At 50.3% G+C, this 68705-nt stretch overlaps 4 protein-coding genes across 10 annotated transcripts; 2 read left to right on the top strand and 2 right to left on the bottom strand.

Annotated features, from left to right (window-relative positions):
* Positions 1–21610: 21610 nt before the first annotated feature.
* On the top strand, positions 21611–29463 carry DOK4 (docking protein 4). 5 transcript variants are annotated; one of them, XM_068993296.1, is made up of 9 exons: positions 21611–21695; positions 22221–22473; positions 25814–25921; positions 26079–26193; positions 26440–26559; positions 26651–26840; positions 27493–27631; positions 27796–27919; positions 28037–29463. In XM_068993296.1, the coding sequence occupies exons 2-9, from the start codon at positions 22408–22410 to the stop codon at positions 28153–28155; spliced, it is 981 nt and encodes a 326-aa protein (XP_068849397.1). In that variant the 5' UTR covers positions 21611–21695; positions 22221–22407; the 3' UTR covers positions 28156–29463. The 5 variants fall into 5 exon arrangements, with proteins under 5 accessions (XP_068849397.1, XP_068849395.1, XP_068849394.1 ...); XM_068993294.1 differs by having other exon boundaries at positions 26627–26840; positions 27493–27625; XM_068993293.1 differs by having other exon boundaries at positions 26627–26840.
* Positions 29123–37740, bottom strand: POLR2C (RNA polymerase II subunit C). 2 transcript variants are annotated; one of them, XM_068993297.1, is made up of 9 exons: positions 37616–37740; positions 37389–37438; positions 34915–34983; positions 34719–34771; positions 31998–32126; positions 31578–31629; positions 31279–31447; positions 31048–31122; positions 29123–30456 (listed from the first exon to the last, which is right to left on the bottom strand). In XM_068993297.1, exons 1-9 carry the CDS (start codon positions 37699–37701, stop codon positions 30312–30314), a joined length of 828 nt encoding a protein of 275 aa, XP_068849398.1. In that variant the 5' UTR covers positions 37702–37740; the 3' UTR covers positions 29123–30311. The 2 variants fall into 2 exon arrangements, with proteins under 2 accessions (XP_068849398.1, XP_068849399.1); XM_068993298.1 differs by lacking the exons at positions 34719–34771; positions 34915–34983; positions 37616–37740 and having other exon boundaries at positions 31998–32407.
* A 1947-nt stretch (positions 37741–39687) lies between these two features.
* On the bottom strand, positions 39688–52169 carry COQ9 (coenzyme Q9). Its single transcript, XM_068992626.1, has 9 exons — positions 52075–52169; positions 49669–49834; positions 48383–48518; positions 44734–44876; positions 44390–44474; positions 42876–42980; positions 41059–41214; positions 40670–40723; positions 39688–40349 (listed from the first exon to the last, which is right to left on the bottom strand). The coding sequence occupies exons 1-9, from the start codon at positions 52148–52150 to the stop codon at positions 40314–40316; spliced, it is 957 nt and encodes a 318-aa protein (XP_068848727.1). The 5' UTR covers positions 52151–52169; the 3' UTR covers positions 39688–40313.
* Positions 52170–52267: 98 nt separating this feature from the next.
* On the top strand, positions 52268–65215 carry CIAPIN1 (cytokine induced apoptosis inhibitor 1). 2 transcript variants are annotated; one of them, XM_068992090.1, is made up of 9 exons: positions 52268–52306; positions 56310–56491; positions 57148–57300; positions 58727–58803; positions 60271–60433; positions 61870–61943; positions 63071–63186; positions 63680–63761; positions 64220–65215. In XM_068992090.1, the coding sequence occupies exons 2-9, from the start codon at positions 56335–56337 to the stop codon at positions 64328–64330; spliced, it is 933 nt and encodes a 310-aa protein (XP_068848191.1). In that variant the 5' UTR covers positions 52268–52306; positions 56310–56334; the 3' UTR covers positions 64331–65215. The 2 variants fall into 2 exon arrangements, with proteins under 2 accessions (XP_068848191.1, XP_068848190.1); XM_068992089.1 differs by having other exon boundaries at positions 58724–58803.
* Positions 65216–68705: the final 3490 nt, after the last annotated feature.

Genomic DNA, 68705 nt, shown 5'->3' with positions numbered 1-68705 from the left:
CTGGATTCTCCCAAAAGAAGATGGCTTCACTGTTGGTGTTATTTCTCTGGCTTTCCTTATGCTCTCCATCCCCTCCCGAGACCCTAGCTCCCGGTCAGCCTGGGGGCCCACCAGCCACCCTGGGCACCCCTCTGGGACAGTGGCTGCTGAACCGGAGACAGAGGCAGAGCCCAGGGACCAGCTGCAGCTCTCAGCCCGCTCCCCCCCTCCCCCACCACCACTCAGCTCCTCTGTCTACTAATTGTAGGGTTGCAAGCAGCCAGCTGCCTCCCAGGCCCCAGGCGGGTGCCTCCCAATGGATCAAGGGCTCCCTGGAAAACCTCCCAGCTCTCCACCAGCCCCACAGACCCAGCTGCGCAGGGGTGGTCTCCATGGTGCTCAGACTCCCCTCTCCTGCTCCAGGAGGGGGCCAGGAGAGGTGTAAACGTGAAGCCTTTCTCAGCCTTTCTCATTTCCCAGGCTCCCCCCACGTCAGAGAGGCGCATCCTGGGCCCCCTGCCCCCACTCAAGAACTAGCCACGGGGTTCAGTGAGTGGGAGGGAATTTGCCTGCCAATGCAGGAGGCAGGGGTTCAATCCCTGGCCTGGGAAGATCCCACATGCCACGGAGCAACTAAGCCCCTGCTCTACAACTGCTGAGCCTGTGCTCCAGAGCCCAGGAGCCACAACTTCTAAGCCCACAACTAGAGCAAAGCCGGAGCAGCAATGAAGACCCAGCACAGCCAAAAATAAATAAATAAAATTATTTTTTTAAAAAAGAGCTAGCCATGGCTCTCCACTGCTGGACAGATAAAGTCTCCCTCCACATCCTGACCCATGGGTCGGGGAGGTTCAGACATGCCCTTAAGCACATTCCCCAGCGGCCTTGGTCTCACGGCCCTGTCGCTCCAGGATAAAGTCCTGACAGGCCCCTCTTTTCTGCCCCCACTGGCTTCCGCAGTATCCCCTCCATATCTGCCCCACGGCTGGAGTGCCGATGGCGCAGTCAGACAGGTTGACAGCTCCTCAGTGACTGCAGAGGTCTGCTTGCACTGGGACCTCAAGCTCTGAAGGCTGGGGCCCCGCCCGTGGAAATCTGCATCTCCCACCCGCCTCCCCCAGGAAAGGAGGGTGAGTATCATTCAAAGCACAAGCATCACCTCCAGAAGTGGATAATGGCAAGATGAGGGAAACCGAGGCCCAGAGAAGGAAGGAGCCAGCCAGTAAATCACAGAGCCAGGATTCAAATCCAGGCAGCTCCAAAGACCAGGTATTCTCGGCTAACAGCCCTCAGCCCAGATCTGGGCCCAGTTCAAAGCAGAGGCTCTGTGCATGTTCAGGGGACCAAGGGAGGAGGGGAATGTAAGATAATAATGGTGTGACCACTGTCACCAAGCCCTCTTCCCTTTCCATCACTCAAGACTCTTTCTCCTCCAGCACCTGATTTGATGACTTGATGCTCTAACTTAGGCCAGTCAGATTTGGGGACCTCTTTACACAGTTGGAGAAGGAAATGGCAACCCACTCCAGTATTCTTGCCTGGAGAATCCCATGGATGGAGGAGCTTGGTGGGCTACAGTCCACGGGTCGCAAAGAGTCGGACACAACTGAGCGACTTCACTTCACTTTACACAGATGAGTTAAACTGAGGTCCAGAGAGCCAAGTGGTGTATGCAAGGGCACCCAGCAACTGTGTCCTGGGAATCTCCAGGTTATTGTGATAGGGTCATAATCTTTCCCTGGTGGCTCAGCTCGTAAAGAATCCGCCTGCAATGTCAGAGACCTCGGTTCAATCCCTGAGTTGGGAAGATCCCCTGGAGAAGGGAAAGGCTACCCACTCCAGTATGCTGGCCTGGAGAATTCCATGGACTATACAGTCCACAGGGTTGCAAAGAGTCTGACATGACTGAGTGACTTGCACACATTAACCTCCGTTGTAATAAGAAAGCAGTCAAGGGGCTTCCTTGGTGGCTCAGTGGTAAAGAGTCCACCTGCTAATGTAGAAGACATGGGTTCAGTCCCTGGTCTGGGAAGATCCCACATGTGGGGCAACTAAGCCCGTGCGTTGCAACTACTGAGCCCTCGCATCTAGAACCTGTGTTCCACAAGAGAAGCCACCGCAGTGAGAGGCCCGAGCACCACAATAAAGGTCACCCTTACTCCCAGTACATACAGAAGAGGCTACGCAGCAACGAAGACCCAGCACAGCAAAACTGAACAAATAAAATGATTTTTTTAAAAAAGAAAGCAGTCAGTGAGATGTGGATTCACCTACACCACTAACCAAGCACCACCTACCTGAGCCTCAGTTTCCACGTATGCCATACGAGGTGCTGTAGGGGTTGGAAAGGACACTTGTCAAGCCCCAGCATGGGCTTTGGAACCCAGCAGTATTGCTGTTTGTCCATCTTTGTCCAAGTACTCCCACCACCGTATCTGTGTGGGAGACCAGTTGTCCGGGCAGGAAGAGTGAGCACACACTGGGGTGGGAATCTTTGTCCAAGACCCATCCCTGCCTTTCTGCACCACCCCACCCAGCCACACTCGGTTGTCTCTGCTTTCCATTGCATCTCAGAAACCTCCACCTGCTCACCCACCCAGTTGCCCAAGGTATCTTTAATTCCAGGATGGAATGGGTTTTGAGCAGTAGCGCTGAGAGAACAAAGGCACCTTTGCCTGTTCTTGGACCACCACCCACTCCCCACCAACCCACTCCCTGGGTCGATAAGCTGGAGTTAGGAATGTAACAAAATTCCTTGGGAATTTGGTGGGAGTCCCTTATCAGATAAAATTAATCTGATCGCCCAATCCCCAAGGGGTAAACTGAGGAAGCTATCAAGCTAAGGGGAAGAGTTAGAAAAAAGAGAAGCCACACCAGGCATTCTGCCTCTATTACTTCTTTTGATGCTCATGACAGCCCAGTGAGGGGACCACCAGTATCATCCCACCTTACAGGTGAGAAAATCGAGGTTGAGACCCCTGGCAGCTTCCTGAATCCAGGCCACCGCTGCCTAGCAAGGATGCCACTTACCACTGTGCCAGCGGCTCCTGGTGTACTTTAAATATAGCTCAGGCCCCTTCCCTGGCTTCCAGGGCCTCTGCAAGTCAGGATGGTATCTGTCTGCCCAGCTTCCTCTACCACCCTCTCCCCCCTCACTCGCCATCTGAGCCCACACCAGCCTCCTTTCTACCCCTCCAAAACCCCAAGTTCGTGCCTGCCCCGGGGTCTCCAGGCGTGCTCTTCCTTCCGCCTTCACACCCTCCCCTGGCTTCACCAGCTCCACGGATAGTCCCTCTCCTGTGCCCATTGACCTCCTTCTCAGTCCCATGACATTGATTTTTCCAGATGGCTTCTCCTTCTGTAATTACCGATTTACTTACCTGGTTGGTGCTGACTTGCTAGCCTGTGAGTTCCCTAAGGGCTAGGATCTGGTTCTTATGACTCACTTTGGTTCCCCCCAGCACCTATGCCTGCCACAGAGCAGGAGCTCACTGAGCCTTTGGTGAATGAATGAAGGAGTGAGTGGGTGAACAAATGAATGAATGACCATCCATGCTCCCTCCCAGGCCCCTGCTCTGGGCTCCCCAAGGCCAGTCCCAGAGGCTCAGATCGGTCAAAAGCAGCAAAGAGATGAAGTTATAAACCAGGGCTGGCAAATGAGCTGTGCAAAGTTTTTTTAGAGGAAACTCAGAGATGCAGTGCTATTAAAAATTGATATTTCAATGAGATAATCCCTCTCTTAGGCTTTTAATTGATTGTCTAAAAAGCCTTCCTCTGTTGTTGTGCTTCTTTATTTGCAGGGACCATTAATTTTTTTATGGACGATCAAACCCGGATACAGTGGAAGGGCCACCACATGGCTGATTCAGAAACAGTAACCAAGGTACCAGGGACACACATCTGGAGGTCAACCAGGAGAGGCGACGTGGCCATGGAGCTGGCCTTGGTTCTGGATTTGTGGCGGGGGGAAGGGGGAGAGGAAACTCCTGCATGTCTAGAACACAGAAACACACACACACACCTGCCCAGGTCCCCAGACCCAGTAGACAGGCTAAGTGGAGGGAGGTGGAACTGGAGGTGAGGACCCCAAGGGCAGAGGCAATGGCTATGAGGGGAAGCCTTGCTCTGGGAGTTGGGACCCTTAGTGGGTGGCCAGTTCCCTACCATTCCAGGCCTCTGTTCCCCTATCTGTCCCTTGCAGGACAAGTAAGAGCCAGTGAGTGGAAGTTGGAACCTCTCACTTGTGCTACTTAATGTCTCTGGGCCTCTGTTTCCTCATCTGTCCAGTACAGGTGTTGCTGGCACCCAGTTTGAGATAGGGACACTGAGGAAGGGTCACTGGTGCTCACATTATTGCTAATATCGCTCTCTTAAAAAAACTTTTTTTAAATGATTTTTATTATGCCAGGTCTTAGTTGCTGCACACAGTCTTTAGTTGCAGCATGTGGGATTGAGTTCCCTCACCAGGGATCAAACCTGGGATCCCTGCACTGGGAGCAGAGTCTTAGCCGCTGGACCACCAGGGAGTCCCTGTTGTTAATCTCAGCATCCTTCTCCTGGCCCTCAAATCCATGCCCTTCATCCCTGAGGGTGACCTTGCCCACCTCCTTCCTCCTCCCCCTGGGATGGCTTTGAATCAGCCTCCCCGCTCTGCTGCAAGGCTTGAGGCTGCAGAGGTGTTCTGTGCATGCCTGTCTACCAGGCCTCTGGCTGCATCTACTTCTCTCTGGACCCCATCCATCCACTCCCTCAGCCTGACAGGCAACCTCAATGAGGTCCCAGCGGATCCCCGGCTGGAGTGGCCACAAGCCAATGCTGGGCTGGCCCCTGACCGTTTCTTAACTGCCCTGCCCACAAGAGGGCCTCCCTCACTTCCTCTCTGCTGCTCCATTCCCCTGGCACCTCTTCTGGAAAAGAGAGGCTGGCCACGTAGGGTCAGATTCCTGGGCATGTGGCCTGTGCAGTCACACAGGGCTCTGCACTTTGAAGGACCCTGTGCTTGGTTTAATGCTTTGTTGTCACTGTCTTGAAATTACTCATAATTAGGCAAAGAGTCCCACATTTTCATTTTGCCCCAGACCCCAAAGTTATGTAGCCAGCGTTGCTGTCAAGGCTCAGATCTGCTTCAGGAAATAGCCAGAGGGTATGTCCTCAGGGACCCTAGAGCCCCTGCCTCTAGCCATCCCCAGCACCCCCACATCTTCCTCTCCCCACTTTCCCTGGATCCTCCAGCTCAGCGGCCCCCATCTCCTCACTGCAGGGGTTCTGAGTAGGGAATGACTTCTCCAGCCATCTCTCTGGGTGAGGACTCTTGGGAGGGGTCTTGGCAGAAAGCAAAGTCTTCCTCAAATCCTTATGTCCCCCCACCCCCAGCCAGACAGGTACCACTTTTAAGTGGAAACGCAGAGGCCACAGGACAGATGAGATACAAATTCATTTCAACGATCTGTGGAATTCATAATAGCCTTCACTCAATATGGTCTTCTTTTTTTCCCCAGGCAGCGGATATTAAAGCTACAACTGCTTTGACCTTCTAGGCGTCGGTGAGGTTTCCTCCGGCAATGTGCATCCTCAGATGGTCAAAGGGTAGAAATCCCCACAGAGCAAATGCTGGCCAAATGCTGCTAAAACAAAGACAGGTCATTTTTTAGAAACCTCGCCTAAGGAAGGCTGTAAGTATGTGTCATATACAGAAGCATGGGTACAAATTTTAGCCACAGAGCACTCATTGTGGCATTATTTACAAAAGCAAAAAGAGAGACAACTGAACAGCCGGATGGTCAGGGGCTGGGGAAGTAACTGATAGTCCTTTTCTCCAGGGGCATGCTAGACAGTCAGCCAGGTGAAGCTTGTTAAAGAAGAGGGAGTGAGTAAAAAATCAGATTTAAAGACCCTGATGCTGGGAAAGATTGAGGGCAGGAGGAGAAGAGGACGACAGAGGTTGAGCTGGTTAGGTAGCATCATGGACTCGGTGGGCATGAATCTGAGCAGACTCTGGGAGATGATGAAGGACAGGAAAGCCTGGCGTGCTGCAGTGCATGGGGTCAAAAAGAGTCAGACACGACTGAGCGACTGAACAACAAGAGCAAAATACACTGCGGTCTTGATTTCCTCTCTGTTTGTGTAGAAGAATCAAACCCACAACGTTAGTGCTGTTGATTCTCCTGGCTCCTGGTGGCCAGTCACCAAGGAACCAGATTATCCCAACTTTCTGAGGATGTCTTGGGTTGGTCCCTTGCCACCACTTTCCTTACTACCCAAGCTAGACCGCCTTTCTCCTGCACAACTTGCCTTCACTTTCTGTCCTGCTCCCCACAATTCCTTTGACTTGCCTCCATGGCTTCTCCATAGGGCAATTAGGACTTTTCCAAAATGCAAATTGGATCCTTTCCTGTTCTGTGTTTAACACTTAACTATCTCTTCATTACTGTTATTTTTGAGGAACCTCAATACTGTTTTCCAGATGTGTGTGTACTAAGTCACTTCAGTGTGTCTAACTCTTTTCGACCCCATGGACTATATAGCCTGCCAGGCGCCTCTGTCCATGGAATTTTCCAGGCAAGAGTACTGGAGAGGGTTACCATGCCCTCCTCCAGGGGATCTTCCCAACCCAGGGATCAAACCCAGGTCTCCTGCACTGCAGGCAGATTCTCTACCACTAGAGCCACCTGGGAAGCCCCATTTTCCATAGTAACTATATCATCTTACACTCCCGCCAATGACATACACGGGTTTTTTTTTTTTCTTCTTCACATTCTTGCTGACACTTGTTTTCTTTTGACTTTTAATAACGGTTGTTCTTTTTTTTAAAATTAATTTTTGACCACACCCTATAGCGTGTGGGACCTTAGTTCTCCCACCAGGGATCGAACCCACACCCCTGGCACTGAAAGGCAGAGTCTTAACCACTGGACCATCAGGGAAGTCTTTCCCTGCTACTCTTAAAATGGAGACCAAACCCTTGAACTGGCCATCAAGACTCTGCACATAGCCAGCCTCATTGAGCAGCATGTGTCCCCATCTCCCTGGGCATTCCAGCCACCCGGGCATCCTCCCATGCACCTAGACAGGGCAGGCTGTCTTCTGCCACAGGGCCTTTGCACATGCTATTCCCCCAGCTCAGAACACTCTGCCATCCCTCTCCACCTAGAGAACTCACCCTTTTGCTTTCACCTTAAGAATCGCTTCATCTGTTAAAAGCCTCCCCAGGCAGGTCAGGAGCTCACCATAGATTTTCCAGCACCCTATGGTCCCTTTCTCTCCCACTCTCTCCTCATAACTTGCACCTGCAACTGTGGAATTCTTAGATCAATGCCTACCACTTAAAAAAAAAAATCAATTCATTTGGTTGCACCTGGTCTCGGTTGTGACATGCGGGATTCTTTAGCTGCAGCACATAACTCTTAGTTGCAGAGTGCAAGCTCTAGTTCTCCAAGCAGGGATTGCACTCAGGCCCCCTGCATTGTGAGTGCAGAGTCTTAGCCACTGGACCACCAAGGAAGTCCCAGCTCCTGTCACTTTTCCTAGACTATGAACTCCTCAGAGGCAGGCTGTTCTTGTTGACCACGGTGTCCCCGTTGCCCAGCACCTGGCACAGACTTAAGTGCTCAGATATTTGTTGAATGAATCAGTGAATCAGTGAGGGAGGGGAAGCTGGGCTGAACCTGCAGCCTCCTTTTACTGCTGGCTGGCATGCCTTTCCGGGGTATAGCATGTCAGTCCTGATAGTAGCATATGACCTGTGTGCTCAGGAAGGCAGCCCAGAGAGAGCGCTGTCTTGGAGAGGGCCTTGCACTGGGAGGTGGGGCTGGAATGTCATCTTCCTAAAAGCGGCTCTCCGCATCCATCGGAAATGGCCCCTGGCGCAGTCTCCTTGGGAGGAAGCAGAGGGAGCAGGGCGGTCCCATCTCCTTCCTCTCCACCCCTCCTGTCTTGTCCCCTTTGATGTGAGGTTCCTGGGGAGGCTAGTTTGTGTCACTGACCAGCGAGGGGAGGGAGACTATTCAGGGAGACCATTCAGGGCCTTGTCTTGAGTGGCAAACTGGCCAGACCTCAGTGTTCCAGCCAGCGGAGGGGTCCGGGACTCTTACAAGCGCCAGCCACTCACCAACAACATCTGAAAAGAACTCACCAGTCTGATGGCTGCCGTGAGGTTGCCTGAGGCTCTGGGGCCTCCTCCCAGCTCCAGATTCCTTCTCCTCTGGCTCTGCCTTTGGCTCTGTCAAACCCGCCCTTTTCCCAGGAGCAGAACTGGGGGTGTGGGAGGAGTGAAGATTTTGCTAGAGGTTCCCCAGGAAACCAGCATAGACAAGGATCCCCATCCTTCTAGGTTATGTCAAGGCCCCAAGACACAGAGATTACATGGTCTCTCGTTCAAGTCCTTCCATGGCCGTGTCATCTTAGACAAATTCATTTGGGTCTCAGTTTTTCTACCTGTGAAATGGGGACTGCAATATATACTCAGGATTGTTGCAGTGAGGTTCAACAAGCTCCTGGTGTGGACTCACACCACCATGGCAGGTAGAATGATGGCAATGACACCCCACAAAACACCCCTAATCACCCTGGGATCATGCTACACAGAAATGATTCTCAGTTCTGTTTTTTTTTTTTTTTTTAATCCTCTGCCAGTTTCAAGAAGGAGGTCTCAGACAGGTGGTAGCATGGGTTAGCACTTCTCTCGCACTTGCTAAACTCCTTTAACAAAAGCCTTGGAGCTAGCTTTCCAGGCAGGTGAGGTTACCCAGCACACGTTGAATGCATTTGTTTTATTTTCCAGGTATTTCATTTATGTACTTTGCTCTTGAAGCAAAGAGGAAATTGTGAGGTAATTGCAAGAAAGGCATTGAGCAAATAATAGCACAGGAGACACTTGAATCTGGGAAAAATCACAAAGTGGCTGGAGTGGCTGGGGTTTGGGAAATACTGTTCTAGCAGGGTGAGAGCACTTTAGGTGAAAACGCTTCAAACACTCTCAAGTGATACACAAACAAGGGGTGTGGGCGAGGGACCAGAGGAGTCAACACCAGAGAAGGGCTTTGAGTTTCCTGGGAGTAAATCTCAGGCCTGAGTATATTATTACTGATTCAGAAACAGGAGTGTATGGCCCTCCTCCACTCGGTACACCAAGCACTGAGGAAGATGTTTCCACTGATGTGATTTTATCTAGCTCTCATTATTCACATTTCTGGGGGAGGAAATTGAGGCTCCAAATCATGAAGGGTCTTGCAGCAGAGCTAGGAGCTCCCATGCTTCCCAGTCTCTGTCCTGAGTGAAGATTTTCAAGTACCGGCTCCCAGCGGCATGCTTGGGTGAGGTCCTGAAGTCTGGGCTGCACCCAGGAAGCAATATATACCTGGTGTGTGTTTAGTCATATCCCACTCTTTCTCAGGTCCATGGACTGTAGCCCACCAGACTCCTCTGTCCATGGGGTTCTCCAGGCAAGAATACTGGAATGGGTTTCCATTTCCTGCTCCAGGGGATCTTCCCAACCCGGGGATCTAACCGCATCTCCTGTGTGGTTGTCCTGAGGCAGCCTGAGGGTGCCAGGCCGTGCCCTTGCTGTCTTCTTTCCTGGGGAAGCGGGCCCCCGCCCCTGGCCCAGCTGGCCAGCTCTCCCTGGCTGCTCTCTTCCAGCTACAGCGACCCCCTGGGGCAGAGGAAGATGTGCCCTCCCCGTGCACTGTCTCTGTTTCTGAGCCTCACCTGCTCCTCCTGCTTCACTCTTGATTCAGTAAGTGGCCTGCATGCCTGGCCCTCATCCCCACCCCTGTGTGTGTCCAGCGTGGGGTCACATGGCTTTGGATCAACCTCTTGGGGCTTCAAATAACCCTCTTCTCTTCAAATGTTGGGAGATTCAGGGAAATGCAAAATTCAGTCTATGGCTCAAAATCGGGCTTTCTTGTGGCCAAAAATTTGGGCCCTATAGAAAATTTAGGAAAAAATTTCTACCCCTGTAGAAAATTTAGGAAACAGGCAAAAAGAAAGAAAGAAATGCTGTGGATTACTAACCAGCCCGTTTGGGGTACACCCCACAGGCAGGGTCCTCTTCCAGGAACTCCGAATATATTTCCTCACAGCTCATTGCCCCCACTTTACAGATGATAAAACAGAGGCACAGAGAGGCTAGGTAAGTTGCCCAACTGGTGAAACCAGGGCTTGAATCAGGTGGTTTGGTCCTAGAGACTACGTGCTTAAGACACTGCCCTGTCTGCCTGGAGCCCTCCTGTCATTAGGAGGACAGCCTCTCGGATGGGCCAGAGGGAAGCGGAGGAACAAAGCTGAATTCACACAGCTGACTCCTTGTCCCTTATTCATGGTCTCAGTTTGTCCAGACACCACATCCTTACTTGAGGTACTGACTGCTGGTCTCCATCACTCACTCATTCCCTCCCAGCTGAGACGTCTGGGAGGGAGCTGGGGCAGGGGTGTGGGGGTAGGGTGTGTTAAGGAAGGCAACAGGAATGCTGGTGCCTGTGCTTGGACCCTGAGCACAAAGGCGTTGCTATCACAACTCTTGGACTTAACCATTTGCTGCCCAGAGAATGCCCAGCTTTTACTCCATCACACTCCATTGCCACTGTTTGGGATCACATCTCTCCCCCTAGACAAATCAGTCATGAGCCTGTGCCCAGAGCAACTGAAAGCCTGGAGTGTGCTCAAGTGAGAAGCAAAGCCAGTCTACCCACCTACAAAGAGTGTTGACTATAGAAAGAAAATGTAAGAAAATAAAATCGGCCTGCCCAGTGGGACTGAGTGGTGCCACTGCTCAGCAGGCTTGAGCCTCAAGGACTTGATAAAGCAAATACAGCCAGAGACCAGGAGACTCCCCCAACCCCGTCTTGGGCCTCTCGGGCCCAGCATCAATGCTGGACTAAAACTGGGGCTGGGAACCCCGGCCATGAGCTGGAGAGCCAAACCCACTTGGCACCATCCTCATTTAACCTCCAATGGCACCCCATTCCAGTACTCTTGCCTGGAAAATCCCATGGACGGAGGAGCCTGGAAGGCTGCAGTCCGTGGTGTCGCTGAGGGTCGGACACGACTGAGCGACTTTACTTTCACTTTTCACTTTCCTGCATTGGAGAAGGAAATGGCAACCCACTCCAGTATTCTTGCCTGGAGAATCCCAAGGACGGGGGAGGCTGGTGGGCTACCATCTATGGGGTCGCACAGAGTTGGACACGACTGAAGCGACTTAACAGCAGCAGCCAGGGCTGGAAGATGGAGGGGCCATTCACCTATAAATTGGGGGGCATTCCTTGTCCCACCCTTGATTTGAAAAGGAGAGTGGTGGGATTTCTCTGGTGGTCCAGTGGCTAGGACTCTGTGCTCCCAATGCAGGGGGCCCAGGTTCAATCCCCCATAGGGGAACTAGATCCCACATGCTACAACTAAGACCTGGTGCAGCCAAACAGATAAATAAAATGAGGGTGCTGAGGTTCTGGGAGGGGAAATAATTTGCCGGTGGCCTCACAGACAGGCATCTCCAGTCTCCACTGAAGGCTTTCCTGGTCATCCACAGCACCTTAACTTCCCCTGTGCTGTGCTGTTCTTAGTCACTCAGTCGTGTCTGACTCTATGCAACCCTGTGGACCGTAACCCACCAGGCTCCTCTGTCCATGGGATTCTCCAGGCAAGAGTACTGGAGTGGGTTGCCCTGCCCTCCTCCAGGGGATCTTCCCAACCCAGGGATCAAGCCCAGGTATCCCGAATTGCAAGTGGATTCTTTCCCATCTGAGCCACAAGGGAAGCCCAAGAATACTAGAGTAGGTAGCCTACCCCTTCTCCAGAGGAGCTTCCCGACCCAGGAATTGAACCAGGGTCTCCTGCATTGCAGGTGAATTCTTTGCCAGCTAAGCTACCAGGAAAGCCCCAACTTTCCCTATCCCCAGTTATACCCGGGAGTTGAATGAAGACATACTGCGGGCAACCTCTGAGTTCAAATTTGGAAACTGGCTCTTAGGAAGACTTTTCAGAGTAGTGTTTTATGCATACTTGATTTTCGGTAGCATATGAGTGAAATAGTTCCATGCTTTAAGATATAGTGTATATGTATGTATAAAATATGTTATATTGTGGGGGAGTGTATGTGTATGAAATCACATAATATGTACTCCTTAATTCTGGTTTCATTTATTTTCACTCAGTGTAATTATTTTGTGATTCATCCATGTTGTTGCATATAGAATATTTCTTTAATTGTTGTTGTATTTCACTGTATGTATTTATCTGGTACAATTAGTAAAAAATGCAAACTAATATATAGTAAAAGAAATCAAAGCAATGATTGTCCATGGACTGACATGGTCGGGGTGGGTACTGACATGGTCGGTAAAGGAGACATGAGAGGGAAGGAGGAAACTATGGAAGGATGAGGATGTTCACTATCAGGGTTGTACTGATAGGTGTAGCTACATAAACCCTGTCACACTACATTTGTAAACTAATGGCATTATTTATTTATTTTGGGCTGTGCTGGGTCTTCTTTGCTGCACAGGCTTTTTTCTCCTTGTGGAAAACAGGCCTACTATCCAGTTGTCATGCGTGGGCTTTATACCGCGGTGGCTTCTCTTGTTGCAGAGCATGGGCTCTAGGGCAGAGGCTTAATAGTTGTGGCACAGGGCTTAGTTGCACCGTGTGGCATGTGGGATCTTCCCCAACCAGGAATCTAAGCTGTGTGTCCTGCATTGGGAGGCAGACTCCTATCCACTGAACCACCAAGGAAGCTGCACACTCTACATTTTAAACATGGATTGGAAGACCCAACATAGTAAAAATGTCAGTTCTCCCCAAACTGATCAAGTTTGAAGGTAATTTCTATCAGAGTCCAAGCAAGATTTTCTGCAGCTATAGACAAGACTGAGCTTCCCTGGTGGCTCATATAGTAAAGAATCTGCCTGCCAGTGCAGGAGACCCAGGTTCAATCTCTGGGTTGGGAAGATTCCCTGGAGAAGGGAATAACTACCCACTCCGGGATTCTTGCCTGGGAAATCCCATGAACAGAGGAGCCTACGGGGCTACAGTCCATGGGGTCATAAAGAGTCGGACATGACTGAGCAACTAACGCACTCACTTTCATAAATAAGATTATTCTAAAATGTATATATGTAAAGGCAAAGGAGATAAAATAGCTAAAACATTTTCAAAAAGAATAAAGTGAGAGGACTCAGTTTACCTGATTCTCAAGACTTATTGTGTAGCTTCAGTAATCAAGCCTGTGTGCTATCAGCCAAGAAATAGACACATAAATCAACAGAACAGAGAAGAGAACTCACAATGGATCCAACTGATTTTTTATAAAGTTGTAAAAAGAATTCAATGGCATAAAGAGAAGGAGACTTTTCAACAAATGGTACTGGAACAACTGGACATCCATGGGTCAAAGGGGGTGGGGAAACACCACATCAACCCAAGTCTCATATGTTCTACAAAATTTAACTCAAAATGGGTCACAGACTTAAAGGTAAAACATAAAATGATCTAACTTTTAGAGTAAAACATAGGAAAAAGTCTTTATGATCAAGGGCTAAGTGAAAAGTTCTTAGACTTGGCACTGAAAGCACAATTTATAAAAGGAAAAACTGATAATTTGGACATCATTGAAATTAAATCTTACTTTGTGAAAGACCGTTTTAAGTGGATGAAAAGACAAGCTACAGACTGGGAGAAAATGCTTGTAGACCACATATTTACAAATATGTGGACAAGGACTAGTATCTAGAATATATAAAGAACTCTCAGAACTCAACATTAAAAAAGCAAACCTTCAAATTAGAACATGGGCGAAAGACATGAAGGAAGATTTCACTGAAGAAGATACACAGATGGCAAATAAGCACATAAAAATGTTTCCAACATTAGTCAGTAGAGAAGTGCACATTAAAACCACAACGAGATATCCCTATACACTTATCAGAATGACTTGAAGAGAAAAAAAGTGATAACAACAAATGTTGGCAAGGATGTGAAGAGATGAGGTCATCAAATTATACATTGCCAGTGGGGATGCAAAATGGTACAGTCGCTCTGGAAAACAGCGCAGCAAAAACTAAACATTCAATTGCCATAAGACCCAGAAGTTGCACTCCTAGGCATTTGTCCCAGAGCAGTAAAGATTTATATTCACACAAAAACCTATACACGCATGATTATAGCAGCTTTATTCATCACAGTCAAAAACTGGACCAGACATCCTTCAATGGGTGTTCAAACAAATGAACTGCAACACATCCATGCCATGGAATATTATTTGGCAATGAAAAAGACAAAGTATTAATACAGGAAACAGCTTGGATGGTTCCCCAAAGAATTACACTGAGTTAAAAAAAAAAAAAAGCCAGTCCCCAAAGATGACATACTTACAATTCTGATTTTACAACATTCTGGAAAGGACCAAAGTATAGAAACAGAGAACAGATTAGTGGTTGCCAGGGTTAAAGGAGGTAAGGTGGGAAGGGAAGTGGGTTTGGCTGTAAAAGCCCAACAGAGGGGGGATCTTGTGTGATGGAAATGTTCTGTACCTTGAGCATGCTAGTTGTGATACTGTTCTCAGTTTTGCAAGATATCATGAAACTAGGTAAAGGCACATGGATTCTCTCCATAACTTATAACTGCATGTGAATCTTCAAATATCTCAAAATAAAAAAGTTTAATTAAAAAAAAATTAGGTGACAGTACTGCAGACAGAGAGTGCATTGGGGAAAAATTAAGAGAATGAGAGAAGGAAGAAGTCTGAGAATACCCTACTCTAGAAAAGATGCTTTTTTATTATGAAAACTCTCTTGGTGGTTATTGTCGGCCGAAACTCCTCCAAAGGTTTTTTGTTGTTTAGTTGCTCAGTTGTGTTTGACTCTTGTGACCCCATGGACTCCTCCAGTCTCCTCTATCCATGGGATTTCCCAGGCAAGAATACTGGAGTGGGTTGCCATTTCCTTCTCCAGGGCATCTTCCCAACCCAGGGGTCAAACCCACATCTCTTGCATTGGCAGGTTCTTAACCACTGAGCCACCAGGGAAGGCCCCTTCAAAGGTTGCTGCTGCTAAGTCGCTTCAGTCGTGTCCGACTCTGTGCGTTACTGGTGGTAAAAAGAGTTTGCTGTGACGAATCAAGTGCTGGAAGCTTTACGAGCTGTGGTTTGAAGCAAAGCAGGTGCAGTCAAGTTTGAAAGATGCATAGGGAGGTCAGGAGGTCGAGACCCAGGCCCGCTTAGCCGGCAAGGACAAGATGAGCGTGGTCCCCTCCTCCCCCTGGCAGCGTGGGACTGGTTAGCTCAGGCCAGGGTGGGGGCTGCTAGGAGCCCTTGGGGCTCCCTTGGTGGCCACTGGCATGAGAGTGACCACCCTAGGAAGTATTCAGGGGAAGGGAAGCAGCCCCCTAAGAAGTCCCGTGGACCAGATTTAGACTGAGGCCCAGTGATTAGAAGGCAGGGGCATGGGATCCATGAGTGAGTGCTGTGGTTCTTGGACTCTCAGTGCCTTGGGCTTTTGGCTCAAAGAAAACCTGGTCAAGGGTTAGACTGGGAAGCATTTTCATGTTCAAGGATTTCAGCTGTTCAGGTGTGGCTTCTTGTTTTGTTTTGTGTACTTGGTGTAAAGCAGTGTTTAACGTGCATCAGAGTCACCTAGGGGCTTGTTAAAACGCAGATTTCTGGGCACTAAGCCTAGAGATCCTGATTTCACAGGTCTGGGCTGGGGTAGGGAATTTGCTTTTCTAACAAGTTTCAAAGTGATGCTGATGCTGACCCTTCACTCTGCAAACCACTGGTGTTAAAGGGTGCAGACCAGAAAACCAGAGGGGTGACAGAGTCCCACCCGTGGGGAGGCCCTAGGCGACCTCCGCATGCTTGCCTGATACAGCTTATGGAGGTCTGCGGTTTGTGATTCCAACAGCGCAGTGATAAGACTGACGAGCTGTGAGGTGAGTGCTGGGGGGTGATGGTGGGCCATGGGATTTAGAAAAGTCTCAGGGGGTGCAGGATGGGAGTACTGGGTGATTTGAGGGTGGTGAGGAGGCTGGGGAGGAAGGAGAGGCTGGCCGACTGCTAGGGGAGCTGACAATCCGGGAGAGCGGCGCCGATGCAGCTACTCGATTGTGCGGGGTGCGGTGGGGGGTGATGGAGAGGGGCGATAGGGGGTCCCTGGAGGTGGGGGTCCTCCGGAAGGCTAGACTGACAAGGGCCCAAGGAGTCCTCTACGGGATAGGGGAGCAAGGGATGTGTGTATGATTCCCATAGAAATGGAGAGAGGGTGGTAGGAATCTGGGGACTGGGACCTGATATGGAGTTCAGATTTCGGGGGCTGAGAGGCGATGTGAGACTGCGACTGGGGGCCCAGGAAGGGAAGGTGAGGCTGAGCCAGGGTTGAGGAGGGCCACCTGATGGGGCCCGCGGAGGCAAGCAGGGAATGGCGGCGGGGGTGGAGGTCGGAGGAGGCGGGGAGGGCAGGGAAGCCGGGGCAGAACTTGGTGTCCCTCAGCTCGGAGGAATACGGCGGGGGCGGGCCGCAAGGGGGGACGGGGCGGGGCGGAGCGGAGCGGCGAGGGTGAGCCTGGCGGCGGGGCGGCTCCGCGGAGTCCCAGCCGGAGCCAAGCTGGACGGCCGCGCCTCCCTCGCCGTCCCCGCCCGGAGCCCGGCGCCGCCGCTGCCCGGCCGCCCCGCCGCCCCGCCGCCCCCGCCGGCCGCGCCGTGACGCGGGCATGAGCCTGGCCCGCCGCCCGCTGAGCCAGCGCCCCCGGCAGGGGCCGCGGCGCCCAGGTAACTAGTGGGGCGCGAGGCGGGGAGGGGGGCCTCAGGTCGCGCAGGAGCCCTCCAGACCCACGGCGACTCCTCCGTGAGGACTCTCCAAGCCCATGGGACCTTCCTATCCTGTGAGGGTCCTCAGGGGTCCACTTCCAAAAGCCAATAATCCCTGCCACCGGAACTACCCCTTGAGCCCCACCTTCCCCCAGCTCTCTTCTCCAGGGGAGCCCAGGTCAGGGCTTGACCTCACACCTTCCCCGCACCTACCCCACACCTACCCATCGGAAGAGCCCAGGCCCTCGTGCTCCCTGGCCCTGCCATCTCGAAGGGGCACAGGTCAGCTCCTCATAGCTTGCCTCCTCGCACCCTATCTGCTTTCATGCCTCCTACTCTCTCAGTACCACCCCACCCCACCCCACCCCACCACCGCCCCGCCCGCCCCTAAATTCCTAGAGACTCTCCAACTGCCCCACCGTCCACCCCACCTACAGATGATTCCTGCCGCACAGCTTAAACTCGCAGCCAGCTGCCCGCTTTTGTTGATTGTTTCTGCCTGTTCCTGGGGTCCTGTTCACTCTCTCCCCCAGGACTCCCAAAGTCCGGCTTCCCGTTAAATGCTTGCTGTCACTGCAGAGGGGTATGAGCGGAGGCTGGCGCCTGGGCCGTGTCCCAAGCTGTGGCTCTGTGGCTGTTGCCAGGAGACTCAGATAGAGGGTTTCGGGTGTAGGGGTCTGAGAGTCAAGGGCAGTGACAGGCGGGCAGGATCCACAGCAGCGGTTTGAGGCTGGGCTTATTTAGTGCAAAGTCCTTTCTTGCCCCTTTCAAAAGATGTGGCCCCAGTGCAGGCCAGTCCTGTCCCCCAGCTGGGTTGGGTCTCAGGAGCTGTGCCCCCAGTTGCTTGTCCTTCTGAGCCTGGGCAATGGTTACTTCTAGCTCTTCTCTCCCAGGGAGGGCGGCAGAGCTGGGCATGATCTCACCCAACAACCAGGCCCAAGGTGGGGCCACCCAGCCAGGCCTGGACATGGGGTCAGCAGTGCTGTCTCCCCCTGGGTCAGCTCTGAACCAAACTGTGGGTCCGGGGCCCAGGGAAATGGGAACCCACCGCTGCCCACATGTCTTTGGAAGCTGAGCTGGGTCTGACCAGGTGGATATTGGTGGTGGGAGAAAGGATGAAGAGGACAAAACAAATCCTGGAGATAATTACGTTTTCAGCCCCCATGTACTGAGTACCTACTCTGCACTCAGCAGTAAAGAATCCACCTGCAATGCAGGAGATGTGGGTTTGATCCCTGGGTTGGGAAGATTCCCTGGAGAAGGGAATGGCTACCCACTCCAGTATTCTTGCCTGGGAAATCCCATGGACAAAGGAGCCCAGCCGGCTACAGTCCATGGGGTCGCAAGAGTCAGACACGTCTGAGTGACTAAACAACAACACTGCACTGGGCACCATTCTAGGTGGTAGGACGGAGCTGTTAATTAGAGGAGGCTTAGCCACCAGGGAGCTGACATTCTAGGATGTTGTTGGAGACAGTGGCCAAGCAAACCAGCAGATGAAGAGGTGAAACCTATAGGGATATGTGGGGACAGTGGAAGCCAGGTGTGGTGGTAGAGGCTGACTGGGGGCTCCCTTTGGCCAGGATGGTCAGGGAAGGACTCTCTAAACTGATGGTCTTTAAACTGATGCGGTAGAATGAACCTTGAACCATCTGAGGGAACAGTGTTGTATAGGCAGGGAACAGCAAGTGCAGTGATCCCACGTGGGTAAGAGTTAGGCATGTTGAGGAACATCCCCCGCACCATCCCCTGGCAGTGGGGAGATGAGGCCAGAAGGGTGGGGGGAGGACGGGAGGCAGACCAGCGGCAGTGGTATGGAGACATAGCACCACCGTCCTGGCTGGAGGGCCCAGAAGACGGTGACAGTGACTGTTCTGATGTCTCTTTCTTCCAGTCTTCTCTTCCCAATTGGTTTTGGATCTGACTTTGCCACCCACTTTCAGACCTGCGGTGTTTCAGGTGGTGGTTGCTTGTGAGGATTTGCAGGGGTGGAGGAGGTCAGGGATGGGGCCCTCCAGGGAAGGGAGGACCTCCTCCTGGCCCCTGATAGCCATCACATGGGGGTAGAGAGGACCAGGTTGGGGTGGGGGTGGGGGATGGGAAATGTCCCTGGTGCTGGAGACAATCCGGTTGATAGGATCTTTGCCAGCGGGTGGAGACACCGAGCAGTCAGTGAGCCGGGGTCCAGGCAGGGCTGTCCCCAAGCCCTGATAAGATCTGATCTGTCGCGGGGTTGGGAGGCCCAGCCAGGCCGACAGCCACTCCGGCTCAGCTATTGGTTGCCAGCAGCAGCAAGTAGCGTTTGTTCTGGAGCCAAGCCTCCAGGCAGAATCTGGGTGCAGGGAGGGAGTGCTTAGACAGCCGTCCCACAGGGCAGGTAGGCAGTGGCCCTGCCCCACCCCTCTGCTGGGCACCAGGGAGTGTCCTACCCTTTCCGCACAAGATGCCTGCTCTTCCTGGGAGAAGGGGGACATTTCAGAGTCCAGCTCTCTGGAGGAGCCAGTGGTGTCCTGGTCAGGACAGGTACCATTTGTGGCTGAGCAACCACATTGATGCTAGGCTGGGAACAGTAATGGGGGTCCTTACTCCTTCCCCATGGAGGAGCTGTGTTGAGGGGGTGCTGGACACCCTGCTTAGCCTCTCAGAGTGCTCAGACCTGACCTGACAGACCTGAGACCACAGTTAGCGGGGTGTCTTTCCCTGCTGCAGGCTTGTGATTGCCAGAGCTGCTGGGGGTTCAGTAGTGATGGGGAAAGTGGCCCCAGGTGTGGTAAGGGGAGGAGGGCTGCGGGGGGCGCCTTCCTGGTTCCTGCCTACTGTGCTCAGCCGACTGCCATCTCTTGATGCCTGATTGGGTCTGCACAGGCTCAGCCAGGGGTCCACGTCCTTTGAGGGATTGGTTGGTTCTGGGTACCCCCCCCCCAGATCCCATTGCCCATCAAATGTGTAAGTGTACCCATTGACCCTTCCCCCTCTCTCCCCGCCTCCCCAGCTCTCCTGTGCTGTATCACTCTGGGCACCAGCTTGGGTCTTGCTCTTGCATATTTATTTGGAGCCAAGTAAGGTCAGCACCACCTGTGACTCCAGGCCAGCGTGAGCTGCCGGGCGCCCTGCCACCCAGGCTCTCCCTGGAAGGTTACTCTTCCCGCTGGTTTATTTCTAGGGCCTGGGGCCTAGGGTGGGGTGTGGACCTGTGGACAGATGTGCCAGGGGTACTCCTGAGAGCTTGGCGGCTGCAGTCACTCAAGGGGTACGGCGGGGAAGGTAACAGGGAGAGGCAGGTAGGAGCAGGCCTGTGTCGGGCAGGTGGAAGGCTGGGTTAGGGTGATCTCACAGCCCTTGGCTGGGCAGCAGCTCTCGAAATACAAACAGCCCTTTGGGTTTTCAAGGCAGATGCTCTTGGTCCAGCGTGGGCAGGCAGGTGCCTCAGGGATTCATTTCCTCATTTTAAATGGGCTGATTTATCTTCTTTTTTTATTTTTATTTTATTTTACTGGTGGGGAAATTGAAGCGCTGAGATGTTAAGCGGCTTGCCCAGGACCTCTTGCCATTGAATGCATGTTCCTGGCTGGGCCACATCCCGAGCTGCCTTGGATGAACCGGGGGCCCCGTGCGTGCTGGTCAGTGTGTTCTGAAAGAGGCCTCCCTTGCATGGCCCCTCAGCCTGTGGCCGGCTGGCCATCATCTCAGAGGGGACTTTTACAGAGCCAGTCCTTGCTGGGGGTGGTCAAGGAAGCCCCAGATGGTGGAGACAGAGCTGGGAAAGCTTGTTCATCTCTGAGTGCCAGCACCTGGGTCTAGCAAGGCTGTTGGGGAGGTCAGTACCAGGGAGAGACCCCACAGCCGACCTTACAGGAGGAAAACAGATCACTTGGGTGTGGCAGGGTCTTGGCCCCCAGGGAGCTGGGAGAGAGGGCGTGGATGGGCGCGGAGGCTGCTGAGGGGTGCTGAAGGGGCTCTCGGGGTACAGGGGGCATAGAGAGCACTACCCTCTGTGTCCCTTCGCCTCTTTGCATGTGCACACTGGGGTAGTCACATCTGTTCCTTGTTAGGCACTCGACAGACAGGCCTCCAGAAGATTAATTAATGCCAAGCTGCTGGCAGCTCCAGCAGGACGCTTGCCCCAGGGTCCTGTCCTGGCAGCACAGATGCCCAGCTGACCCCAGCAGTTCTACCACATTCTCATCCAGAGACGCAGGGGGCCATGTTGCGGGCATAGCCCTGCCCTGAGCCTGGGTGGCAGAGAAGGCTAAGGCTGTGGTGAGTGGCCAGAGCCAGGTGGCAGAGCATCCCATCCCTAGGCCCGCCTCCATCACCCGCTCCGAAATTTATTTGTCCCTGACTGAAGCCTGGACTTGCTCTGTGACCCTGGCCACGCCGCCTCTCCTCTCTGGGCAGCTTGCTTTTCCCCAACCATAAAATGATCTGAAATGGATGTTGGGCTGGGTCATCACTGAGGCACCCCCCTCCGCCAAGTCTGAGTCTTTGTTATCTGCCGACCTGCCTGATTCCAAGAGCCCCTGGTGGCACCCCTTTTCCAGCTGCGTATGGACTTCCCGTTAGTCCCCCTCAATGTGGTCCAGCTGTGTCCTTTGCTCCCAGCCCAGGTGTTTGCTAGTTCTCCGTGTAATTAACTCCTGCCTGGGTCCAGGACACGGGACACCGAGAGTCCTGTCCAGACCCGGTGCCCTCACAGACCAACCCGGCCTTCCCAGCGCCAGGGCAAGGCAATCGCTTCGACAGTGGCCACTGCCAGCCTGCCCAGCACATTCTTCAGGCTTATCTGCAGGCCCGTCCCATTGGACTCTGCCCTCCCACCCAGGAAGCAGCACCCAGACAGGCTGCTGAAGAGTTCCAGGGGGCAGGGAGAGCAGGGTTTGAGGGGACGGTTCTCAGACTCTTGCCTGGAGCTGGGGAGATCCAGGTATAGAACAGAGTGGGACAGAGGGCCTGGGGTGGTGGGGGTGCTGTCTGCTGAGACCATGGGGTGGATCATCTGACCTCGGGGAGCATGGTCCCAGAATCTGTGCCATCTCCCAGGAGCCCGTCTCTTGGAAGGCTTCCCGCAGGGAGGTGCCCGCGCAGGAGGGGCGCTTTCTGGAAGCCTGCCCCTCAGCTGCAGCAGGAGCTAGGGCCCCGCCGGCAGCTCCCCGGCCACCTTTTCCTCTGCCCCCACCTCCACAGCAGGAGCCGGAGCCCGTCCTCCAGGAAGGGGTTAACCGTGTGAGGGAGGGGACTGGGCTAGACCATTTTCCTCGTAGAGGCCTCCACCTCGGGTTTTCCTGAATGGTTCTGCCATACTGGGGTGGGGAGGGAAGGGAAGGAAGAAGGGCGGGCTGAGGGAGGAAGGGAGGGGACGAGTGTGGGTAGAGGAAGGAAAAAAAGATCGAGACAGCCAGGGGAAGAGAAAGATGTCACTGTCTAATCTCCCTGTCATTTTTATTTCCAGCAGGCGCCGGGCGAAGGAGCTGCTAGAACAATGCTGAGGCGGGCGAGGTGAGGAGCAGCTCCGCGCAGCAGCCCCGTCGGAGGATCTTGAACAGGTGATCGGAGGAGCCGGGGAAACCGAGGCCACCTGGGCATCCCTCCCCTCGGCACCCAAGAGAGACGAGCCTCAAAGACACAGTGGAGAAACCATGGCGACCAATTTCAACGACATCGTCAAGCAAGGCTACGTGAAGATGAAGAGCAGGAAGCTTGGGGTGAGCCACCTTCCAAGGGGCCCTCGGTCTGGCATCTGGGATGTCGGGGGTGCGCAGCCACCCGCCGGTTCCCAGCCGGCGATCGTGCATTGCTGGTCTCTCGAGGTTTCTGGCCAGCGGGCTGCCTGGCATGTGCCTGTGCCCGGCTCTGCCCACTGCGGCCCCCGCCCCAGCCCGGCTGGCTGGAGTCCCGGTGGCTGGGCCAGTGGTGGTGGCCGATGGGCAGGCGGCTCCCCTGCTATTGTTGAAGTTGTCGCCTGGGCAGCGGCTGGAAATGCCGGGCTATATCTGAGCTGAGACCAGCTTGTCACTTCCCCTTGCCATCACCTCCTCGTCTCCCCCTCCCCTCCCCTGGCCTCTTTTCTTTAAAGTACCTCATCTCTCCTGCTTCCCGTGGCTTGCTGTGTACCGGCATTTATTTATCTTTGGTTGTTGCTTCTACGGTTGAAGTATTGGCCAAGGAGAGTGGTTGGTTGTTGGGGGTAGGGCGGCGGTACGAGGGGCACAGAAGCTGGCATTTATGTGGTTTATGAATGAGAACCTGGGCGGGATGGCCCGTGGCACTGGGCCCGGCTGCTTTCCTCCAGGTTTTGGGGGCTTGGAGGGCCTATGGAGATGAGGCCTCAGATGCACCTTTGCAGGGGGTGCACCCTCGCCCACCCCCTACTGGTGAAACCCCTCCGAAAGGCATGAGCAGGGGCCCCAGGGACCAACTTAATAATCTTGGTGAGGTTGTCCCAAGAGCTGCCTTTATTCCCTGACCCTCCCCGCTCTCTCCATTGAGGGGCCTCCCTAGTAAGACGGAAACCCTGGCCCCTGAGATGGCCCAAGTCTTGTGTTTACCTGGGCCTCCTGCCCGCCCTCCCCGCTCCCCTCCCCCATGGCCTTGGTGGGAGTGGGGGTGCGATCTGACTTTCAAGGCTTCCTGGCTCAGCAGAGTGGGCTGGCGGAGGAGGCGGGCTCTGATACTCAGGGGCCCTTGTGTGGGTACCAGACAGAACAGGACTGGCCTTGGAGCAGGGTGGTTCTTGCGCCCCCTTCCACTCCTGTGGCCCCCACCCCCAGGGCTCCTGCTGGGGGCTCCTCTGTCCAGGCAGGGGGCAGCCAGTTAGCTGGTGGGCACGTTGGGGTCTTACCTGGATTTGGACTGTGTCCCAGCCTGGGCCCTGGTGGCCATCAGCCACTGTGTTCTTGCCCCAAGAGAAGGATGGAGCCCACTTGGAGCACAGAATGAGGGGAAAAGCTAAGGCTGCGGTGGGGAGGCAGGGGGCAGGGGCCCAGCTTCTAGTGTGGCTCCTCCTTCCCCAGGGCCCAGGCCTGTCAGGGCCTTCAGGCCCCCAGGGGCCAGCTGGGCTGAGGGCCGGTCCAGAGCAGAGTTTCCCAGGAAGCCGAGGCACTTGAGGTGGCCACTTGTGCTCAGAACCCGGCCTGTTTCAGGGGGAGGCCTGGGAACCTATGGTGGACACAGTCAAAGGCAGGGTTTAGGAGCTGGGCTGTGGCCAGGCCCCGTCTGGAGTCACCCCCACTCAGGGAAGTCGACTTCCCCCTGCAGATCTGCTGTGAGGGGCTGGGACCACCCAGCCATTCTTGTCTCAGCCCACAGAGGTGAGGGGGGAAGGGCTGAAAGAGATCAGGAGCGGGCCCTCCTACCTGCCAGGGCTTTCCTCCCAAGGCAGAGCTGTGGCAGAGTGTTTCTGAAGCGCTGATCAAAGACCTGTGAGAAGTGGGGAAGGAGGGCTCTTGAGCGCAGTGGCTCCCTGGGGCTCTGTGTTCGTGCGGAGTGTGTGTGCGTGCGCATGTGTGCATGTGTGTGTGTGTATCTTGTAACCAGGCAACCAGAGCGCTCAGGCCCCCAGGCCTTCTGCCCCTGCAGGCTGCACAGAGCCCAGCCTGGCAGGGCATGTCTGAGTTGGCAGCATTCATTCATCCATCCATCCATTCACGGTCCCTACACATGATCATTCACTTGTTCAGCAGGCTCTGTTCACGAGGCTACTGGCATGTGAGGATTCTGAGAATAAAATACAGTCTCTGCCCTAAAAGAGCTGCTCAGCTTAGAGCTGAGGTCTGCTGGGGTTTATGTGGACAGGCCGAGGGCTGAGCCAAGGTCAGGGGGGCAGAGACAGACATGTCTCCTAGAGTCTCCGGAGCCTGAAATAGCCTGGTGTGAGTAGCTTCTCAGGATGGAGACTGCCTCGGCCCACTGCACCCTGGGAACCTGACTGCCGAGGACCTGGTGCCCACATAGCCGGGCAAAGAGGAGGGCCCCTCAGTCTCCACACTGCCAGTGAGAGGAGCGCTGGAGATTCCGGGGAATGGCTCTGCCAGCCTTCTGGAATGCTTGCTGAAAGAGTAGGTACACCCCAGCTGGACTTTGGGCTGGAAAAGAGCCGTAGGAGGAAGAATCAGAGGCCCAGGCAAGTGGCTAGGGCCACCAATGTGGCAGCTCCCCGCTCCCTGGCTCCCTTGCCTCTCGGATGGAGTCCAGGAAGCTATAGAGAATTTAGGTGGATTTAGGCAAGGGTCACTGGCAGTGGTTGGGACAAGGATTGATGAACCTTGCTGGGAAGACTCTGTGCTCTGGGGGTGATTCCAGGTTCCTGGCTCTGCTCCTTGACCTCTGAGAGCGCCTGGTTTCCCAGCTGGAGCAGGAAACTAACCCTGGTTCCCTTCATTCCCAGGATGGTCAGTGAATGAAGAGGTCCTAGAGACAAGAGGGGGTGTTACCTACATCAAGAGCTGTCCCCTGGCTCTAAGAACAAGGGCTGTGGTGATGTGCAGGCTGGGAGTGGGCTCAGGCCTGATTCCTGTCCACACGACTTTGCTTCTGTCCTGGCCGGTGCTCTTGGGCAGAGCCTTAGTGCAGTGGTTTCCCAGTACGGCCTTGGCTCCAGGCAGCCAGTTTTAAATACCAGTTCTACCATTCATAAGCTGTTACTCAACTCTTGGGTGCCTCAGATTCCATCTGTAAAGTGGAGATGATAATAGAACTGACCTCAAGAGTGACCCTGAGATTAAATGTGAGGAGTACTGATAACAAAAAGCACAAATAAATGTTGGCTACTTAGGTTAAACCCAGAGCTGAACTCATAGCAAACAGTAACTCAGGAGCACCTTTTATGGAGCCAGCCAATAAATGCTTGCCTTTTCTATCTGGGGAGGGGTCTCTTCCCCAGGGTGGGATGTCACAGTGGTGTCGGCTGTCCCAGGTCTCCTGGGCCTGAGCCCCCTAGAAGGCTATGTGGCACTGCCCCTCGTGGTAGGCAGGGAAAACTGCAGGGTCACTTTGGCTGCGCTGGGAGTGGTCCAGGGTCCATCCCCCTGTCATCTCACCCCACAGATCTACCGGAGGTGCTGGCTGGTGTTCCGGAAGTCCTCCAGCAAGGGGCCCCAGCGGCTGGAGAAGTATCCAGACGAGAAGTCCGTGTGCCTCCGAGGCTGCCCCAAGGTTAGGGGGCCTGGGCCCTAGCTCCCCAACCTGTAAGCAGTGATGATCTGTTCAGAGTCCTGAGGGCCAACAGGACCCTCCTGGGGGTGGCAGAGCTGTGGGGGATGTAGCGGGAGGTGCTTCACCCTGGCTGAGTCCCCTGTGGATGCCGTGCCAGGTGACAGAGATCAGCAACGTCAAGTGTGTCACACGGCTCCCCAAGGAGACCAAGAGGCAGGCAGTGGCCATCATATTCACTGACGACTCAGCACGGACCTTCACCTGCGACTCAGGTGAGGGGATGGAGCTGCAGGCAGTGTGCTGGTCAAGGTCCAGTTGGTAGGGGTCAGAGCCAGGCTAGCTCTCCTGATGGGGTGTGAGGTGTTGGGGAAGAGGGCGCCCCCCAGGATGAGGTGGGCAGGCAGGCAGAGTCCTCGCCCTCTCTGGTTTGCATGCAGGGACTACTCCGGCTGAAGCAGGTGGGGTGGGCTGCTGAGGGACCCTGAGTTGGCAGCATGATGAGATACTGTTTTCTCCAGAGCTGGAAGCAGAGGAGTGGTACAAGACACTCTCTGTGGAGTGTCTGGGGTCGAGGCTCAACGACATCAGTCTGGGAGAGCCAGACCTCCTGGCCCCAGGAGTGCAGTGTGAGCAGACAGGTGAGGCCTGGTGCTGGCACAGGGTGGGGTGGGGGGAACGTCCCCTCACCCCCAGAAAGCTCTCCAGGCCCTCTTGTCCTCTCCCCTCCAGATCGCTTCAATGTCTTCCTGCTGCCCTGTCCCAACCTGGACGTGTATGGCGAGTGCAAGCTGCAGATCACCCACGAGAACATCTACCTCTGGGACATACACAACCCCCGCGTGAAGCTCGTCTCGTGGCCCCTCTGCTCACTGCGCCGCTACGGCCGGGATGCCACCCGCTTCACCTTTGAGGCTGGCCGGTAGGACCCACTCGCCTCCCCACCCTCCAGCCATGGTCTTGATGGTGGCTGTCATTCACTTGTGTTGGGCCCTGTGCTGAAAGCTCATGTATCAGCATAGCATGCTGAAGGGGAACATAATATTCCCATTTTACTGAAGAAATCGAGGCTCCCAGCAAGTACGTCGAAAGCTCAAGTCAGATGCTGGCACTGGTACTGACCTGCTCTCTGACGGCAGACCTTTGTCTCAGTTTTCTTATCTGTCATATGGGATAATAAAAGTACCTAGCCTCATACACTGGGTGATGATGGTGAGGACTGGGTGTAGCTTGCACTCTGGGGCAGCCTGCCTAGACTCCAATTCTGTATACTCTACCATGTAACTTTGGTTGTTACTTAGCTTCTGAATGCCTCAGTTTTCTCATCTATAAGATAGTTTGAGAACTGTAGTAATTAGGAAACCAGACCAGGTGGTGGAGAAAACAGAATGGATTAATTCTTGTAAAGCATTTAGACCACCACCTGGCCCATGGAAAATGTTCAGCACGTTTGAGCTCGGTTGTCAGGCCCTCAGGTAACAGCCCTGCCTGTTCCCAAAGAAGAGCCTGACTGAGCATGTCACATACGTGGGACGTGCCCACCACCGTGCTCTCTGTGCTCCCTGTGTCCCCAGGATGTGTGACGCTGGAGAAGGGCTCTACACCTTCCAGACACAGGAAGGGGAACAGATTTACCAGCGGGTCCACAGTGCCACCCTGGCCATCGCCGAGCAGCACAAACGAGTCCTGCTGGAGATGGAGAAGAATGTGAGGGTGAGGCCGCGCGTGTCAGTCCAGGGTAGGGGGCGGTGGGCGGGTGGGCAGTCAGAGGCCTGGGAGAGTACCAGCTGTCTCCAGCTTGTGAGTATGGCAAAGGCAGGCAGGGTCTTGGGCTGGCCACCCCTGGGCTTAGCCGCTGACCCTTCTCTGCCCCACAGCTGCTGAGCAAGGGCACAGAACATTACTCATACCCCTGCACGCCCACTACCATGCTGCCCCGCAGTGCCTACTGGCACCACATCACAGGTTCCCAGAACATCGCCGAGGCCTCCAGCTTCGCCGGTAAGTCACTGCTGTGCGTCACCCCCACCAGCCAGGAGGTTCTGTGGAGGACAAGGTGTGCTGGGCAGGGGTCTTCTGTCCTGGGCCCAAGTCCTCAGCCTGCGTCTGTGTCCACAGGTGAGGGGTATGCGGCAGCCCAGGCCAGCTCAGAAACGGACCTCCTCAACAGATTCATCCTGCTAAAGCCAAAGCCCAGCCAGGGGGACAGCAATGAGGCCAGGGCCCCTTCCCAGTGACGGCAGAGCTAGCGTGCCTGGATGACCGCTGGGGCTGCCTGCAGGGGCTGTGGGCCAGGAGCCCAGAGAAAGGGAGCAAGCTGTCCTTTCTCTGACCCCAAGGGTGAGACTGGACCAAGGCAAAGGGCTGGCCACGTCACCTGAGCATGTGTGAGGGGCTGGAGCTACCATAGGACTATATACGGTTAATGATTTTAATATATATGGCTTATGACATTATTCTATATTAATAAGATTTCCCCCTCTGTCCCTCCCTGCCACCACATACACATCTTTTATCCCCATGACCAGGCCAGTCAGGGCTGTTTCTGAATGTGAGGGCGGTGGTTTTTCCTGTCCCCCAAGGGGTACCAGCCCTCCTGCTTTGGGCCCGAGGAGGGAGACAGTCCGCACTCCTGGCGCCTGCTCTTGCTGCTGGCTTTCCCATGCAGCCCAGGGGTGGAGACGGCAGGTGGCTTCTCGGTCCCTCTGGGCCTGGTGGCACAGGAAGGATCCGCGCTTACACTGTGCCACTCAGCAGCCTTGCACTTGGGAGTTTTATGCAGAGGTGACATCTGGCTGACACCTCAAGTGAAAATCTGGTGTAAAAGTGGTTTCTGCCCAGGCTCTTCCTGCTTCGTAGGCTGAGAAGACACCCTGGGGGCAGGGTGCTGATTACCTCAGCCCAGGGAGGGTGGCCTCCCGAGCTCTTTCCTGCTCCAGGGCCAGGCCGGCCCCCAGGAGGACTGCGGGGTCGGGGTGAGCACCCTGCTGCCCCCTCACTGACCAGGTGGGCAGTGCTCCCGTGGAGGGTGCCCCCCTGCCCTGTGTGGCCTCCCTCTGGCCAAAAGGACTCAAAAACCGAGACCATCCCATTTCCTCCTCCCCACATGGTGCTGAGGCTCCCTGCTGAAACGCAATTAAAGCAATTGATTTTCTAGTGCTGGTATTTATTGACTACCGTGCAGAAGGGCTATCTTTCTACTCACATCAAACCTTTGGTTGTGTGTGTGTTGGGTTTTTTGTTTTTAATATTTTAGGGTTCTAATCTGTGGGAACAGACCCTGTTGTAAATAACCACTATTCGAGTCGTGGCAGGAGGATGGTAAAGCAAGAGGCCCCTCCAGACAGAGCCCTGGAGCCAGGGAGGGGCCACGGCCAGCTCAGCTCTGAACCTGACCCAGGGAATGACCACCCCAGGAGTAAGCTAGCCTGAAGGAGGGCACCCAGAGGCCACGGGGAGGGAGGCAGAGCTGGCTGGCTCGGTTCGTGGCTTGATGACGCATGAAGGAGATTACGTACGTTGTGCTCTTTATTGCCAAAAATAAAAACTTTCAAAAGACAACTACTGTTAATAAATAACCCTTCCTTTCTGTACTAGATTTCCGGTTTTCTCCAGGCTTCTCCTGCCAGGCTGCCTAATTAACTGCGTTGGGTGTGTGCCTACCAACAGGGCTAAGGGGTCAAGGCCAGATCTTCATTAAGGTCCTTGTCCCCTTCCCCGGCCTCCCACCACACCCACAAATTAAATCATCTGGCCATTGTTGGTGAAGATTGAAACTGATGGGTAGAGAACAAAATACAAGGTTTACTGGCGGGAAGAGGGGGATAGCCTGGGACTAACACTACTCTTAAGAGGTTCTCAGATTCAAGACACTTGAGAATCTGAGTGAAAGACCAATAGGATGGCGGAGGCAGGGACTGGAAGGGCGCTTGGGCAGCCCGAGTGAGGATTCCAGAGTCAGTCCCTACCTACAAGCCTACAATGGTGAGCACTCCAACTTGTGAACAGAAAGGGTTTGAAGTAAAGAGCTGGAATGACCCAAAGACGAGAGTCCAGCTCAGTGGCTGTCAACAGGGGAGCCCTATGGCCCCCAAGGCACGCTGAGAGACCAGGTGGAAGGAGTGTTTCAGGGAGCACTGCTGCCGACCCACAGGCAGGCCCAGGGACGCTAAATGAAGGGGGAAACTGCCCTGCCAGCAACGGTAGTGGCCGTCCCGGTATCTGTAACCGAGCAAGGCTGGGACGGACCGACCCCTCCCCACTGCTGCCTTGCTAACTGGTACTGAAGGCTTGCCAAGAAACTTGAGCAGCAGCTGTCCAGTCCCCAGGAGCCAAAAAGAGTCTCAGAAGAGACCTGAAATCCAACTGTTCTGCTCAAACAGGTGAGCTGCAGCTAGTTTATGGTGAGGACGTCACTCTGGATCTCGTGGCTTAACTGGGTCTGTAAATCACTCAGCTTCTTCTTTAATCCAGAGAGGGCTGAAAGGACGATGGTCTCGGGGCGCAGAGAGCCACAAGATTCCACATTGTAGTAAAACCTGAGAGACAAGAGTCCAGTGAGAGCCCTCCACAAAGCATTCAGGCCAGCGGGCCCCAGCTTTGGCCAAGGGCCTCCCTCCCTTCTAGGTCCTGACTCCTTTCTCCCCATGAATCTGACCTTGTCCCAGGGTTGACCTCCATCCAGCTTCTTAAAAACAGTGGTCCCAGTGTACTCTGTAGGACCTCAAGAGGGCCAGAGCTGCCTCAGAAAGATGTTGTGTGAAAAACCTCAGGACACTTGTGTAGACCCACTCCACACTGAGGGGAAGGAGGATGAATAAGCAGCGCCTCCTGCTCCAGGTTTTCATGTCTGTCACTAGAACGCATTGGACAGTTTGCGGCCCTAGGTTTGATCTTAGGTTGACCTTTCTTTGGGGGCTGAATAATCACAACAGGAACAGTCTGGATAACCGGAGGGCCCCCTTCTCCCAGTAACCAAAAGGGGGACTTAAGGGGGGTTCAGCAGTTACCTGCCCTTCCTCAGCTGAGGGGAACTGGACAGGAGGGAAAGGGGCTCCCTAACTCAGAGGCTGCACCAGACCTGTATGTTCTTACACACGTGACCTTTGAGTGCCAAACCAGGGTCTTACCTCTCTGGCTTGCCGTTGGGGTCGTAGGGGGCCTGTGACTCATCCTCATCCAGCTCTGAGTACTCACTCTTTGGCCTGAGGTCAAACAGAGGTCAGCACAGGGTTGCTGGGGCCAGCACATGGCTGCTTTTGGGACCCGTGTCTCATAGTCAGGCTGCCCCATCTGGGTCACTAGGAGCCACTTCCACACCTGCCCACCCAGCTGGCCCTCAACTCCCACCAGGAACATACCATTCCTCCGGCTTGGGGTACACCGTGTGCCTGAGGGCATTGTCAGGGTCATACTCAAACGCCACTCCTGCAGTTGGGTTCCACTTGGCGTGCTCCTTGCCAAAGCCTTTTTTGGCATAGGCTCGCAGTCTCAGCTCCTGGCCCTTTCTCAGCTTGACGATGAGAATGTCTGTGGGGACAGGTGAGAGTCAGTCGAGGGCCGGCAGAGGCACAGTTCTCTGGGTCTGACCTGCAGCCCCTGGAAGACCAGACAACATAAGAGGCTGGGTCTGGTCCCTGCCTCTCTCGGGGCGCCTTACCGTCTTGCTCCACGTAGTCGTTGGGGTCATTATCTCGGTTCCTAGATGTCACCTGCAGGGAGTCCAAACAGAGGCATTTATTAGCAGCTGCTCATCTCACCCGGAAATCTTCCAGCACCTCCAGGGATCCCGTCTGTGCTGGTGACTGGCCTCTAACCCCTATCTCATGGCTGTGACAACCTCCTCAGTCAAAACAGTAGCATGGTCTTCAAAAGGGTCCTAAGGGGGCAGAGGGCCCACAGCACCAATGTTTCTGCCCATTCTGGCAAGGGTCCAGAATCATTAGTACTTCTAAGCATCAGGCTCACATTAAGACAGAGGGTAACACAGGGAAGTTGGCATCTTCTAAGAATCCACCCCAATCTGGCCTACTGGAGCCAGGAGAACAGCAAAGGTCCCAACAGGGAGGGCCTTCCTGACCGGAATGACCCGGGGACTGTTGGAGATGAGGTCTCGAGATGTGACGTGACGCGTCTGGTCTTCATTGCACCGCACGTCCAGAGTGAACTCCACCGAGCACTCGGGGCAGAACTCTTCACACGTGCAGTCCTGAGGTGGGAGAGAGACAGCAGTGAGTCTGTGGAGAGACAGTGAAGTCTGGCTTGGCTCCCCCCTTCTAGTGCCCTGTCCCTGAAGGTTCTTCATCTGGTGAAAGGGTGGCCGCAGCCGCCAGTCTCTCGTCAGCTGTATCCATCTACACACCACTCTTGGGCTGCTAAACGGCTCTTCCTCAGAGACCCAAGGCGCTAACAGAGGAGGCTTTCATCCCACACAGTTCAGGATCCATGAGCTGGAACTAGCTTGGGAATGCAATTACCACTTAAAATAATCTAGGGGACAATAGAAAAAAGTACCTTTTAAGCTCCAGACTACTGACCTTTTCTAAAAAAGTTTCACACATTCACAAAAGCAGAGAAGGGTATAACAGACTGCCACCATGTAAGTATCACTCAGCTTTAATAATTCTCAAGTTTGTCATTCTTTAAACTGATTCTTGAAACACTCCCGTCTTAAGAGACTAGCTGCTACCATTTAACGTCAGGCAAGGAGAGGTACCAGAATGTAGTCAAGCAAACTGTTCTCCCCTCATATTAGTGAGGAAAATCCAAGCTACTTTTGACGTTTTCAAGACGATGAAGGAAATCTACGGGCCACCCCTGGCCAGCCTGTAATCACACACAGGTGGGACAGGAAGGCAACCTGGACCCTGGAGATGGAATCACTCTTAGAAATATGAAATTAAGGAATCAAAATGTAATGGAAGACAAAAATATAAAAAGGTGCTCAACCTAAAAAAAAGAGAAGAGTCTGTTCAAGAGATCAAGAGACTAAAGAGGTGTAACAACCAAATGCAATGCGTGCATCACAGATCCACAAACAAAAAGCCAATGAGGGGGAATTCCTCAGCAGTCCAGCGGTTCAGACTCTGTCCTTTCTCTGTCAAGAGTGTGGGGTTCAAACCCTGGTCGGGGAACTAAGACCTGGTAAGCCAAGCAGTTCAGCCAAACTGAAAAACAATTATGGACATTTTGAAGATAACTAGGAAAACCTGAATTTAGACTGTATATAGATAGTACAAATCCACACTAATTTTCTTAGGCTCCATACTGTGGTTAGGTAAGAAAATATCCTTATTTTTAGGACACACATGCTGATGTAGTTAGGAGAGAAGTATCATGATTTCTGTAATGTTCTTTCAGATGGTTTAGCAAAAATCACATCTATATGAAACATAAAGCAAATACAGCGAAGTATCAACAACTGTAAATTAAAAGTGAAATGAGAATGAGTATGTATTCTATTTTTAACTTTTCTGCAAATTTTAAGAAAACACAAACGGAAAATCCACACCATCTTTATTCAGTAAATGCAGTATTAGAAAAAAATTTAATGGAAGGAACTGTTTAGTCACAGGGCATGGACTAACTGCTCTTCAATTGGTGGTACAACTGTCTTTATCAATATATGTGATGTTTTATTTCTTAAAAACAGACTCTGGGGACATGAAGCAAAAATGATGAAATGTCAAAATGTGACAAGTGGTTTGGCGGCAGCATGCCTATTTGTTTTATTAGCTCCACACTTTGCTGTGTGCTTGAATATTAAAAAAAAAACACACATATATGGACTTCCCTGGAGGCGCAGTGGATAATCCACCTGTCAATGCAGGGGACACAGGTTCAATCCCTGGTCCAGGAAGATCCCACATGCTATGGAGCAACTAAGCCCGTGCACCGCAACTACTACTGAGCCAGCAAGCAGCAACCACCGAACCTGTGTGCCACAGCTACTGTCACCCTTGAGCCTGAGGCCAGTGCCCACAACAAGAAGCCACCACAGTGGAGGTCTGCACACTGCAACCAAGAGTATCCCTGCTCAATGCAACTAGAAATAGCTCGAGCAGCTACAAAGGCCCAGCAGAGCCAAAAATAAACAATTAATAAAACAAACAGCAACGCACATATACATTTACAAAATATATCAAATTAGCCATTAGCACACCAAAATGATGTGCCCCTGGGAATACCAGAAAAGGGGCTGATTCAGGACCACCTAAAGCCATCAAGAAGGAATACTCTCAAGCTGTCAACTAATGCAGCTCTGGTGAAAGGATGCAGGTAACCTAATCCTATCCTACACGTTCCCTAGTTCTGAGCCCATTAATGTATCATGGAAGCGGCAAACATCACCCCAGGGGAATGGAGCCATGTTTCAGTAAGACAACCTATAGGGTGAGGCATAAAGCTGGCAGACAGCTGCTGCTCTGCAGAACAGTTCTCACTCCCTCTGCTCCTTGTCCTCACCCACTAGCCTTCTGTTGACGCCCTTTAGCCTCCTAGGCCCCTGTCCCTGGGAAGAGATGCTCTGGAAACACTGCACACCAGATGCTGAAGAGAAACAGCTCCACCCGTTCAGTATAAATGAGTATCCAGGTGTATGTCCCTCTGGCTAATGAGACTCTCTGATGCCCCTTGAGCCTCATCGATCTGTGGTCCCATCAGAACCAAAGACCGATGCCTGCCCTGGGCTCCAGACATCTCCATACTGTCTTTCTAAAAGCCGAAATCGAGATGGCTGGAAAAAATCTCCTTGGGAACTGAGTTCCCTGCCTCCCCCGAGCTCCCCAAGCACACAGCATACCCGGGAGTACTGCAACTTGTCCACAATGTCATCACTGGTGAGAGGGATTAATCCTGGAAGACAGAGAAAAGCACACTGAAGAAGACAGGGGCCAAGCTGGAAAGGAGAGTCCAGAAGTCCCCTTGGGGGTGAGGACGCTTCTTCCTCTGACACTGGCACAGCCCCCTCCCTGTAACTCTCCAAACCCAGCACTCACCAAGTCTGTGAGCAATGAACTCGTCATGAAGGACAGAGGAATTGGCATCAATCTGAACCCAGTCAATTGCTAAAGAATGAAGGAAGCAGAAAAAACAGACAGGCAGATTAGCCACCAAATTTTCCAGATTTAAAAATCATCTGAAAGTGTCAGTTGCTCAGTCATGTCTGACTCTTCGCAATCCCATGGACTGCAGCCTGCCAGGCTCTTCTGTCCATGGGATTCTCCAGGCAAGAATACTGGAGTGGGTTACCATGCTCTTCTCAGAGAATCTTCCCGACCCAGGGATTGAACCCCAGGGGCTTCCTGCACTGAGGCAGATTCTTTAGCATTTGAGCCCCTCCAAATCATCTAGTGCTTACTAAATTGCAGAGGCCGAGTCAGGCTGCCAGAGACTCTGATTCCACAGCTCTGGAGTGGGGCCCAGAAAGCTGCATTTTAATAAGAACCACACACACTGCACCGCACTTCCCTGCTCAGGCAGTTATGATGCAGAGAGTTCCCTGTATTACCCCAAAAACACTGACCTAAAGATACCATGAGAATGGGAGCGTGTTTCTCAGAGCTGAATATTTCTGTGGGAAGCACTTAAATCTGCTACTTATGCCAACGCCAGTAAGAACACAAACTATTTGGGAACTAGAAAGTTGGACAAACCTCAGAGAAGTAACATAAACTTATGGCCCACATCTCCTTTTGTGATATAATGACTAGATTACCCAAATTAATACTTTATTATCATTCAACAAAATCATGTTTACCCAATTCCTTTAATGGGTAAGGCATACTAATCCCTACCAGCCATGAGCGAGGAGGAGAAGAATTGCAGTGTCACACATAGTTGACTTAAACACATTTACTCATTCATTCATAAATATGTGTACATAAACAATTAAATTCAGAAGTCAAAAGGCAGTGAGACCAACTGTTCAATGAGGGGCGTAGACACTAGGAACAGAGGACCAGACACGACCAGACCCCCACCTGCTTGTCCTTCTGCTTCCTAAACCTGAGCCAAGTAAGGACTAAGAGCCAAGCTTTTCTGTCTCTGCCTTTCCTCCCACTGGCGTGCCTTTAACCTCTCCCGTGCAGGATTTAAAATCCTGTGAGCTTCCTATAAACCAGGCCTTGCCCACCCTCTGTGATACAGAGATAAATACTCTCTCCCGGGAGGAAGCTACTCTCTCCTGGAACTCTGTCCACACTTCTCTTAAGACACCTGTCAAATTGCGTTATATCTGTGTGCATCTTGCTTCCACCTCAAGCTTCAAAATTTCTTTGGGTCTTCAGATGTCTTAATTTCTGTATTCCTAGCTGGGGTCTGGATTGCAAGAGGTGCTTCATGCTACATGGGAAAAGTGGCGCTTGAATGTCAGGGCTGCACCCTAAAGCATAACTGCCTCACTTTACTCATGATGAAACTAAGGTCCTGAGACCCCACGGGGTGATTAGGCAGAGAAGGAGAACCAGCACTCCAAGCTCTGAGTTGAAAAAGTCTCGGGGGGGTGGTGATGGTGGAAAAACTACAATGTCCTCTGCTTACCAACCAACTGGCCTGTTCATCTCCTTAGGAATTTGCACACTTGATGCGGTAACTATGGCTTACATCTCTTTTTCCTAAACCAAACTCTGAGTTAACACTCAGAAAATATTTGTAGTATATCTGTAGACTGGCAGAGAAGAGTGGCTGGAACAAAAGCAGAAACAGATCCTTTCTCCTTGAAGCGTCAAACCCACTGCAGCTATGGTTCTCCTTAAACCCTAAAAGAATCTGCCTGCAAATGCAGGAGAAGCGGGTCTGATCCCTGGGTTGGGAAGATCCCCTAGAGAAGGAAATGGCTGCCCACTCCAGTATTCTTGCCTGGAGAATCCCATGGACAGAGGAGCCTGGTGGGCTACAGCCAATGGGGTCGCAAAGAGTCGAACACAACTGAGCAACTGAAGATGAACTCCTAGAGAACCCTGTACTTCACAGCTCTGCGTTTCCAGTGCCTAGCACCACTGCCTGGAGCCTATATGCTCCCGAAATGCAGATGACGAAACAGATTCACATTACCGGGCAATGGAGACTCACTGAACACAGGCACAGACACTATTCCCCTTAATCGTTAACGTCACCCTGACAACTGCTATTAGCGTCCGAACATTAGAGAGGGGACTGCAACAGAGTTTAATAGCTTGCCCAAGTTTCGCAGCGATAGTTAAGTGAAAACAGTTTCTGAGTCCCATGCGCGTCACCAACGCACGGAAAAGAATGGAACTAAATAAATAGCCCGTGGGAGCCAGATAGGTGGTCAGAGTGGCCCTGGGCCAAGGGCAAAGGGCCCGATCAAGTCTCCAGCACGACTGTCCTCTTAGCGCCCCCAATCCCTCGCCCAAACCAAGGCTGGGGGCAGGAGCTGCAAGGCAAGGGAAGGAGTGGGGTGGGAGGAGAGAGGCCCGGTAGCCCTGGCAACGCGACTGGGGTCGCTTACCTATTATGGGCACCTCAGCGATGAAGACCCTCCGGATAGAATTTGCCACCCTGAGGAATGAAAACCAAGCGGCGTGTGGGCACCGCAGCCTCGACAGGCCGGGCTCGCGCCCCACCGCGCCCAAAGCGGAAGCCCTAGCCCGGGAGCCAGTTTTGAAAAGACACGACGTCCCGCAGGCTGGGACCCCGGCTCTCCAGAACCGCCAACCTCTCCCCCAGCAGTCTTACGCCAGGTCCGTGTTCTCGATGATGAACTTGACATTCTCGTCGGTGAGCTCCGTGATCCGCACTGTGGGCTGGTTGGCGTACGGCATCGCGCACCACCGCTCGCTCGACCTCTGTCAGCTCTGCCGGGCCTGCGCCAACTCCTCCAGCGGAAGTCCGTCAGCGGGGCCTCGCCACTGGCGCGGACGGGCGCTCACAGCGCCGCCTGCTGCTCGGAGGCCTGAAGTTTTCCACCCACCCCTCCCACCTTCTTGAAGAGGCACCAGGTTCAACCATTCAGAGGGCAATTTGGCAAAGCATGCACACGCCCTTGATTCCACAGTAACACTTCTAAGAATCCATACTGCCGAAACATTTGCAGGTGTAAGCAAACATACATGTACAGGGACGTTCACTGCAGCTGCTGCTGCTGCTAAGTCGCTTCAGCCGTGTCCGACTCTGTGCGACCCCATAGACTAGGCAGCCCACCAGGCTCCGCCGCCTCTGGGATTCTCAGGCAAGAACACTGGAGTGGGTTGCCATTTCCTTCTCCAGTTCACTGCAGCAGTCTCTGGCAAAAGATAAATAAAAGTTGCCCATTGACAGAGACCTGGTTAAATATACAAACACAGGAATACTGTAACGTTTTTTAAAAGAATGAAGTGTGTAAATTTATGGAAGAAGAAAAGTACAGTTGGTCCTCCATATGCAAGGGTTTTTGAATCCAACCAACTGAAGATAAAATTCCATAAAGTTCCAAAAATAAAACAAATTTGCTGCACTATTTATATAGCATTTACAACTATTTACCATAGCATTAAACATTGTGTTAGGTACTATAAGAAACCTACAGATAATTTAAATTCTATGGGAAGGGCACATGTAGGTTACGTGCACATAGTAGGCAGTGTCTTAAACAGCCTGCAAAGAGGTCTGATGGGTCTTTTTTTGCTTTTGGTTGTGCCACATCCATGTCCCCTGAAATGAAGTAAAGTCCTAACCATTGGACCGCCAGGGAATTCCCAGGTGGCAGCAGATTATACAGAGAAGTCCTAAAATAGAACTTGGCAGGGGACAACATGTAGCAGGCAGAGAAAGAATAATCAGAGGGGATAGAGGCATTTGCTTTAGCAAGGAGTGACATCTGAGATAGAGAAGAGCATTAAGGGGGCCCTTGCACTAAAGCCTGTATCATCTCAGTAAATTAAGAATTAAGGTTGTCTGTTGAGTGTGAGATGGATGCTATATAGGATAAAAGAGGGAATGGAACAAAATATGATAGCTACTGCAGGCAACTTGACAGGATGTCAAGATAAAAGAATCAGGTGCAGAAAGGGCCCAGAGGAACGTGCGTGAGACAGGAAATTCCCACTAGCCGTTACTCCCATCGTCATTCAGTCCACTCGGGTAGGAGACCGCAGCACAGAAGACAGATGGCTGTTGGATGCTGCGTGCACCAAAATGGTGAAGCCCCAACTTCTCACGTGAGGATACTTGGAAAGGAGGTCTTTATGAGGTCCTGAGGATAGAACTCTCAGATTAGTGCTCTAACAAAACCAGGAAGAGACAGCAGAGCACACTGGCATGCTCTCTCTGTTGTGTGAGAATGCAGGGAGAAGGTGGCCATGTGTGTCAGGAAGAAAGCGCCAAGAATCAAGTTAGCTGGCACCTTGATCTTGGACTTCCCGCTTCTAGAACTGTGAGACATTTCACCACAGCAGCCTGAACAGACTTACACAACAGAGTTAACCGGACTTAAATAGGGGGCTCGGCCAGCACAGAGGCTGAGAGAATTTGTAAAGCTAAATACTGTGTCAAGGAAATAGTCAGTGATGGGCAGGAGGAGCCGAAGAAGCTAACCGGGAGGGGGAAAGACCCCGTCACCCCCATTTTACTGAAGGGAGGCCCGGGCCCACAGGTGCAGAGCTGTCACAGCTGCCCAGCAACATCACACAGCACCGGGGCCCTAACTCAGGTCTCCTGCCTGCCAGTTGCAAGCCTTCTCCAAAACCCTGCTCTCTGCTTCTGGGGTCTTGGACAGCTGCCATGGTCTGTATGGAAATTCCCTACACAACAGGAAACTGCTTCAAAGATATTTATTATAATATTTTACAGACTAAGTTCACTAATAATCCTGCAATGAGTGCTGTTTTAACATGACACAGGGCCTGGGACCACACCTCTGGCCAGGCTGAGCACCAGCAGGCACCTGTCTCAGGTGAGGCAGCCTGCCCAGGGGGTTTCCAGGTGCAACGACTCAGGACACTGGAGCATGAAAGGGCAGCATGGAACCCACAGGCCTGTGCTGTGCTGTGGGGGAGCTGCCACCTGGGGTGGCCTCAGATCCAGACTCTGACTTGGGAGCTCCAGAGGCAGGTTAAGACATGGTCAAAGTGCCTGAGAGACCACAAGAGGGATGTGTTGGGTTTCCATGATTTGAATGCTTGAGTGAGTGTTGCGTTTTTCAGTCCCATAGCTATGGTGCCAAAAGGCATCAGGAGGCCTGGCCTGGCATTAGGAACTGAAGAAGTGGCCCAACCCTGGGCTACACCTGTGTTGCCCAGTGCCCTGTGGTTCCCAGGTGGCTGTGGTAGTGTTGCAGAGTCCTTTGGCGCTTTCTCGTTGACACCCTGTTCCATGGATGGCACCTTGTACGTTTCAAAGCCCTTTAAATATATCCATGGGTTTTCTTCCGGGTACTCTAGCTTATAGCCCTTCTTGCTCACCGGCGCTGGTTTAGACCTGTCAGGTTCTTGAGCTGACAAGAGGATGGAAACAGAGAGTGATGAGACCTGGCCCTGCCCCCAGGACTTCAATGGCGAAGACAGATTTCCGAGGCAGCCTGTGTGGCTATGATGCGGAGATCTGATGTACCAGGGTCCCAGGCATAAGTTCTGTCTTCATGCCAGTAACAAATAGAGGTGAGATATTTGGAATCTAGAGATTGGGACTGAACCACTGCCAGTCCTAAGATTAGCTTCCCCAGTTTAAGGCTACAAAACTACTTGGGGTGAGTGACATGCGTGAGGATCATGGGACTGGAGCCAACTGGGCAGGGACGAGCTGGGCGGTACTCACCGTCACTGCTGCGCCCATGAGTCCTTGCACCAGGGCCTCTCCGGTGGACTTGACCTAGAAGGAGTCAGAGTCAGGTTTTCTCAGGCCCCACCACTGCTCAGACGTGAGACAGGGAGGTCTGACCTGTAGGCTCACTACCCCTCCAGGTCGAATCAAGAGGGCCCTGTGTCCTGGAAGAAGAGTCTACAGATAACACAGTAACAAAGGGACCACATGTGGCTCTTAGGGAAGGGCTGGGGTGGGGAAGAACCAGTCAGGCTCCCTGTGAAGGCCCCCAGGACTGTCAGCTGAGGCTCAAGGGGACCAAGAGAGCAGACAGGTGACAAGTTTGGCCCAAGAGGACAGAGCGCTTAGTGAGGAAGCTTCCCAGATGCTGAGCCCCGAGCTACCTGCTTGGCAGTGTGGCCCATGTTCATTGCATCGCTGATTCGGTTTTCCAGAAAGCGCCAGGTATCCTCGAAGTCTGGGGAGGAGTCCTGCATCATCACCAGCTCAGTGGTGTTGTAGATGCCAGCCAACACCGCTCGGCGGGTATACCAGTTAAACTGCAAAGGAACCCATCGGGGGACAGGTCACCACTGTTGCTGCAGGCTGGGGGAAGTCTGAGTGATTCCTACCCAAAGCCCCTGGCACTCCTGGGCTCCTTCCTAATTTCCTCTTTCCCTCTGGACAATGTGGCTGTTCCCAAACTAGGCTGGGTGTCAGAATCACCTGGGAGATTGAAAATGCAGGCTCCTGGGCCCAACCTCTTAGAGCTCAGAGTCAGCAGGTCTGAAGTTAAGCGTCAGGATCTAGATGTTTATTAAGCATCCCATGTGATTTTGCTACGTCCACTCAGCTTTGAACCCACCAGTGAAAAGCCCAAGTCTCTGGACATCTAGGTATTTCCCTGGTGGCTCAGATAGTAAAGAACCTGCCTGCAGTACAGGAGACCCAGGTTCAATTCTTAGGTTGGGAAGATCCCCTGGAGAAGGGTATGGCTACCCACTTCAGTATTCTTGCCTGGAGAATTCTGTGGACACAGGGAGCCTGGAGGGCTACAGTCCATGGGCTTACAAAGATCTCATGTAATTTTCAGGCTTCCCTGGTGGCTCAGATGGTAAAGAATCTGCCTGCAATGCTGGAGACCCAGATTTGATCCCTGGTTAGGGAAGATTCCCTGCAGAAAGGAATGGCTATCCACTCCAGTATTCTTGCCTAGAGAACTCCATGGACAGAGGACCCTGGCGTGCTACAGTCCTTGGGGTCTAAGTTCCAGAGAGGCTCTGTGATCAGGCAGTTGTGACCAAACCTTGTGTCATCCATCAGTGATGTGAGGGCTTGAGGCAGCGTCAGGGACAGACTAGAACACCTGGGAGGAGCTGAGAGTTCAGGTCCTTCAGCAACTTCTGGCTGTGGCTATCCTGGCCAATCGCTCTTCAGAGCACTAGCTTGGCTGCTTCCTGTTTTACCTCCCTGATTTCTGGGCTTTCTAATTTCATTTTCCAACCATCTCTGTTGGTGGTATATTCCCGTATGAGAGAAGTTTATTAAAGCACTTTGTTAGAACTGTGGTGGAAGCATCTCTCTGCCTCCCATCCTGGATCTCACTAAGTGCCATCGCATATTAACTTCTTTTATGAAGGTGTAGATATATACATGTGTATATACATTTTTAATTTTCTACTAGAAATAGGATAGTATTAATAAGTCAGATTCTTTCCGGCTGCCTGTTTTAGAGGCTTATTGATCTCTGAGCAAAGCATGCCAAGATGGGGTGTAGGGAGGGAGTTTCTTTTTAAAGCAACGTCTTAAAAAAAAAAATGTCTTCGAGAATGTCTCTACAGCATCCTTTTAAAAAAAAAAAAATCAGTCTCATAAAAGACATACACTGAGGAAGTCTGCCACAGAATCTAAATTTTAGGAGACTGAGGGGGAAATGATTATAAAACGGCAGCCCAATCAGCCCTCTGATGCCGTGTGTCACACTCTGGGGGGAAGGAGCACTGATGTGTGGATATAGCACTGGTCCCTGAATGAAGATGACCTAGAGGCTACTTTGGCTTGTTGAGGGACCCTCCTCATACATTAAACTCTCCTTCCTAAGATGAGAATGACTCTGGAGTCCCCCTGAAGGGATGTGTGATCAAAGAAATTTCACAAACTTCTGGAGGAAATGCTTAATGCAGCCGTCCCCACCCTCTGCGGGCCTGAGGAGCGCACTCACGTCAGTGGACTGGTCCCCAGCGTAATGCCACATGTCATCCACCATGCTGGTCAGCAGGTTCAGGCTGGGTGGGATGTTGTGAGGGAGCATGAGGATGCTGAGGGCCTGGGGAGAGATGACACAGGAAGGGGCACTTGCACAGCGGTGATGGCAGCACCTCACTGTTCGGTAGAGATAGTAAGGGGCCCGCCCAGCCCTCCTTCTGAGACACACCATCTCCAACCACAGCTGTGAGCTCCTGGCATCTAAGGCTCCCTCCCAACTACAGCTTATGGGAGCCGGGGCAGAGTACCCTCTGCTGCCCAGTCAGATCCTCAATCCCTGGCATGTGAACTTGGGAATGCAGACAGCCAGGTCTAGCCTGGTATCTTTGAGTAAGGATGGAGGAGGGCACCCCCATTCTGTAACATGGAGAAAGAGGCAAGGCTAGGAGTGGAGTCTGGAGGAGGTTGCTAAGCCCCGATTCTAGGCCATCCTGGAGCCCAGCAGCATTTCTGCCCTTCATGCCCTGCTCATGATAAACTCCTTCCAGTTTTTTTTTTCCCCTAACTCAAACTGATTTCTGTTACCTGAGACCTCAAAATCCTTTCATATAAGCAGTGGCACAGCCCAGAGATGCCTCCATTAGCAGATATCAACACTGGACAGTCCAAGGGTTGTCACTTTACCAACTCTGAAACCCACTGGCTGTGGCCTTGAGAGACGTCCCCGATTGGCTGGAAAGTTATCTTGAAATAGCTCAGGAGGAAACATGCTTAATAAGAAGGCAACCAGGGCCTACTTCATGCACTTGTGCGGCTTCAAATGCAAGGTGGAATGAGTCAGTCCACGAAATCGAGCATGCGAGCACAGGCACGGGGCGGGCCTTGACTCTGGGCTGAACTCCCTCACACCCGGCCCACAGCTGAAATTAAGTGCCCAACCATCTCCCAGCTGGGCAGCGGATACCAGTTGATCTGTGGGTTCTCTCAGTTCTGATATATATTGACTTTCTTAACCGAGAATGGCCCACATTGTGACACGTTTTGAAAAGAGGAGGAGGGAAAATGGAGCTTTAGAAAACTTGGGGAAAGCCCTTGGAATGAACACTCCAATTCTCTAAGTGTCACACTGACAAACTGAAAAGAAGTCCCACTCCCCTGAGATCTAGAATGCGAAAGGCCTGTTAATGATGATGGTCAGTAAGATCTTCTGACTTTTCTAATCTCCTTCATGGAGCCCTCCTCACCAAAAACCCAGTGACACACTTGGGCCACTAGCAGCCCACCAGGACGTGATCTAGGACCAGGCCACTCACATCTCCAGGAACTGAGACACAGGCGGCTCAGAAGGCCCTCTCTTTGGCTCTCCTCAATCTGACACCTAGTGTACCAGTACACTGCGCATCCCTGGGTCTGCGGAGACTAGCAAGCTAACTTCTGAACATCGTGCCAGACCTTCCGCGTGAAGGTGCTTAGAATCATATACATGAACACACTGTCATCCCGGGGCCTGGATGTGGGTGGACCATGTACCCGGGGCCAATGCTGAATGTACGGGATCAACATTCTCAGTCTGGTTTCCACAGCATCCCTCAGGAACTTGTCTGTCTTCTTCTTCCTGGAAGAGAGAAAAGAAAACAGAGTATCTCCAGGTCGAAGGCATGGGCTCAGTGCTACCCCATCTACTCGGTTCTAGCAGGGATGGTTCCACCAGCTAGAACGAGACAGGCAGCTCCATTTCTGTGCCATCGGAGCAGCTGGGGTGCTCAGCGCTACTCTGCAGGCTCTGCTTGGACTGGCCTCCTGGGGACAGCTGGTGGGGCCTGAGTCCTCCCATCCTTAGCTGCTACCCCGAGCAATGACACTGTGGGACTTACTCTGCCTGGCCCAGCTGTACCAGCTTCTGCTCCTCCTCCAGGACACGGGTGAGCCGAGCATTGCACTGGGTCACGAAATGCAGGATCAGCTCACTGCCGTCATTCCCAAACATGCTGGCGGCTGCACTGGAGAGACCCAGGGACTACAGAGGGGGAGAGGGAAAACAGGGAAGTGGCAGGCTGGTGCAGTGGCCACTGGCTGCCTGTCCATCACTAGCACCTCTTCTCCTGGCACCAGCAGCTTGGCTTTCAGTGGGACACCCCTACTCCTCATTCTTGGTCCATGTGATCTGGGAGAAGCTGAGCACTCGTCCCTCCACACTCCATCAGGCCCCCGGGTGTGATGCAAAGCAGAGGATCCAGGCCTGCACGTGTGGAGTTCACAGCACCTAGTTCTAGGACATGCACATGACCAAATCTAGTCCTACAAGGCCGCCTCTGGAATTCTGCTGGTACCGACAGGGAAGAGGGACTCTCTCTCCTCTGGGGTTGCTGACTCTCTCAACTCATGGGAAGCCCCTGGAGAATGAAGCTCACGGAGGGGAAAGCAAAGCAGATACACCATGGAGACAGCTCCCAGCAGCACAAGATAAGAACGCTGAGCCAGAGCCACTTTCGGACTTTTCTGTTATTAAATGAGCTGAAACACTCTACGTCTTGCTTGAGCCAGTTCAGAGTTGAGTTCTAACACTTGTAACCTAGAATTGTAACTGCTGTGAAAAGGGCCTTGGAAAAAGTGCTGTCTTTCTAGCTCACTTAACCTAAATCTCTTGGAAAGCAGGTCTCTCAGTTATTAAGGAAAAAAAAAAACCCACAAACTTTTATTACTGAGTTGTTAAGGAGTTATTTAACAAAGTCACAGAGACCTTTTATTACTCCTGATAAACAACAGTCACTGAGAAGCTATGGTCGGAAGAACCCTGATGACAGCAGGGACGGAGGACAGAAAGAAACAAAGAGACTTAAAAAATCCCCACCGTTGGGAGTCGGGAAGGAATTCTCTCCTGGCGGAAGTGCCCAGACTTTCTGGGCTTCCTTGGCGGCACAATGGTAAAGAATCTGCCTGCCAGTGCAGGAGAACAGGGTGAGAGCTATTCTCTGTAGGTGCCACCTTGAGGATACCTTAATGTTCTCTTTATCCTTCCGGCTACCTGGTTACCAACGTCACATCTAGTTAACAATGCTTCGTGTTAAATTCTCTCTATTTGAGTGATTTCTTCTGACTGACACACTCCCTGAAAGACCAACTCCGCTTCTCAGAATCTGTCCTGAAGAAACCAACCAGAAATATACTTAATTATGTCATACACATAGGTTTATAATACTAAAAAAAAAAAATTAGAAACAACCCAAATGTTTATCAATTGAGTTCAAGTAAATACAACAGGTATTATGCAGCCGTATGAACAGAGATATGCAGAGTAGTGGGGTTGGGGGGGAAGCCAGGTAACCATAGAATAATCAGTTGAATCAGATTTTCCCAAACAGTCCTGTTAAATTTCTGTTCTCTACAGGTGCTACATCTTTCTCTAATGATTCTGTCAAACCTCGCCTGCCACCTCCAAATCTTTGTCTCTTACCACTTTTTCCTAACTTCAGATTCATGAGACAACCACGCCTACTTCAGAGAAAACAGAAGCCATTCCCTGGGAACCCAAAAGATTCTTCTAGAAATGAAATCTGCAGCTGTCTTCTCCAGCTTTGCCTCTAATACATCGAAGGCCAGTCTTTCCACCTGTTTTCTGGACTTCATAAGTCTTGCTTTCAAGGAACCTCCCATTTTTAATTTTGCCATGTCTCCTGTATCTTTACCATCACCCGTGTTTCTGCATCCTCCAGCTCCAACTTCCATCCCACGTCCCCTGCTCGTACACCAGCTCGTACACCAGCTCCCCTCTACCCCTCCCAGCCACACGCCTCTCCATTTCCTTACCCTCCGCTCACTCAACCCACCCCGTTACTGCTGACCTGCACACCCCTCCAACGGCTGCTACTGCAGTCACCGATGTCTAGTAGCTCCATCCACATGTTGCTGCTTGGCCTCCAGAGCCAGGCTCCTCCACCTCAGTCTCCTTTGCCACTCCACCCTGCTAGTCAAGGCTATGGTTTTTCCAGTGGTCATGTATGGATGTGAGAGTTGGACTGTGAACAAAGCTGAGCACTGAAGAATTGATGCTTTTGAACTGTGGTGTTGGAGAAGACTCTTGAAAGTCCCTTGGACTGCAAGGAGATCCAACCAGTCCATTCTGAAGGAGATCAACCCTAGGATTTCTTTGGAGGGAATGATGCTGAAGCTGAAACTCCAGTACTTTGCCCACCTCAAACGAAGAGTTGACTCATTGGAAAAGACTGATGCTGGGAGGGATTGAGGGCAGGAGGAGAAGGGGACGACAGAGGATGAGATGGCTGGATGGCATCACTGACTCGATGGACGTGAGTCTGAGTGAACTCTAGGAGTTGGTGATGGACAGGGAGGCCTGGCGTGCTGCAATTTATGGGGTCGCAAACAGTTGGACACAACTGAGTAATTGAACTGAACTGAACTGAACTGCTTCACCCACCCTTCAATGTCAGCGGTCCCCAAGAACCTAGACTCCTCTCTCTTTTCACATGACACTCCTGGCACACTCACACTCGTGCCACCCGAGGCAATCTCACTCACGTCCCTGGTTTACCGATCACATCCATATATTCTAGTCCAGGCAGCTCCTCCAGTTTCAGGCCTGTATGCTTGAGGTTTCCCACTGGCTGACCCAAAGATCCCTCAGACACAACAAAGCTCAGGACTGTACCCACGATCCTTCCCTAAACTTGGGCCTCTTCAGGGGCCCTAATCTTAGAAAACGGCACAGCCACGTACCCACACATGCAAACCGACAGGTAACTCCGTCACTCCCTCCTATGTCATTCTACCACCTGTCTCCGTGTTTACTGCACTGCTCTAGGTCAGAAAGCCCTCCTCTCTCCCGCATGACTGGCAGCAGGCCCCAGTGACTCGCTCTGCCTCTTTCTTTCATCTAGCAGCCAAAATGATGATTTTTGAAATGTTAAATTTAATCCCATATCTTCTGTATCTCCAGGTGGGGCTAGTGGAAAATAATCCACCTGCCAATGCAGGAGATGCAGGTTTGATCTCTGTGTTGGGAAGACCCCTGGAGCAGGAAATGGCAACCCACTCCAGAATTCTTGCCTAGAAAATTCCAGGGACAGAAAAGCCTGGTGGCTACAGTCCATGGGGTCGCAAAGAGTCAGACACAACTGAGCACATATCTCCAATTATTCTTAGGACAAAAGACATTGTAACTCTTCAATGTGACCTTTGGATCTTGTCTGATTTGGCCTCAACTGACCCTTCCCCAGCCTCACTCAGCTCAGATCTCTTCCATCACACTACCTATGATCTGCCTTTAGAACCTAACTCCCAAGATCCAAATACATGGTATATTCTTTTTATATTAAAAAATAATCTAAAAATAAAGGCATTTCTACTCTACAGAGGAAAAACAAGCAAAACCAGAATATCTGATAGCAGTGAGGGGTTCCTGGACTCTGAGCGGGGCTGGAAGAAAGTGTGAGGCCCTCTGCTCTGGCCAGTATGACTCCCTCCGGCTGATCCTGGCCAGGCTGCCCTGCCCACACCCATGCACACCTGGGCTCCTTCTGCAATGGCCTCTGCCGTCCAGCCGTGGGCGGGCACGAACTCCAGGGCTGCGGTCAGGATGCGGTGCTGCAGCTGCTCCTCACTCTCGTAGTCCTCCTCCTCCTCCCCGCCCTGGTCGGTGTACCTGAGACAGACAGGAGGACAGAGTCCTCACTCCTCCTCTCACCGCCTCCTGCCGAGCGACGCAAAATGTGCCCGGCCAGAAACCACAGGCGCTGTGCCTCCTCTCAGCGCATGTCGGGAGGACATTTACTTACGTGTCAGTATCAGTGTGTGAGTGCCAACAGAGCAAAAGTCACATCATCCCTCACCTCCCAAAGAGTCACCGAGAGAAAGGAACCAGCGAGCAAGGAGGTCATGCAATAGGAAGGGACACGCTTTCGCAGAACCCTGGATATCCCAGTCTATAGCCTCATGGCACCGTTTCTTTATCTAGATTTGCACCAAACTGTAATCCATGAGGACAGGGGCAATGGTGACATTATTCACAGGGCCTGGCACAAAGACAACCCTCTGAACTGGAGTGAAGAGGACATTCACTGAGAAACCAGAAAACCGACTGGGAACACTCTCATTTCAGAGCTAGAGGAGCTCCTCAGGGGCAGGATTAAGTAAACAGAACATATCTAATGGAGATGGAAATTATTATCTCCTTTCTGCCAGGCAATTTGGCCCCACAGATGTGAACAAAATTCATAAGGTGCGGAACTTTGACTCAGTGCTCCCACTGCTGATAAAATCACACACTTGATCACACCATTTTTCGTGATGTGAATGAAATCTAAATATCCATCAATAAAAGGTCAAATAAATTTTGGTACTGCCATTTGGTGGAATATTAGACAACCATTAAAATCATACAATCTGTGAAAAGACATTAAAGATGTCTTGCTGAGTGAAAAAACAGGCTCTGGAACAACAGGTATAGTATACAGTGTGATTAATCATTTATAACATACACAGCACTATATATGAAACCTGCTTAGAGAGACATCTAAAAGGATAATCACAAAAACGTTAGCAGAGTTATTCCTTGGTTTGTGATTTGTGGTAATTTTTTTGTTTTATTTTTGTGAACGTCTCTGTATTATTCAGAACATTTTAGAATGTATGGGCACCATTTTCATAAAATAAACAAACAAGTTCTTTCCAAAGATAGTTCTGAAAATGATGAAAGATGTGAAGAGGGTGGAGAGGGGAAAGGAAGGAGAAGCACAGACTCACCCAGGCACTTAAAGTGGACAAAATGCGTGGACAGGTGTTCTGATGCCTACCTGGGGGGTGAACGCAGAGCCTCTGGATTGTGTTCCTCTGCGTCCTGTGCCTCAGACTGTTGCTGAGAAGAGGGTGGGGGTTGATTCTTCTGCTGATCCGAAGATCTTAGCTGCATAGCTGAAGCATGGAAGGCACGTGGTGCCAGGGCTGGTCGGCAGCGGGACACTGAAACAGAAACTGAGCTGATCAGTCAAGGACACTCTTTGACTCAAAAACAGACCCTTTGAGACCCAGAGTGGTAGGAGGGATGGAAGAAAAGCAAAGGAAAGCCAGAGCCAAGTGCTGGATCCTAGACAAAAATCTTAGATAAACTGGGAACCTTCTGACATGATGTGGTGGCAAAAGCATAAACCAGGAGAACACCTGTCTTCTAGGCATGTTTCCATCATGTTAGGTTAATGGACAAAGAGCATGACTTTAAAATATGCAAATTAAGAGAAATAATCTCTATTTACTCAGTGAGAATGCTGTGAGGCTTAAACAAAAAATGAAAGTGACTTAAAAATGTTACATATTTATATATCATAGCAAGAGCACTGGACTAGAAATTAGGTCTGAGTACCGATTCCCTAGTGTTTATGGGGTGTCTGTTTTCTCATCTGCAATACTGCAACAGCCCTATTTACTTTACTTTTAAAAGGTATAGTTCTGTGTTCACTAAGGAAAGGCTAATACTACTTTTTTCTTTCCCAGCATTTATACAGAAAAGTTCAAACACACAGACAAGTGGAAAGAACTGTGGCATGAATGCCTGTATATCCACTACCTAAGTTCTATACAGCTATCCATCACACTCATCCTACATTAATCTTGATGCATTTGTCGCAGACTTCAGTATTCTTTATTTCTAAACACTTTAGCACACACATCCTTAACTACAGTTAAATTTTTTACCTTTTCTTTTATTGAGGTGACATTTATATTCACCTGTTTCAAATTTTTCACTCTAGTCTTGCCTGTCCGAGAATTTCATCTATATAGAATCATACCGTAGATTCTGTGTATGTATAAGACTTTTTTTTTGCCCAGAATATCTTCTAGATTGATTCGTATTTTTGAGTAGGTCAGTAGGTTGTTACTTTTTTACTGCTCAGTAGTATTCCATTAAGAAATACTATTCTGTTGGGCTGTTTCCGTGTTGGCTATTATAAATAAAGGTGCTATGAACATACTTGTTCAAATCTTGTTGTGGACATATGCCTTCATTTCTGTTGGGTAAATATCTAGGAGACTTTCTGGGTCACAGGCATTATTTGTTCTTCTACTGAATATAGTTTGGAGTTATGTATAAAACAGCACTCACTAAAGAAAAAAAAAAATCTATGGACCAACTCAGAAAACAATGATTTTTAAAAGAAACACAGCATGGGATGGGTGAAAATATCAATTATTTTGGTATACGCACAGAAAAAAATGGAGCAAATATTCATAAAACTTTGAAAAGGGTCTGGGAGATCCCAAAGCAATATTGCAGAACCACTGCAGTCCAGGAGATTTCAGGTGAACTACAGGAGAAAACCGGAGAAGACAATGGCAACCCACTCCAGTACTCTTGCCTGGAAAATCCCATGGACGGAGGAGCCTGGTGGGCTGCAGTCCATGGGGTCACTAGGAGTTGGACACAACTGAGGGACTTCATTTTCACTTTTCACTTTCATGCATTGGAGAAGGAAATGGCAACCCACTTCAGTGTTCTTGCCTGGAGAATCCCAGGGACGGGGGAGCCTGGTGGGCTGCCATCTGTGGGGTCGCACAGAGTCGGACACGACTGAAGTGAGTTAGCAACAGGAGAATACAAAAGAACATTATTTCATCAGTTATATACTTATATATGTTAATACATAATTTACTTATGGGAGGTGACATTTGTTTTCTATTTATGGTAGAGATATAAAGGTCAATATTTTTATAAAATCAGATGTATATAAACAAAACTACTGACTATATGGCGGCAAAGGTGATACGTAGATATTGAAGAATTACTGAAGTGGTGGGGAAATGACTGACTTAGGAAAAAGTATTAATAGACGAGGGGCTCCGTGTGGCTGTTTCCTGTGATCAGGGCCCAGGGATTTGACAACGGAGTCAAGAAACTTGGGCGAGTGTGCCAGTCTGCAACGGATGAGCTGTGTGATCTTGGGCACCCACAGCCCTCTCCGTCAACTCCGTGAAATGGGAATGACAGGCCCTTCCCTGATGCTCTTGCTCCTCACAGGTCGAGAACGTGGTCAGAAGCCAGCCAGGCGACCACTTCAAGCCCGGGGCGCCCGCGCGAGCCGTTATGCCCTTCACCTCACCTTGCTCTCGAGCCGCCCCGAGGCTTCTTCAGCCCCTCACCCAAACCAGGTCGGTTCCCCCCACCCCAGCCCTTCCCTCCCCTCTCCCGGGCTCGGCCGCCCCCTCACCGGGCAGGCACCGCAGCTGAAGGAGCCTCCAGCCCGCCCGGCGTAGGGCGCCAGAAAACGCCGCCGTCGCCGCCATCTTGGAAGCGGGCACGCCGCCTACGGCAACGCGATGGCAGCGCTGAGTGGCCACTTCCGCCCGCCCCAGCGCAGCGGGAGTTTCCGCCTCTCGCGAGAGGCGCGAGGTGTGGAGCCGGCGGATGCGGAGAAGCCGGGAGCGAGCTCAGGGCGGCAGGTGAGCGCTCTTCTGGTGGTCCGTGAGCTCCATCTTCCCCAACAGTCCCCTCCCGACCCATTCTCTCCTCTACATCGGCTCTTTTCCCATTTCCAGCCCCGTCCTTCGGCGGAAACGTGGCCGTGGCCACCTCCCTGAGGACCACAGCTGGGTTTCGCCCGGAGGAAGCCGGTGTGAGGGGCCGGGCTGGCCCTGTCTCCCCCGGGGCCCCTGAAGTGGTGGCTTCGGCCCTTCCCGGGCTGCCTTATCTCCCGCGCAGCCGGACCCAGCCTGAGGCCCGGGGGACAGCGCTGCGCGCGGAGTCTGAGACCCACTTCTGCTAGTTGCAAGCTGTTACGACCTTGAGTCTCCGTCCCTCTTTACAAACATCGGGGAAGCTAAAGTTTCAGTCTTGGAGGTTCCCTGGAGCCCCAGGTTGTAAATTTGAACCTGTGTCTTCCCCGAACCTCCAAGGTATTGAGTTGGTATAATTAAGTGTTCCTAAACTTGCCAGGTTGGAAAAGCCATCAGGATGCTTGTTAGTAACTTGGATCCGGAGATCTTTCTCCTGGAGAATCGATTCGATACCTCTGAATGTACCCCTGGAATCTTATTTTAACGTGCCTCCGGGTGATTTCGATGATCTGCAAGTTTGGGAAAGGCTGGTGGCCTTTATTCTCACATTGAGTGCCAAGCTCTGCATGACTCAGGGAGGTCATGGACTAGTCACTGAACAGAAATGTAAATACGGAGGGCCTCACTGGGAAATTAATCAACAAGGAAGGCTTCATGATAGTCGAAAGAAGTAAATGATTTTGGGGGCTAGAGATAACGGAGGGCAGGAGCTAAGCATGCCATTCTGTAAATTTTGTGCAGTTAGACCCTTTTCTCTTTTGCATCTTTGCAACTTTAATCTTTTCAATTAGCTTATCAACTCTAGTGTTTTCAATTGCCTCTTCTCCCCTGTGTGAGTGTGGGGGAAGCCTCCTTTTAAGCCAGAACTACTCCCCAGGTGTTAAAATTTCAGATCCATATTTCCAGATTTTGGTAAAGCCCTACTGATCTCTCCATGAGGTTTTGTTTTCTGTCCACTCATCTTCGAGCGAATCTCTCTTGTGGAAAATCTAGCATTTGCTTGGAGACAAAGTTGTCCATTTCTTTTCCTTTGAGTTTACTACTTCCTTAGAGATTATAACCTTTTTTTCTGTGTGTGTGTTCCAGTTTATTTGAATTAAAAATTTCCTGATAACTGTCAGTATTCTCAGAATTTTTTTAATACATATGACTTGAAAGGATTTGATCCTTGATTTGAACTGAAATCCACACTTCAATCTTTTTTTTTCAATTCTTCCCCTCCCCCATCCTTAAAGGAAGCCAAATGCCTCAAGATTTGATGTTTACAGGTGTCTTAAAAATAAGTGAATCTCCAGAAGTTGTTCTCAGATAAATCCATTGACGTGACAGTGACTTCTACTCTACCATTTTAATGAAACTGGGGCTCTGAGTCACACTTCCAAGTATGTTGACTTAGGTGCCAGACATTTTTTCCTTATGTCTTTTTAGAAAAAACATTGACAACAACATAAAACTCTGATGATGAATAACATCACACTTTCGCTTTTAGATATTTAAAAGAACACTGTGTCCCATTTTATTCGGGAAATGCTGACCACAAATGGTGGCTTTGTCTTGTGTTTTGAGGGTTAATGTTTAATAAATGTATTTTATGAGCTCCCTGTTGCCATAGAAGATTAGTTTCAGGGATATGGAACACAGAGCACTTTCCAGTCTTCTAATTTACGGACACAATCCCACTGGAGTACTGTATAAGATGTCATAAAGTATGGCTCTCATATTGTGTAATTTTAACAATGAAAAAGCAGCTTCACATCTCTCCTTGGGGAGTCCTCCCAGCTGGCAAGGCTGAGGAGGAACAAGATTTTATAGGACTGTTTGAAGCAAAGGCAAATAAACTGGCCCCGGAGAAGTGGAGGCTCAGAGTTCTCTGAGAACATTATTTTATTGAGCTTTATGTGCCAGGCCCTGCTGAGTGCTTTGCATATTTTTATCTTCTTCTTTATCTCTTGCCACTGCCCTGCAAAATTTAAGATCATTATTCCTACTTTATTAATGAGAAAAGAGAGAGGCTAATCACAGATCCATGGTTATATAGCCAATGAATAGAAGATCTAGTGCTAGACAGAACCCCAGTTCATCTCTGTTGGAAACCTGTGCTCTGTAAAACTCTGCCTCCATTAAGGTTGCTGAAAAGGTCTAGAGATCTGGCCTGCATTTCTCTTGCTAATGAGTAGCCTTTGGCCCCTCGGTTCTTGCATGAGGGTTTTTCTGTGAGTACAGTGCAAGGTTGGTATAGTGGGAAGGGATCTTTTTCCATGGCCCCAAGGGAGAACTTGTTTCAGCATCATTCTAGAAACAGGTCGTTTATTTCTTATAACTTCATGCCCAGCAGTCCACATTCCTGTCTTTCGCAGTCAGTTCTTAAATGTGAGATCCCAAGTTGCTCACTTGAAAGACTTGTAGGGTTCCTCCTCAACATCATGTTACAGTTGAGAGCTTAAAGTTTCAGTTCTTGATTGTGTGCTTTTTAGGGATTAAAAAAAACCACAGTGTAGTGAATAAGGAATCCTGTTTGTCTGATAACACTTGGCATCCTTTTACTGCACCTCGAAGGCAGGTTAGGATAATAAAGGTGTTCCACAAGGAAAGAATCACATAAAAGGCATGATGGAGTGAAAAGTGCCAGGATTTTCCATTGAACAAGGGGAGGCAGGAGATACAGGTAGAGCGCCTGGAGATTACAGAGCACCTGGATCCAGGAGACTGAGGAGATTTGACTTTGCTCTAGAAAATAAAAGCCTTAGTAACTCCTTTAGAAGATGAACGACAAAATCAAAAGTACTACCATATTTAAGGATGCCTGGCTAACCTCAGCATGTTTTAATAGGCTGAAAGGCAAATCATTTGAAGGGAACATTTTGAAAGAAGGAAGAGTGTGTGTGCCTGGCTTAAGTTTGGTCCCGGAATGTTTGTGCTGACATAATTGTTACTGGGTTAGCCACCTCTCAGAAGACAGAAGTGTTCCGCTTAAGACTGATCCACGCGTGACCTGTCTCCTACAGCTTCTGTCTTCATGTCATTTGATAGAGCTGTCTGCAGGCAGGGACTCAGCGTCATTAATGTTTAAGAAAGAAAAAGGGAACTAAGTAGACTGCTCTCTTGCTGGCCTGAGTGCATCGTGAGGACACTGTATACTCGTCTGAGTATCAAGTCAAAGAGAAAGTTGACTCCGGTGGGAGGAAATTTCCATAGGTTGAAAGCGTGGGTTTTACAGTCATACAGACTGGGATTCAAATCCCAGCTCTTTTTTTATCCACACAACACTTAACTAGCTATGTGACCGGGGCAAAATCAGCAGCTTGTGTCCTGACTAAAATGGGAGTATTACCTAGTTTAAGGTTATGCTTGGGTTCAGCTGAGATAACGTATATTAAATGCTTTGAAGAGTTTGGCTAATATTGTTAAGGAAAGACATGGTAGATACCATTGATCACTGCAGAGTCAGTGGAATTGAATTTTCATATCTTGATGAATGGGGAAATATCATTCAATTTGCTAAATTTACGTATGTTGTCTCTTTTTTAAAACATCTCAGCTTGTGGTTAGGATATGGCAGCCAACTTATTTGCCTCCCTTGCTGAGTCATACTTCTGCTTAATTAATGTCCTGTGTGTTTTATATTCTGTTCAGGCTGAGTTTTCATATCAAAGAGAAAATAATCGTTGTGCCTTCAACCTCCTTACTTGACTCCCCAGTCAGAATTCTCACCGAGGAAGCCACCTGCCATGTTTGGGAATGTTGGGGTTATGAAACCTTGGATAATGGGTTTGTTTAATCACACTCTGCTATCTACAGTGAGATTTTCTAATGGGAGGTCAAAATTAGGTATAATTCTAATCATTCCATGTTTGTCTCTGCTCAGTCTTGACTCTTTTTTGGCCCATAGCTTTTAGGTCCACAGCAGATTAGGAATGGCAGATTTTGGAATCTCGGCTGGCCAGTTTGTGGCAGTGATCTGGGATAAGTCATCCCCGGCGGAGGCTCTGAAAGATCTGGTGGATAAGCTTCAAGCCTTAACTGGCGATGAGGGCCGAGTGTCTGTGGAAAATATCAACCAGCTGCTGCAGTGTAAGTACCTGCACAGGTTGTCTTTCAGGGCAGACAGTTATGGTGGGGGTGATGCTTTCCTGTCGTTTCTTGATGGCTGGGTTTTTGTTTCAGGTGGCACATGCTAATAGCTTCAGTTGAGGTATAGTGGACTTAGATACAGTTGATGATCTGTATAAGCAGGTTCTTATTTCTTATGACTTCGTGATTAGCCGTTTAGTCGTGTCCAACTCTTGGTGACCCTTTGGACTGTAGCCTACCAGGCTCCTCTGTCCATGGAATTCTCCAGGCAAGAATACTGGAGTGGGTTGCCCTTTCCTTGATCTTTGCCATTTCCAAGATCTCCAGGGGATCTTCCCGACCCAGGGATTGAACCCACGTCTCCTGCATTGCAGGCAGGTTCTTTACTCATTGAACCTGTTTCACATCTTTTTCTTTTAAAGCTTGTTTTTCATCCACCTTCTTTTTTCACTTTTTCTCTTGAGCATGTAAAAGAAGTTAGTATGACTGAGGGAGAGCAAGCGTCCTTGCCCCACTTGCTAGTAACGGTGGTATAATAGCATTGCAGAACAGGTAGGTGTTTATTTTATGGGGCCACGCATGTAGCTTTTGTGGGGGCTTGGTCAATGGCTTCTGGGGCCCAAGTGACCACTAATTAGAGTCTTCCTTCTTTTCAGCTGCCCACAAAGAATCTAGCTTTGACATTGTTTTGTCGGGTGTAATTCCTGGAAGCACCACTCTGCACAGTGCTGAGATTTTGGCCGAGATGGCCCGGATTCTTCGGCCTGGTGGATGTCTTTTTCTGAAGGAACCAGTAGAGACAGCTGTAGGTAAGGAGATCTTCACTTAAAAGACCAGATCTTCACTTGAAAGACCCACTTAAACCCTAAGATTTAACAGGGTTGAATCTTAGGTATGTTCTCTGCATCTCTCTGAGTAGCAGGTATCATTTGGAGATCAATATTCCTATACAAAACCGTATCCTTGGGGATAAGTTATTGTAAAACTCTGAACCACACATCCGAATAAGTTGTGATCTTTGACCCGTTAGTTGTAAAACAGAAGGAACTGCTCATCTGAAAACGGCTGGATCCTTCAGCAGGCGGATGGCTTAACCGGGACAGCTGCACGATGGGAAACTGTGCAGCAGTGAAAAGGAACAGACGCTTGCCACAGGCAGCAGTTTTGATGAGTCTCACGGGAATCGTGCTGCGTGAAAGAAATCGAGTCTCCAAAGCTTACATGCTGTACGATTCCATTCACAGAACATTCTTGAAATAACAAAGTTATAGTGACAGGGAACAGGGTGGCCATTGTCAGCAGTTAGGATCAGGAGGGAAGGGTGTTCATGAGGCTATAAAGGGGGTAGTATGAGGGTTCCTTGTGGTGATGAAGACTACACACACACACACACAAGTGTATGTAAAAGTGGTGAAATCGGGATAAGCTCTGTGGACTGTATTATTACACAAGTGACAGTTTCCCAGCCTTCATACTATATAATAACTGTATAAGATACTACCATGGGGAGGTGAGGGGAAGGGTCCTCTGAACCTCCCTGAACTTTTTTAAAATTTACTATACATCTATAGTATTTCAAACTCAAAAATTAAAATATAGTCCAAGAGTGATGAGGTAAGTATTGATTCATGTGAAACTAAAGATAGAATCTAAGAAATAAAAACCTTAAAAAATTTTTTTTGCTTAGTGGTAAAGCTGTCAGAGTCATTCTAGAGTTTTAGCATTTTAGACTTTCTATCAAAATGTGATCCATTTTATCAAATATGATAATAGAAATGAAAGTATTTTGAAGCATGCAGAGGTGTTTATGTGGAAACACAAACTTGTGATGTTAGGAGCAGATATAGCCTTCTTTGCCAGGAGGTAAACCCTGAGTGGCTAAAAACAGCGTCTTACCAGAACCATACAAAGATACTTGTATACAGTTTCTAATCCTCTTTCTCAGTCATTATCCAGCAGCCTCTGTAAGGTTAAGTATTTCTCAGAAACAGAGAGTGATAAGAAACAATAATAAAGGATTTATTGTATAGGAGCACTTTGAACAACCAAAAGGATTTCTCTCATTAAAATATTATCATTAAAATATATATATACATATTGTATATAAATATATTTATATTCTATTGAACAGGATAGGTTATTATTATTTTAATGCCCTGTTGACTAGGATAGAGCCTTTATAATTTTTCTTGCATTGGCCTATAAAGCTACTAATTGGGGTTTTCCTCTTAGCAGTTAACAATAGCAAAGTGAGGACGGCATCTAAGCTGTGTTCAGCTCTGACTCTTTCTGGTCTTGTGGAAGTAAAAGAGGTATGTTTATAGATGACCTTCTTCGCTGGGAATTTAAGCCTTGGGTGACTAAACCCAGTATATCTTTGTCAGACGATACACAGAGAATCTGGGAGAAATAATAACCCTGAAGGTGAGGTGAGCAGTGTCACTTAGACTAGCAAACAAGTTGAGAAGATACCTGATGCCTTGAAGGACAAGACCTCTAAAATCAGCCTCTTCTGGAGAGACTCAGCTTGGGCCCATGTGGGTTGGCCCATTTTCTGGTCTCAGTACTGGTGGTGACGCCTGAGGCAGAAAGGGAGCAACACATCTCTTAGTGGCCGCAAGTCTTAGGCCCACGTGGAAGGCAGTCGCCTGTAATTATCACACAATTATTACACAAATCTTACACAGTTATTTTCCTCAGCTTTTTGGTGGGAAGCTCAAATAGGTTGGAGGGGAAATCCTTTTCTGATAATTCAGTAGAAATATTAACATTAAATAGAGGTTTTCATGGTTCTGCATTCTTCTCCCATGCCTAAATGTTCTTGTGTGAGAGGTAGGTGTTATATCACAATAGTTGTTATGCTTGGATCTGTACATGGCCGCAGGCCTCAGTTTCTTTATACTTTCCCTTTTTAATTTTTTTTTTTTAGTTAAAGTTCTTCCATTTTTTTACTCTAAATTACGTGATGTTCATAAAACTTCAATTAAGACCAAAGAATTTAAAGTGACATCTCAGACCTTGCTTACACTTCCCTCCCTAGAGGAAGCCATCAATACATTTTTTGGTGTGGCTGTTCAGACATTTTATGTATTTACAAGAGTGTTGTGTGTGTGTGTCTACACATTGTTAATGTAAATCAAGTCACATTACACATTGTTCAGTCACTAGCTCTCTTCCCCACCTTCAGATGCGCTCTACATTTATCCATATCAGTGTGTTCCCCACTTGCTTATTAATGATGGAACAACATTCAGTGGTATAAATGGACTATGATTTTGGTGGTCATTCATTCCTTAATTGTTGGACGCAGAGATGGTACCCCCTTCTGTTTTTCCTACCTTTACTGCCTGCTGCTTCGTCTCAAGGAACATAAAAAGCATTTCCCTCCCCCTTGGTTCACTTTCTCTACTACATATTTCACTTCTAGCCTCTTTATCGTGGGCATGCTTACCCGCTGTAGGCTTTGATCCAATTCAACACACCCAATTCATCTTGATAATTATAATTATTATAGTTCCCACAAGGCCTTGCACAGCACCTGTACCCAGTAGACAGCTACCTGATAAATACTTTCAAACTCTCCATGGAATGGGCTAACTGTAAACATGTAGACTAGTTACACTCTGGAGCACATGAGGCATGAGCCCTTGTCTGTGATTTCCCACTGTCGTGTGCTTCCTCCAGACGTGAGCATTTGACATCCGTGGGGGGACGTGGTACCGTGTCACACTGTGGAAGGACTGTGATGTGCCCTGATCCTCTGATGTCTTGAATTCCAGCTACAGCGTGAGTCCTTGAGCCCTGAGGAGATTCAGTCTGTCCGAGAGCACCTGGGTTACCACAGCGACAGTCTGCTCTCTGTGCAGATCACAGGCAAAAAGCCTAACTTTGAAGTGGGCTCTTCTAGTCAACTTAAGCTTTCTACTGCCAAGAAGTCTTCCGGTGAGATGGCCTAGGGACATGTCTATCTGAGTGGCTTAGGAGGTCCTATTAGAAACCGAGCCAGAGATCTGAGTGAGGTGGTGAGAACTTTATAGAATCAGCTCCTTCCTTAGTTTCTCTCATTTCCAAATAGAAGGATGCTTAATGTACTGCTGTCCTGGGCATATTCATAATCCGAAACTGAAGTGGCACGTAGATATTACCTAGTTCAGCCCCTCCTCCTGCACCAGAGGATGCTGAGGCCTCCAGGTTCCAGAGTCCAGAGTTCTGAGTCCTGTAGCTTCATTAGCTAATGAAGTCTTTCCAGACCCCCAGAATCATGACACTTACCCTCTGAAGACCTCCCAGGGGCAGTCATGGCAGATAAGTGCCCTGTTCCTCTTCCCGTGTGTCCTTTTCTCTGTGCCACTGAAGTCAGCTTTTCTTTCTTTGAGGATTTTAAGACACTTATAAAAATAGCTCTTCTGTTTAGAAAACTACACCCAGTCCTTTGTTATCATTCTCACCCTTCCTATCACTTTCTTTTAATGCCCAGGTTGAGAAAAATTGTCCCAGCTATGAGGTAGACAGAAATGTACAAGTACATTCACACTGCTGTGTTTTGGCTGTCCAGCCTGAATCTTCAAGAAATTCTCTGGCATCCTAACCTTTGGATTCACAGTTCCAGAGCAGCTAGGATCTGCTTAGATGGCCTGCGCTGTGGGGGTCTGAGCATCCAGTTGTGACAGTGATCACAGGGGGCACACTTTGCCCCCCAAGCCCCCTTCATGAGCCAGCCCACACTGAAGCCCCCGGAAAGGGAATCAGGAGGTGTAATTGTCACTGATTTGTTCTTAAAACTACCACCATCAGCTCCAGAGCCCATTTTCTTGTCTATAACAGGTTTACATGAGACCAAAGCTTTGCTATTCATGATGCTTTTTGGCACACCTTCTCATTTAATCTGCAAATCTCCTGCTGTGGGTATAGGGAATACTATTAACCCCCATGCTCTAGGGATTGAAACCAAGAGGAGGAGGAGAAAGCAAGCTCGAGTGGAAGTTTAAAGCGTTAGGCAGACTGTGTCTGTGTTTGTGTGTATTTGTGGCTGTATGGAACTGGCCCAAGTATGTAAATCTGTTTCCTCATAAGATTAGGATGACAGATAACTTTCCTCATGAGGTGGTTAACAAGACTAAACCAGATAACATATGTAAAGTGTTTAATATGTAGTATTAATATCTGGCACAAAGCAAGTGCTTAACAAAGGATGACTTTTCTTACCATAAAGTGATGGGTCCTTTGCAAGTGGTTGAGCCGGGCTTTGAGCCCAAGTCTTTTGACTCCCAGTCCAGTGTGTTCCCTGCACAGCCTTAAAGGAAAGCACTTAATATGTGTGTGGACCTTGTTTCCGGCTGCTTTTCTGGAGCTCGTTTTCTTTTATTGGTTAAACTCAGGGAAGCCTGCTGTGGACCCTGCAGCTGCCAAGCTCTGGACCCTCTCGGCCAATGATATGGAGGATGAGAGCGTGGTGAGTCAGCTCTGTGGTCACCTGATGGCTTTCTTTTAGGCTTCCCTCAGCTCAGTTGGTAAAGAATCCGTCTGCAATGCAAGAGACCCCAGTTTGACTCCTGGGTTGGGAAGATCTGCTAGAGAAGGGATAGGCTACCCACTCCAGTATTCTTGGGCTTCCCTTGTGGCTCAGCTGGTAAAGAATCTGACTGCAATGCAGGAGACCTGGGTTTGATCCCTGGGTTGGGAAGATCCCCTGGAGAAGGGAAAGGCTACACATTCCACTATTCTGTCCTGGAGAATTGCATGAACTGTGTAGCCCATGGGGTTGCAAATAGTCGGACACGACTGAGCGACATTCATGTTGGGTAGGAGTGGTCATAGTTTGGAATGGACTCTCTGAATTCGTAAGTGTGAAAGCATTTAGAGCCCAGCCTTGTGGTGGTGCCTGACACTGGTGTTTTTTTTTGACTCGGAAACTCCACATTGATGGCCTGTTACATTTCCTTTTCAGCATCTTTCCCCACAGATTTTCTTGTTCTCACTTCATGTGATATACTGAAGACTCTTGTAGGCATGTGTAAACCTAAAAAGAGTTTGTCAGCTAAAATATTTTTTGGCTTCTCCATCTAGACAAGATACCAAATGCTCACTGTCTTAAAATCTCAGATCTGTGCTTTCTATAATAAAATGCTTCATTTCTGCAACTATAGAGGTCAGTGGTAAGCAAAATAGATGATGGTTTGTGTCCTCACCGAACTTGCAGATTAATTGTCCTCACAAATTACCCAAGTGTGTATATGGTTATTGCCTTTCCCCTGAAGTTATATGGAAAATAGTCCATCCCCTTTTCTCGTGTGACAGCCCTTATATTCCCTGTTCTTCCTGCTCCCTCCCTCCCACCCTCCACACACATACTCTCTTCACATCATAAATGAGTTCCCAGGCCCCTCACAACCCAGTACAGCTTCCATGCCCGCAGTTTACTTGCTGTGTGGGCGGCTTGGGTGCGATGATCAACCCTGGGTAGGACGGTGGACGCCTTCTGACACACAGGGGTGAACTGCTGCTGTGGCCCGTGACCACATCAGCTGTTCATCAGCAGAGACCACGACTGTGTCATTCATGGCCTCCAACATTCTCCAGGATCTTATCGACTCAGATGAACTGCTGGATGCGGAAGATCTGAAGAAGCCAGACCCAGCTTCCTTGCGGGCCCCTTCCTGTGGGGAAGGGAAAAAGAGGAAGGCCTGCAAGAACTGGTAAGCCTTGGGGTGCGCCGGGGCCACCTCGCTGCTGCCAGCCGCTTCTGACTCTCAAAGAATCACTGTATTTTACAATTACTAAAACATATCTTATTGGAAAGTGTCAGATGTATAGAAGAGTGTACTAAACAGGTACGTTTTAAAGAATACTAAAAACGAACACCCAGGTACTGACCACCCAGGTTAAGAATTGGGAACCTTAGACCTTGCCTCCGCTGGCTTCCTCAGCCGCATCTCTCATCTCCTCCCAAGAGGCTACATTCTCCCAAGTTTGGGCTCCTTCTTCCTGACTTTTTTCATAGATTACTGTCTCTGTGTGAAATATCTCTGTGTGAAATCTCCAAACAATACCTTATTGAGTTGTGGAGCCCAAATCTGACTAGGCCAGGAAAGGTCCATGTTTGGATCTGTAAAGGCTCAAGGGGAAGGGAGGTCTGTCAAGGATTTGGGTGGCAGGAAATCTCACTCATCAGCTCCTGACTTCCCCCAGCACCTGTGGCCTTGCAGAAGAACTGGAAAAAGAGAAGTCGAGGGACCAGATAAGCTCCCAGCCCAAGTCGGCTTGTGGAAATGTGAGTATCTGGATGGTTACTCAGTATTCACAAAGGACTAAAGCATACACAGGCCAACTCCAGCTTTATAGAAGCTACTGCCCAAGTATTGTAACAATAGGGGGACATGCGAGACTGTCTCCAGGGAGTGGCAGGTGCCTGTCATTTCTTTTATCTGGCCCCTTTCTTTCTGCTTCACACGGGGCCTGAAGCTACCTAACCATTTGGTATGTGTGGCTATCATTTGAACTGCTGAGAATCCGGAAGTACGTCCAGCTAAGGAACTTTCTCTAGACCTTTGTCTTTCATGAAATCAGAGCTCTTAAAGACTCTCAGTCTGAGAGTCTCAGCTGGACGTACAGATACTCCCGCTCATTCTCTTCAGGCAGCTGTGGCCATATTATGATATTATCTTCCAGCCCATATCTCCGGGAGAGCTGACACTCAGCTTCTCACTAATGGGGCTCTTCTTTCAACAGTGCTATCTGGGCGATGCTTTCCGCTGTGCCAGCTGCCCCTACCTCGGGATGCCAGCCTTCAAACCTGGGGAGAAGGTGCTCCTGAGTGACAGCAACCTCCACGACGCCTAGGAGGGCCTGGCCTGGGGCACACCTGCTCCTCCGCCAGCTCCCGCCCCTCACATCCCACCACATGGTTCCCCCCATCTCCTCTGACTTAGGTCCCTGGCGGGGAGGGTGATCAGGGGACACAGTGGAGCTGGCCGGGGCGCAGTGGTGTGGAGTGCTGCCACAGGTCAAGACCAAGTTATCCTGGGGCCCTGCCACCTAGGTGGGGACCTCCTGCACCCAGTGTTAGGCGAACGGTGCTCATCTCCAGTAGGCCCCTCTCCCTACGTCAGAGTGCTGACTGACACTCTCGGATCCCGCCACCCTTGAGTATTGACACTGACAGGGAGGGCCCTGTCTCATTCTAATCTCTGCAGTGGCGCCCACAGCTTATCTCCCAGAGTTGGTTTATTCACTATGCAGTTTTTGGTGACGTGAGGTGAGGGTCTTGTGACCTCAGAGCACCGAGGGAATCACTCACGGGTTGCCGTGATCATGTCCAGTGTCCTGCCTCCTCCACTCCTCTCCCCCCACCCATGTGTATGTGTTACATCTGTGTCCTATTTCATTTCTGTTCATCAGCAGGTATTAAAATTTATGTACTTATGCGTATTTGCTGTGAAGAGGGTCTATGTCTGTGTCTGTGATGTCTGACAGCCACCTAACCTCACCTGGGACCACAAACATTTCTGGAGAGACTTGAGTCACCCCACGGGGAGCCATTCCTGCACTTAGAGATCAGGACCGACCTCCATCGCCTTTAGAAGAGTCCGTGCTGGTGAGCATCTAGAGAGAAGCAGGACAGAAGCAGAACCAACAGTAAATCTCTGAGCAGGAGCTCCTCTGTTCTTGTTCCCTGCCTACACAAACATGAAATTGATCTTGCCAGATAGCAAGAGAGATGGTGTGGATATGAGAGACCCAGGTTTTTCTGTTTCAACAATAAAGAAAAGTGCCCGTTGGTATTTGTCCATTCTGATGGATTTTAGTTATGGGTATGGCTTGACTCTGAAGCCCCGGTGGTAGACTAATCAGGACCTGTAAGTATGACAGGGCATCCCTGCTGTGATTAGGTTATGTTGTGTGGTGGATGTGAGAGGATTTGCAGATAAAGTCCCTCACGAAGCCCTCATACACCGTTGGTGGGAATGTACAACATTGGTGCAGCCACTGTGAAAAACAGTATGGAGGTTTCTCAAAAAACCAAAACTAGAACTGCCGTGGGACCCAGCAAATCCACTCCTGGATTTATATCCAAAAAAACCAAAAGCTAATTTGAAAAGATACATGCACCCCAGTGTTCATAGCTGTACTATTTACAGTTGCCAAGAATGGAAGCAATCTAATGTCCATCAACAGATGAATAATAAACAACATTGAAGATGGTATATACATACAATGGAATGCTACTCGGCCATAAAAAATGAAATTTTGCCTTTTGCAACAACATGGATGGACTTGGGCATTAGGCTAAATGACATGAGAAATATCAGTTATATATGAAATCTAAAAAATACAACAAACTAGTGAATATAACAAAAAAGCAGAAGTCAGATACAGAGAACAAGCTAGTTATGAGTTCAGCAGGTGGGGGCCGATATAGGAGTAGGGGAGTAAGTGGTGTAAGCTATTAGGTATAAAATAACTGCATAGATATGCTGTTGTACAACATGGGGACTACAACCAAAATTTTATAATAACTAAATGGAGTATAACCTTGAAAAATGAATCACTATACTGTACACCTATAACATATACAGCAACTGTACTTCAATAAAAATAACAATAATCGGGAGAAAACGTCCTCCATGGACCTTCAGCCTTTTAAGAGGGTGATTATCCTTGATGGGCCTGACCTAGTCAGTTGATGCTTTATAAGAACTGGAGGGCAAGTTTCTCTTGCTGGCCTTGAGTTGCCGTGTTATGAGGGATCCACAGGCAAGGGACCACAAGCCACTTCTGGGACCAGGGAGCAGGACCCAATGACTATCAAAGAGAAAACAGGCCCTCAGCCCTGCGATCACACCTGAGAACAGAAATCTGAACTGAATAATCAGGAGAGTTCAGAAGAGGACCCGGGTTTCAGGTGAGACCCAGCTGGTGGGACTCATGGGAGCCCAGCCTCGTGGTGCCTGGACTTCCAAGCCACAGGACCTGAGATGACAAATGTGTGTGGTGTTAAGCCACTAGATTTGGGGTGGTTCATTATACACCCATGGTAGCCACTCCAGCCCCCAACTAGGCTTAAAATGGACAGATATTTATCAAGTGAAGCCCCGGGACGGGATGCTGTTGGTGGCTCCCACTGCGGCTGCCAAAGTGAAGGAGGAAAATCTCTGCCTGCAGGTTGAAGAGAGAAGATCCTGAGCCAAAGAGCTGGGCTGGGTTTAGCAGAACTCCAGGCAAGTGCCACCAGTTCTTGCTGACTTGATTCTTGTTCTGTGTCCCTGCCACTGCTGGCAAAGTGGGTGATGCCTCCTCCTGTCTGGCAGTTAAAGAGTCGCAGGCCAGCACTGCTGGGTCGCTCCACATGAGGGCTCAGAGTTGGGGCCAACATGCTACTGAGCGGCCTGGCTGGCCAGCAGTGCACATGTGGCCTCGGTGCCCAGCTGCCACTCAGCTCAGTGAGTCCACGGAAGGTACACGGGTCCTCATACCTGCGGACTTCAGAAGACAGCAGCTCTGAGGGGAGGTTTTGGAGCCAAAACTCCCAGATATCATTGAAAACCACAATTTACATTTGGAGACTGAGTGAGACCCAGAGAATGAGCTATGACCATCACCTGATGACCTTCAAAGGCACAGGTGACCCAGGTCCTTGGACATTTTGTCAGTGGGCCTGGGTGGGGCTGAGGAATCATTTTTCAGTGAACTCTTTCTAAGGTCATCTCCAAAATCTGACAGCAAACAGTTGGGACGTTCCCCTTTTCTTTGAAGTCACTTTAAAGCACCTAGTGGTATGGGTAGCCGAGCAAACCACACCTTCCCTGGGGTTAAGACACAGCCGAAGCAGAACCACAAGAGGAACCACAAGAGAGCTGGAAGGGCGCTGAAAGCAGGGCCTTTGGAGCTGGAGAGTGGGAGGAAGAGAGCAAGTGAGAGCCCAGACCTGCTCCAAACTGAGCGGGCCCTTGAGTTACAACATCAAGCAGGGGGTTCCATGTGCAGGCAAGCATCCCATGGAGCAACCCTGGCCAGCTCATTGTTGGCAGGAGATCAGAGAGCTAGCTTTGCGATCCACCCACACCCACCTGCTTCCTGTGTGGGGGAGGGGAAGCTACACATGGATCCGCTACCAAGTATGGGTGAGGGCTCGGCCAGGTGGGAACTTCTCACCAAGGGTGCTGGGGTTGGTTTAGGCCATTACCCCTAGAGTGTCAGTTTTAAGGTGTGTGCTCAGTTGCTTAGTCGTGTCCAACTCGTTGCGACCCCATGGACTATAGCTCTCCAGCCTCTTATTTCCTATTCCAGGGGATCTTCCTGACCCAGGGATTGAACCAGAATCTCTTATGTCTCCTGCACTGGCAGGTGGATTCTTTACCACCTGCGCCACCTGGGAAGCCCTATTAGTTTTAATAATGGCCATATATTAGAATCACCTGGATAGCTTTCCGCCTCCAAAAATGACAAAAACACCATTGCCTGGAATCCTCCCTTTCCAAAGACTAATTAAGTCAGTTTTTCGGAATAGGACTGCAGGCGCTCCATTTTGGCCAAGCTTTCCCAGGTAAGTGTCCCCCAGAACCACTGCCCTAGAGAAATTCTCTGATACCTGTACCAGAAGACAAGCCAAAAAATGTTTAAAGCAGTACTATTGTAATAGCAAGAACCTGGAAATAATCCAACTGTTTACCAAGCAGATGGGTGAAGGGTTGGTCATCATGTGGGAGAAAAAGATGGGTCACAGCTGTCCATGCAGATCAGCGGGAAAAGGACATGGAGCCACAGAAGCTCCATGAGCAAGTCACAGAGGAGCCCGTGTATGAGACGCGTTACATTCACATCAAGTGCAGAAGCTGAGAAACATACATGATACATCAATATATCATTAGGAATACACACACATGCACAGGTATTATGTATACACACACACGTGACGAAACAAAATCAAGAACAATAAACACTAAACTCAGGAACAAACATGTCTCTGGAGGCTGATAGGAGGATGGGCATATACCTGGTTAAAACTATAAATTCAAAAAGATACATGCACCCCTACGTTTATAGCAGCATTATTCACAAGAGCCAAGACATGGAAGGAACCTAAATGTCCATCAACAGAGGAATGAACAAAGATTATAAATGAGCAGTGGAATGTTACTCAGCCATAAAAAAGAGCAAAATAATGCCATTTGCAGCAACATGGATGCAATTAGCGATGATCATGCTAAGTGAAGTC

The sequence above is a fragment of the Capricornis sumatraensis genome, chromosome 20 (assembly GCF_032405125.1).
Source record: "Capricornis sumatraensis isolate serow.1 chromosome 20, serow.2, whole genome shotgun sequence".
NCBI lineage: Eukaryota > Metazoa > Chordata > Mammalia > Artiodactyla > Bovidae > Capricornis > Capricornis sumatraensis.
Note: the sequence above shows the minus strand (reverse complement) of the source record. Positions and strands in the feature narration are given on the sequence as shown.

Coding starts and splice junctions, on each gene's coding strand:
- COQ9 (XM_068992626.1), bottom strand. CDS start 52,150: ATGGCGGCGACGGCGGCGTTTTCTGGCGCCCTACGCCGGGCGGGCTGG. Junction 49,835..52,074: donor TCAGCTGCGGTGCCTGCCCG/GTGAGGGGGCGG, acceptor TTTCTGTTTCAG/TGTCCCGCTGCCGACCAGCC. Junction 44,877..48,382: donor CCATTGCAGAAGGAGCCCAG/GTGTGCATGGGT, acceptor CCCCCTCTGTAG/TCCCTGGGTCTCTCCAGTGC.
- CIAPIN1 (XM_068992089.1), top strand. CDS start 56,335: ATGGCAGATTTTGGAATCTCGGCTGGCCAGTTTGTGGCAGTGATCTGG. Junction 56,492..57,147: donor TATCAACCAGCTGCTGCAGT/GTAAGTACCTGC, acceptor CCTTCTTTTCAG/CTGCCCACAAAGAATCTAGC. Junction 63,187..63,679: donor AGGAAGGCCTGCAAGAACTG/GTAAGCCTTGGG, acceptor GACTTCCCCCAG/CACCTGTGGCCTTGCAGAAG.
- DOK4 (XM_068993291.1), top strand. CDS start 22,408: ATGGCGACCAATTTCAACGACATCGTCAAGCAAGGCTACGTGAAGATG. Junction 26,194..26,439: donor GACCTTCACCTGCGACTCAG/GTGAGGGGATGG, acceptor TGTTTTCTCCAG/AGCTGGAAGCAGAGGAGTGG. Junction 26,560..26,650: donor AGTGCAGTGTGAGCAGACAG/GTGAGGCCTGGT, acceptor TCTCCCCTCCAG/ATCGCTTCAATGTCTTCCTG.
- POLR2C (XM_068993297.1), bottom strand. CDS start 37,701: ATGCCGTACGCCAACCAGCCCACAGTGCGGATCACGGAGCTCACCGAC. Junction 34,772..34,914: donor GTTCATTGCTCACAGACTTG/GTGAGTGCTGGG, acceptor TCTGTCTTCCAG/GATTAATCCCTCTCACCAGT. Junction 30,457..31,047: donor CCCAACGGCAAGCCAGAGAG/GTAAGACCCTGG, acceptor CTTGTCTCTCAG/GTTTTACTACAATGTGGAAT.